Genomic DNA, 72,089 nt, shown 5'->3' with positions numbered 1-72,089 from the left:
CGTAGCTGGTAGAAGCAGAAGGGGTGCTACCCGTGCATTTTTAAAAAACATTATGCTTTGCTGCAGTAAGGGCCATTTAGGCTGCAATTCTAAACACACTTACTAGGGAGTAAGCCCCATTGAACATAATGGGACTTACTTCTGAGTAGACATGTGTAGGATTGTATGCTTAATTATCAGTATTGGACTGTGTATATTTAACTCACTGGCAAGAATTAAAACCTTGAAAGATCCCAAGGTTTGCTGTTTCTTGTTTGAATTTTTACATGCCTGCTGAAATAAAAGAGAAATAATCAAAGCTATAGCAGCTTGATGAGCATCTCACTAGCCTACTTTTAATTTAATGGTATGGAAATAATAGGATTGTTCTGTAAAACTTCCTATTTCTTTTTCAGTTTACATAGTTATTGTAGTTGTTTTTAATTAATCAGCCCCCAAACACATTTGGTTTTAATCTGATAAGCAAAATTCCTTTTGGCAGTAAATCAGACCCAAGGTCTCAGATATCATGGTATTTGAAGACAAGATCTGAGTCATTTATCATATCTTTTAAATTACAGAACACAATTTAAATGAAATTACTCTGCTTATGAGCAGGTGGCTTTGTAATTTCTACTGCCAACATTGCCACACAGGCCAAAACTTGTATGGTGCCTTGAAAGAGAGATTTTGCCACATCAAATCTCTCTATAGCATCTTACGTATGTTTTACGGTATGAATGAAACCACTCTTCGGCACCACAGGCCATATCCGATACTTATTCTCGGCCGAGTGGCCATCTTCATCATCAGTATATTTTACTTAGCATTAGGGATGTGTGAATCAGCAAAACTCAAACTCATTGGGGTTTTCTGATTTCTGCCCAAAACCTTGTTCTGAGTTGAGTCTGTATCAGGTTCTGAGCTTTATTTTTTCGTTGCACAGAAATTTGTGCATATTTCAGTGCATGTTCTGTATTCATTTTTCTCCCATTGACTAAAGCATGTGTGCATGTGAGCACTGACATGTTGAGAGCAGCTCCACCGATGTCCCTGGGGCCCGTCTCCCTCTTCCATGCTTTTGGCCAGTCCCTCCTGCTCAGCCCCACTGCTGCTCCTCTGCTTTGCTGCCCCCCCCCCGCTGCCGCTCTGCCGCTCTGTTTTGAACAGGCAGGCTGAAAATGGTGAGGAGCCAAAATGGCGCAGGCAGGCTGGATGCCCATCAGACCTTCGTCACCACCTTCGACATCATGACCGCACCCCCAACAACCACACTCAGAGCTTCATTCACACTAGGGGAGAAATACACGGGGAGGACATGGAGCTACATTTGGCATATCTGGAAAAATACTCAACTTTTTCCGTTTGAGGAAAACATGGGATAGGTGGGAGAAAATAGTGGAATAATGACTGGACAATGACGACATCATGTAATGGACCCGCACAATTCAGTGAATGACCAACCATGAACTTGAGGTGTAGAGATCCCCTTTGGAGCTCAAACATGCCTGCGTTATGTGGAGACCATAACCCCATTCAATATCTTTGGGTAGTGAATATGTGAAAGGGCCAGTGGAAAAACATGGGACTAGCCCCACCTCCTCAATACCACCCTGTGGGTTGGTCATGCCCCCTGGGTGACTCATGATTGGTGTCAATCTGAAGGGGGCTGCTTCAACATGGACATGCTCAGTTTTCTGAACATGGGCAGGAGCCCTGATTGATTACAGTTTTCATCACCACGTTGGAAACCCTATGCATGTTGAAGTGTCCCCTTCAGACTAAAGTCCATCAAGCATTACCTAGGGGACATGTCTGGAACACAGGCAGCATTGAGGGGGTGGGACTAGTTCCACTTCTTCCCACTGGCCCCTTAATGCATTTGGAGCTGAATACCTGAATAGGACTCATGGGGTTTGGGGATTCAGCCCTATGCGTCATCACTATGCACATAAGTGCAGCCAATTTCCATGATCATGACTCCAGTGTAAGCGGTGGAGCATGCCTGCAGAACTCACATGCCCACAAGTGTGCATATAGTGATCATGCTGTCAGACCCAGGCCAGGGCCAAATACCAACTCTACACCCAAATCCAGACTTGGCATGTGTGTGTCCTTGGATTCAGCTGATGGGGCTAGGGGTGCACGAAAGTCACTTACCTGGTCTCGCAGCTTTTCGCGGTGGGGGGGAGGCGCTTCGCTGCTTTCCCCGCGAAGTTCAGGCCGGGGGGGGAGGCTTCCTGCCTCGCCCGGCCGAAATTCAGGCCGGGGAGGAGGCGCCTCGCCTCGCCCGGCCGCGAAATAAAAAGTTAAAAAAAAAAACACGCCCCCGTGATAGGCTACGTGACGATTAACGTAGCCTATCACGGCTAGAACTGCAAAGTCAGCCGTGACAGGATACGTAAATCGTCACGTAGCCTATCACGGGTGACTTAAAGAAAAAAAAAAGCGCGTACTAAATCTTTACGTAGACTACAGCGACCAAATAAGGAACGTGAATGGCGGCTCCCTATGGGGGCCGCCATTAGCCGTACACGCTTTTTTTTTAAAGTCACCCGTGATAGGCTACGTGACGATTTACGTAGCCTATCATGGCTGACTTTGCAAATCTAGCCATGATAGGCTACGTTAATCGTCACGTAGCCTATCACGGGGGCGTTTCTTTTTTTTTTCTTTTATTGGAATGGCGGCGGCGGCAGCCGGTCGAAAGACCGGCTGCCGCTCCTGCCCCTGACGAAGACCCGACGAACCGCTGGCCGGACCCGCCGCCGGGAGGGACATTTGGGAAAGGTAAGTCACATCCTGGGGGGGTGCGGGGGGCGGGGGGGCGAAGAATTTCTCCCCGAAACTTGTTCGGGGGGCCGAACACGTTGGCGCTCGGCCCCCCGAAGTTTCGGGGAGAAATTCTCCGCCATCCCTAGATGGGGCAGTGAGGACTTTCAGAAGGTTGACCAGGCAGAGACCAAAGGCCTGGGTCCTCATATTTACACCAGGCTTTGCCAAGCCAGAGGCTTCATACCACCTGCCATGCCAGTCAGGGGCCTTCAGGCTTTTGCATGACTGAAGAGTTGCCTGAGGCCTGAACACACACAGTTCTAGGTAGCACACTAGGTTAGGTCTCAGCTTCAGGCACGCATGTGTGAGAGATGCATTTCAATTCACTTTTGATCAAGATTTACCAGTTCACTCCTTCCCAATCAGACACAGACTCGGACCCAATCCGCAGTCAAAGCCCGTACATTTCTGAGCTTTCAGTGTCACCCCAGACCAAAAATAAAATAAAATAAAATTGAAAAATGTGCATGAAAAAATGTGTACATTTCAAAAATGTGCACAGATATGCTCGAATCAATGAGGGAAGTCTGCATGCGTTTCAAAGATGCGCACAACTGAAGTGTGCATTTGGAAAAATATGCAAGAAAATACCTACAGAGTTTTGTGCAAAAAGAAAAAAACAGAGCTCTCGATCTGATATGGACTTGAGTCGGAACAAGCTTCGAGATGGAGTGTAGAGCACTTCAGCAAGTTTCCCTGATTTGCACACCTCTAGCTTCTGGCCACGGGGATTCTTGGTTCAGACCCCATTACATGTATCCCTTGGTTTTCAGAAGACGTGGCCCATGCACAGGACCAGCACAAGACATCCTGCCAGCAGTGGAGCCTGGAGACTCCAATTTTGGTGAGGCTGCGATTCCATTCTGGGTTTTGGTCAGGACCAGCCAGAACTCTAAAGCAGCTATCCAAGGTGCCGGACCTATCTTGGGGATAGGTCCTTGCATAGCTCCTTTAGCTTTCTGGCTGGTTCTGACTGAAACCGAGAATGGAGTCATAGCCCCACCGAAATCGGAGCCACCAGCATCCACTGCTTGCCGCCTGAGACAGGAGGATGTGCTGCCCCCTCCTTCTCTCCCACCACTGCTGCCTCCCTGCTGCCCCCTCCCCTCAGTGCCTCGCTCTGAGGAGGCGTCAGAGTGAGGGGTCAGCCCGGGCCTGGCAGCAGCACTGGAACGGAACGTGGGTGGCTCTCCTGGCTGAGATCCACCACCTGAGACGAGGCATTCACTGCCTCATCATGGGAGGGCCAGCTCTGCCCACGCACCGCACATCTGAATTTGTTTTTCAGAATTTCTTTTGCAGAAGGTACCCCCTCCCCCCCTCACAGACACAGAGAGAGAGAGAGAGAGAGAGAGAGAGATTCTATACTGCACAACAATCTCTCCTTCCAAACTGACAATGGATACAGAGTCCTGGAATACCTGCCACTATTTACAGTGGAGCATTATAGGGATGTGCGGATCCGGTGGGGAATCCACCTGGGGGAGAGGCAATCCATTCCTTCCCCCCGGAATCCTCCAGAGCGGCTCTGCTCCATGAGGATTCCACAGAGCCACACACCGCGTAGAGATGTCAGAGAATTCCATGACGGATCTCGGTCGTGCACTGGCATTCGGCCCCCTGAAATCCATTGCGGAACGGCCTGCCCACCCCCCGCCCCCGGGATGAGACTTACCTGGGGCGGATGTATTGGACAGCAGTGGCTCCAGCCGCTGCTGTGGTGGCGGCGGCGGCGGCTGCCGCCACCACCATTTGCAGTCTGTTTTTTTCTCCCCCCCCCCCATAGATGTGATAGGCTACGTAAAGCCTTACGTCTCCCCTCCATCAAGGATTCCGGGGGGAGGGACAGAATGCCTCCCCCCCACCATGATCAGAATCTGCGAAAAGGTAAGTGATTTTCGTACATCCCTACACACCAGCTCTGTACCACTTGCATTGTGGTAATGGCAGTCGCCATTACCGTATCGCTGGGAGGAATACAGCTGCAAATGGCATATTGCCACTTGTGGCCGTAAAGCCCTCAGTTTAACCTAGTGATGTACGAAAGTCACTTACCTGGTCCCGCAGCTTGCTTTGCGGTGGGGGGGAGGCGCTTCAGTTCTCCCCCCGAAGTTCAGGCCGGGGGGGGGGAGGTGCCCCGTCTCCCTGGCCGTGAAATAAAAAAGTGAATGAAAAAAAACACACACACACGTGATAGACTACATAACGATTAACGTAGCCTATCACAGCTAGATTTTCAAAGTCAGCCGTGATAGGCTACGTTAATCGTTACGTAGCCTATCACGGGTGACTTTGAAAAAAAAAAAAAGCACGTACGCAAATGGCGGCGCCCATGGGCACCGCCATTTGCGTTCCTTATTTGGGCCCGGGTAGTCTACGTAAAGATTTACATAGACTACGGCGAAAATAAGGGCAACGCAGCGTTAAATAAGGGAAACGCAAATAACAAGTCAAAGCGGGCTGTTTCGGAGGTGCCTCCGTGTGACACAAGGCGCTCTGAAGTGAAGCGGCTTGCATACAAGTGCCTTGTCTGACTCGGTGATTCGTTCTGAGCAACCCAGACACCCTGGTGCCAAAAGTAGCAACTTGAGAAAGTTCAGCGAGGGGTTGAGGAGGAGGAGGAGGCGGCGGCGAGAGGGAGCTTTGGAAAATGGAAACTCTAGCTGCCAAATCAGGGCTGAATGTAACACAGCAATATCCAGTCAGTGACAGTGGTGGAGGAGGGGGGGGAGATGGAATAACTGGAGACAAATGGCTGCATTTCAGAGACAGAGATTATTCTGGTGGTGTTACAGTCCCTACCCTGTCTGAGTTCTCCAGATGCCCTCCCTCCAGCCCCTGCTCTGCTTGCCAGTCCCTCCACCTCCACGACGCTCACCATGTTTTTTTAAAAAAACATGTTTTAAAAAAACATGGTGATTGAAAGTCTATGTGCACATAGACTTATATGCAAAAGGGGCTGTGAATCTTGAATATATGGATGATTGACAGCACTTTTTGTGTATATGCAAAAACTGCTGCGAGTCTCCCAGGCAGCAGGAAGAGGAGGCACGGTGCATGCCCCCGTTGCTCGCTAGCTGTCTCCCCCTCGTGAACAGGAGATAGCTAGTGGCAGGGGGCATGTTCCACACCTCCTCTTCCACCAACCTGGTTGGCTGTCAAGGACAGCTGACCAGAGGCACGGTGCATGCCCCTGCTGCTAGCTTGCTGTCTCCTTCTCATGAGCAGGAGACAGCTTGCAGTCCTTGGGGGTGTTTCCACCAGTGATTTACTCCCTCAATTGACAAGGCACAGTGTGATCTCGAGGCTCCGATTCTCCTTTGTTAGGTTTATTGTCTCAGGAAGAAATGTCAACCCTTCGTTATAGAGATCCTGCAGGTTAAAATGGGGGCTGGTGTCTGTCCTTGTGTTTACTGCTCTCTTTCCCACAACAAACCCATTAGTGTCTCTCAGAAGTAACTCCCATTGTGGTCAATGAGGCTTGCCTTCTGAATGCCCACAGAATTTAAATAGATCCCCCTCAATTGACAAGGCACAGTTTAAAGCCCAAATTCCCTAAGTGCAGTAAAGCGTGATCTCAAGGCTCCGATTCTCCATTGTTTGGTTTATTACCTTAGGAAGAAACGAATTCCACCCTTCATTATAGAGATCCTGTGGGTTAAAGTGGGGGCTAGTTTCCATCTTTGTGTTTACTGCTCTCTTTCCTAGCACAAGCATATGTGTCTACTTGAAAGTAACTCCCATTGTGCTCAATGAGGCTTGCTGCTGAAATGCAGGTGCATCTGGACTTTCGGGGGAAAAGAGAAAGGGAGGAGAGAGGAGAGGCCTCTCTTATTGGTTGAGCAGCCCCAGCCAGTCAGATGACATTCACTCCAAACCCCCCCCCCACCAGGAAGTATGTTCTGTGAAGCAATGTTTACTTTTGCAGAGAACCTGCTTGTGGAGCCCTGCATGGACCACGTTGCAGCAAAGCCGATTCCTTTTAAAAAAAATCTGGTACTCCTCCATTAGTTTCTCCTTCCATTGTCTTGGAAACATGGCCCTAGACAGCCGAGCAGACAGGAGGAGGAGGAGGTACAGGCCTAAGGATGGCAGAGAATTTCTCCCCGAATCTTTGGGAGGCCGAGCGCCGACGCATTCGGCCCCCCGAAGTTGGTTGGGAAATTCTCCGCCGGCCCCCCGCCCCCCCCGGGACGGGACTTAACTTTGGCGAATGTCCCTCTCGGCGGCGGGTGCCGGCGGCATTTCGGCAGCGTTTCGGCGCGGGCAGGGGCGGCGGCCGGTCTCCCAACCGGCTGCCATTGCAAAAAAAAAAACTGAAGTAAAAAAAAAAAAACCACCCGTGATAGGCTACGTAACGATTTACGTTAAATGTTAAATTTACGTAGCCTATCACGGCTAGACTTCCAAAGTCAGCTGTGATAGGCTACGTAAATTGTCACATAGCCTATCACGGGTGACTTTGAAAAAAGAAAAAAAAAAGCGCGTACGCAAATGGCGGCGCCCATGGGCGCCGCCATTTGCGTTCCTTATTTGGTCCCGGTAGTCCACATAACCCCTTCATGGATCACTGCCTTGTTGTGGCGAAGGGCCTTGCGTAACTCAGTGAAGCCATAAGCTATGCTGTGCAGGGCCACCCAAGACGGACAGGTCATGGCAGAGAGTTCTGACAAAATGTGGTCCACTGGAGAAGGAAATGGCAACCCACTCCAGTATTCTTGCCAAGAAAACCCCATGGAACGTATCACAAGGCTAAAAGAGATGACGCCGGAAGATGAGCCCCTCAGGTCGGAAGGTGTCCAATATGCTACTGGGGAAGAGCAGAGGGTATTTCCAAGTAGCGCCAGAAAGAGTGAAGCGGCTGGGCCAAAGCCGAAAGGACACTCAGCTGTGGATGTGTCTGGTGGTGAAAAGAAAATCCGATGCTGTAAAGAACAATATTGTTTAGGAACCTGGAATGTCAGATCAATGAATCAAGGTAAGCTGGAGGTGGTCAAACAGGAGATGGCAAGATTGAACATCGACATCTTGGGAATCAGCGAACTAAAATGGACAGGCATGGGCGAATTTAATTCAGGTGACCATCATATCTACTATTGTGGGCAAGAATCCCTTAGAAGAAATGGAGTAGCGCTCATAGTCAACAAAAGGGTGGGAAAAGCAGTACTGGGGTACAATCTTAAAAATGATAGAATGATCTCAGTACGAATCCAAGGCAAACCATTCAACATCACAGTAATTCAAGTCTATGCCCCAACCACTGATGCCGAAGAAGCTGAGGTTGATCGGTTCTATGAAGACCTACAACACCTTCTAGAACTAACACCCAAAAAAGATGTCCTCTTCATCATAGGGGATTGGAATGCTAAAGTAGGAAGTCAAGAAATCACCGGGATAACAGGCAGGCATGGCCTTGGTGTACAAAATGAAGCAGGACAAAAGCTAATAGAGTTTTGCCAAGAGAACATGCTGATCATAGCAAACACTCTTTTCCAACAGCACAAGAGGCGACTCTACACATGGACGTCACCAGATGGTCAATATCGAAATCAGATTGATTATGTCCTTTGCAGCCAAAGATGGAGAAGCTCCATACAGTCAGTAAAAACAAGACCTGGAGCTGACTGTGGCTCAGATCATGAGCTGCTTCTTGCAAAATTTCGGCTTAAATTGAAGAACGTGGGGAAAACCACTAAACCATTCAGGTATGACCTAAATCATATCCCTGATGAATATACAGTGGAGGTGAGGAATAGATTTCAGGGATTAGACCTGATAGACAGAGTGCCTGAGGAACTATGGACGGAGGTCCGTAACATTGTTCAGGAGGCAGCAACGAAATCCGTCCCAAAGAAAAAGAAATGCAAGAAAGCCAAGTGGCTGTCTGATGAGGCTTTACAAGTAGCTGAGGAAAGAAGGGAAGCGAAAAGCAAGGGAGAAAGGGGAAGATATACCCAACTGAATGCAGAGTTCCAGAGAATAGCAAGGAGAGACAAGAAGGCCTTCTTAAATGAACAATGCAAAGAAATCGAGGAAAACAACAGAATGGGAAAGATTAGAGATCTCTTCAAGAAAATTGGAGATCTCAAGGGAACGTTGTGTGCAAAGACGGGCATGATAAAGGACCAAGAAGGCAGGGACCTAACAGAAGCAGATGAGATTAAGAAGAGGTGGCAAGAATACACAGAAGAACTATACAGGAAAGATCTGAATGTCCCTGATAGCCATGATAGTGCGGTCACTGAACTTGAGCCGGACATCCTCGAGAGTGAAGTCAAGTGGGCCTTAGCAAGCATTACTAACAACAAAGCTAGCGGAGATGACAGTATTCCAGCTGAGCTATTTAAAATCCTAAAAGATGATGCTGTTAAAGTGCTGCATTCAATATGCCAACAAATCTGGAACACTCAACAGTGGCCACAAGACTGGAAAAGGTCAGTTTACATTCCAATTCCAAAGAAGGGCAACGCCAAAGAGTGTTCAAACTACCGCACCATTGCGCTCATTTCACATGCCAGCAAGGTGATGCTCAAAATCCTACAAGCTAGGCTTCAGCAGTATGCGAACCGAGAACTACCGGAAGTACAAGCTGGGTTTCGAAGAGGCAGAGGAACTAGAGATCAAATCGCCAACATTCGCTGCATCATGGAGAAAGCAAGAGAATTCCAGAAAAATGTCTATTTCTGCTTCATTGACTACGCTAAAGCCTTTGATTGTGTGGATCACAACAAACTGTGGCAAATTCTTAAAGTGATGGGAGTACCAGACCACCTTACCTGTCTGCTGAGAAACCTGTACGAGGGTCAAGAAGCAACAGTAAGAACCAGACATGGAACAACCGATTGGTTCAAAATTGGGAAAGGAGTACGACAAGGCTGCATATTGTCACCCTGCTTATTTAACTTATATGCAGAGTACATCATGAGAAATGCACTGGGTTGGATGAATCAGAGGTCGGAATTAAGATTGCCGGGAGAATTATCAACAACCTCCGATATGCAGACGATACCACCCTAATGGCAGAAAGCGAAGAGGATCTCAAGAGCCTCTTGTTGAAGGTGAAAGAGGAGAGTGCAAAAGCTGGTTTGAAACTCAACATTAAAAAAACGAAGATCATGGCATCTGGCCCTATCACTTCCTGGCATATAGAAGGGGAAGAAATGGAAGCAGTGACAGATTTTACTTTCTTGGGCTCCAAGATCACCGCAGACGGTGACTGTAGCCATGAAATTAAAAGACGCTTGCTCCTTGGGAGGAAAGCTATGGCAAACCTAGACAGCATAGTAAGAAGCAGAGACATCACCTTGCCGACAAAGGTCCGTCTAATCAAAGCTATGGTTTTCCCAGTAGTAATGTATGGCTGTGAGAGCTGGACTATAAGGAAGGCTGAGCGCCGAAGAATTGATGCTTTCGAACTGTGGTGCTGGAGAAGACTCTTACGAGTCCCCTGGACTGCAAGGAGGTCAAATCAGTCCATCCTAAAGGAAATCAACCCTGAGTGCTCATTGGAAGGACAGATAATGAAGCTGAAGCTCCAATATTTTGGCCACCTAATGCGAAGAGAAAACTCCCTGGAAAAGACCCTGATGCTGGGAAAGACTGAAGGCAAAAGGAGAAGGGGACGGCAGAGAATGAGATGGCTAGATAGCATCACGGATGCAATGAATATGAACTTGAGCACGCTCCGGGAGAGAGCGCAGGACAGGAAGGCCTGGCGTGCTATGGTCCATGGGGTCACGAAGAGTCGGACACGACTGAACGACTGAACAACAACAAAGTCTACATAAAGATTTATGTAGACTACGGCGAAAATAAGGGCATGCTATTTGCGTTGCCCTTATTTTCGCTGTAGTCTACGTAAATCTTTATGTAGACTACCAGGACCAAATAAGGAACGCAAATAGCGGTGCCCCATGGGCGCCGCCATTTGCGTACACGTTTCCCCCCCCCAAAGTCACCCGTGATAGGCTACGTGACGATTTACGTAGCCTATCACAGCTGACTTTGGAAGTCTAGCCGTGATAGGCTACGTAAATTGTCACGTAGCCTATCACGGGGTCTTTTTTTTTTTTTTACTTTTTGTTTCGCGGCTGGGGGGACGGGGCGCTTCTCCCCGGCCTGAATTTTGGCCGGGCGAGGCGGGGCGCCTCCCCCCCCCGGCCTGAATTTCGGCTGGGCAAGGCGGGATGCTTCCCCCCCTCGCCTGAACTTCGGGGGGAGAAGCGAAGCACCTCCCCCCCACCGCGAAGCCAAGCTGCGAAAAGGTAAGTGACTTTCATACATCCCTATGCAGGCCTAGGGATGTCAGAGAATTTCTCCACGAATCTAGGGGAGGCCGAATGCCAGTGCATTTGGCCCACCGAAATTGGTGGAGAAATGGTCTGCCCCCCCCGGGACAGGACTTACCTTGGTCGAATGTCCCTGGTGGCAGCGGCGGCGCGGCGGCGCGGCGGCAGCCGGTCTTCTCACCGGCTGCCACCGCCGCCATTTCCAAGTTAAAACAAACAAACAAACAAGCAAACATGATAGGCTACGTAAAGATTTACGTAGCCTATCATGGCTAGATTTTTAAAAAACACCGTGATAGGCTACGTAAATGTTTATGTAGCCTATCACAGCTGACTTTGAAAAAAAAAAAAGCACATATGCAAATGGCGGCGCCCATGGGCGCCGCCATTTGCATTCCTTATTTGGGCAAGTGTAGTCTACATAAACATTTACATAGACTACGGCGAAAATAAGGGCAACGCAAATAGTGTTGCCCTTATTTTCGCCGTAGTCTACGTAAATGTTTATGTAGACTACACGTGCCCAAATAAGGAACACAAATGGCGGTGCCCATGGGCGCCGCCATTTGCATACACGTTGTTTTTTGTTTTTAAGTCAGCCATGATAGGACACGTAAACATTTACGTAGCCTATCACGGCTGACTGCAGGGATGCAAACGGCGGCGGCTATGGCCGCCGCCATTTGCGTCCCGGCAGGAGACGATGTTTCGTGGCCAGAGGGACGGGGCGCCTCCCCCCCAGCCAGAATCTGGGGGGTAGGGATGGAGCGCCTCCCCCCCACTGCAAAGCAAGCTTCGGGATCAGGTAAGTGACTTTCGTCCATCCCTATGCAGGCCTTAGAAATATAGCTCTTTGCTTTGAGAGTTTTTGTGGAAAAAAACAATTACAGCTGCACCTAGCACAAAAAGTACTTGATCAAACTGCCTGAGATTTGGCAAGTGGGATCCCCTCCAAGTCAGCAGAGAGGTCTCCACGTTTCGTGTATTTCTCATGAAAACTGAAAAAGTTATGGCTATTTGTGTTTCCCAATGCAAATCAATAGGAAAATGCCCAAACCCAGTGATATCTGAATCTTGCTTCGGTTCTGGAACCGAGTTGAAGCGGAAGGCATCTGAATCAGTCCAAGTTGAAGAGGGGAATATTTGAAGGGTCTGAAGTGGCATCCAAACCAAAGCGGGGGTCTGGTCCGTGTGCAGCCCTAATACAAATGTTATAAATTGAAAGATCGATAAACACATAAATAGAGAAATAAATAGAATCTGGAAAGAAAAAGTAAATATATAGCAGCATTGTCTGTTGTGTATAGCAAAGAGGGAAAGGAGGGATCATGAATGCAAAATGTGGAATCATTAGCTATACAGTAACCAGGCTGAAAAGCTTTTAAGGGAGCAATCCTATGGAGATAGATGGCTGCCTCTGAACTCAGAGGCGACTGCCTATTCAGTGCAGGGCAGGAGGAGCATAGAGGGGATCATCTCCTCCGCCCCCCAGCTGCCCTGCATTCATGGCTAGATGGCCAATTTTGGCTCTCCAGCCACAGGGTGTTGGAGCACGGGGTGGGGAGGCCAGGTGACACATAGGAAGTGTCATACAGGCACTTCCGAACTCCCTGCCCCACCCCCGGGGGCGCCCCCTTTCCCCCACTCTGCACTGCTCTTCCAAGCACGGAGTGTGGGGATGGCAGGGGAGGGGGTGGGGAGGCGGTTCTCTGGGAACTGACCTCGGGGTGCGGGCTCCAAGGTCGGTTCCCAGGGAGTGCGGAGCGCGGGCTCCAAGGTCAGTTCCTAGAAACCAACCAATCCTATGGCCATCTAGCTGCTATCCAGCGGCCATAGGATTGCGCCCTAAGTGAATGTAGTCTTGAGAGCTGTATTTCTCCTGTGCGAATGATTGTTGAACGAACCTGTGCCTTTACTCTGATCCCAAAGTAATTCCTTCTGCTGCTAATGGAATGTAGTAAATATCCAATCTCCATGTTAAAGTCAATCTTTGGTTTTCAGAACTGATGAGATTTATTGGGGCAGAAAGAATGGGGAGGCAACAGCAAGCATTGATTGAAAGAGATTTTGTCTGTGCTATTATGGCAGGCTACTGAAGTGGAAAAAATAGCTTTAAAAAAGATCACTATAAAACTAAGACCTTTCATGTTCTCCTTTAATGTTGTCATTACCTGTTTTTTCTCCAAACAAAGAAGCTTTTCTTCTTGGGTGAAGGTGACCATAGGCAGCGTAATCAACACAGCCAATCCACCACCACCCCAGAAGGTATCATTATGCCTAATTCCAAGGGGCTATTCAATGGTACCCTTCTACCTGCGTTTAAAAGCAATTTTCTCTCTTCTTTAAATAATCTACATGTGTTAATTACAAGGCAGCAAAGAAGCTGAAATGGTGTGAAATTAGACGGAATGAATTATTCATGCCATTCGTCAGCTGCTGTGGCTGGGGTCCCCACCCCCACCCATCCATTGGGGTAAAAGAAAGATTTACAAGAGAAAATGAGATATTCTTCTAAACCAAGGAAGAATGCAGCATTGTCTCCTCCACACAGCATCCTGAGCCCCACCTACACAGAGACGCTTTCTGAGGCGATTCCGGTTAAATCTGGATTTTCATGAACTTCCTCCCTGCCCCCCTCCCTGCTCCTGCGCTCAGTGAAGTGCAATGGAAGAGAATGAACTGCTTCCGCGTAGACATGTTTAGGCAACACCTCTCCTTGTGTCCAGCTTTTCTCAGTGGGAATAAGGGTCATTTCGGGGTGGTCACCTTTAAAAACACTTAAAAGTTATGTGGATCTTCACTCTTCCATAAGAGCAGATATTTTAAACAACAGGCTTGCTCCCTGCCCCTCTCCTCACTGCCGTGCTCACTGAAGTGCAATGGAAGACAATGAGTTACTTCGGAGAAGGCATGTTTAGCCAACAGCTCTCCTTGTGTCCACCCTTTCATGACACAACTTTCCCTTCCGCCTATAGTGCTGCTCCCCCCAGACTGCACCGAAGCCAGTTGAAGTCACACAGACTCCCAAGCCACACCAAAGCCACTGCGATGGGAAAATCTGGCGCAAAACGACTTTACAAAAAAGCAGCTTTGGGGGCAGATAAACCCATGGCTGATGCAGAGCGGAAGTAACGTCATCTGCCATGATCATCTGTGAGTCGCAGTAGAACTGGACTGAATTAAATCCCCTGTGTAGATGGGGCCCTAGTCTTCTTTCCTTCACTTTGCTCCCTGCGTTATAGTAAAGGGAATGCAATCTCTTGCTGCCTGCCTAAGGAATCATCCAAAGCTTTCTATTTGCAGGGGTTCAAGAGTATTGTCTTTGAGAGTAATGTGAGAGTATTATTTCAACACTTCTGCCCGCTCCCTGCTCGCACCCCCAGAAAGTGTTATTTTCCAAAGTGTTATTTTCAGCTCATATTGGTTTCTGATGGTCCACATGGCTGGCAGGACCTGTGCAGGTTTCAAAGCTTGCCACAGAACAGAAGTGTTAAGGAAATATCCAAGGCAGGTTAGTTTGAACAGTCAGAAATATATTAAAGTACATCACGGCCGTGAGAGAGACTGACGAAACTGTGTCTCTCCCCCCAAAAGAAAACAGGATGCATTTATACAGACTGAAAGTTGGAGAACAAAGAAAAACACACTATGCATGCTCAGAAACCAATTAGGGTTCAGCACAGTCTTATCAGCGCAGCAGCCTTCTTATCTTTAGGGATGAGTTACTTTGGTGGATAGGAATTCCTTGCTTATGAGCAAGTTAAGATTACCTTCTCATGGTCTCTCTCTCTCTCTCTCTGACACACACACACACACAATCCCATCAGGCACCTCACCTGAACCAAACTACTTACAAGGCCTAGTCAGGCCTACCTTCACAATCCCCCCTTTGAGCCTATCAGGCTCACCATCTATGCTTGTATTGTTATCAGTTGTTCATTCTCTTTATCTCTCTCTTTCTCTTCATACACATTTCTCTTTGCATTCTACTGACCATTTGGTGCAGTTCAGCTTTATATGTAGTTTTAGAAAGGAATTTGATATATTTAATTAAAGCAATGATTACAAGCAACAAAACAAACAACCATTATGCTTATTACATTGCACATCTTGCTAGGTGGCTGTTTGTGGTAGATCTGGGTAATAGGGTTTAATCATTTATTCATTTTAGTCTGATTTAGTGGGATTTGGATCATTGGTGTGCCTCTATGGGCGTGGACTGGCACATGGCTGCAGACCTAGCAGTTGGATACATTCAAATCTACTTGAATCTGGTTCACAACTTTCAGGAAAGTGTTATTTGCTTTTATGCAACAAAAGAAGTCAAGCAGGGGCAGGATGCAGGTGGGCCGCAACATGAGAATGTGCCTCTGGTGGATGCTGTGACAACTCTTTCTTCACTAACAGGTGCTAGGCTCACTGCTAGTCTTATGCTCACCTCACCAGCAAGTGTGTGGCTCACTACTGGTCCTTTAGAGGTGGCTATTTTGTAATCCAGAGGAAGCCAAAGTGCCAAAAGTCTAAGAAGATCTCACACGATAGCAGGAAAAAGGGCAACAAGCCAGTGCCATGATGGCAACCAGAGATGTTCTCTTTCCGAGTCCAAAGTGACTCAAAGGGCTGATGAAGTCTGTGTTAGGGCACATCTAGCATCGTCTGGTTCTGGGGAACATCATCTCCAGGGGCAACACTTTCTTGCAGTGGGATGCGGGGATCCAGGTAGGCTGTCCTTGCAGCTTCACGGCAGCGTGGGTGGTCAACAGAAGCTGATGGGGTCTTTTCCAGTGAGGCTCAAGGGAAGACTTCTTCTGAAGGACTTTGATGCAGACTCAATCTCTAGGCTACAGGTTGTGACACGGTACTGTAGGAACGTCTGGAAGGACTTTTTAACCTGTGAATGGAAAGCCTTCACACACTTCATTAATGCTTGGCAATAGTTCAACATGGTCTCATGATCCCTTAAATGCAAGTTAGTAAGACGTTCTTTAATAGGTGCTGAAGACGGGAGTCTCATGGGCTTCTTTATAAGGATCTCATAGGCACTGAGCAGTTTGTCAGTGTGAAGTGGCACGTATGTTGATCAGGGCCAAAGGTGGAGCATCTGGCCATTTAAGTCCAGTTTCAGCACAGATTTTGGTTAATTTGTTCTTTAAGACTCCATTCTTTTTTTCTTTTCTACCAGCCCTGCTGTCAGGATGTTAGGTACACTGAAAATGCTGTTGATTTTGCAGAGCTTTGTACACACAACTACTAACATATATTTAAAATAACATTTCTTCATCTGAATGAAATCTATTTGTACATTAAAAGAAAGCTTACACATCCCTTAACTCTCGGTTCAGTCACTGTGGTTTTCAGGGGAGTGACGGGGTGCTGTACTCTAGGGCTATCTGAGCAGATGGTGCACCTTCTATCAGACAAGAACAGATAACAGGCTACTTCACTCAGGATTTTATAGAGGAAGTCTCACTAACTTAGCAAACTGTCAGAAAGTACACACACTGCTGGCCCCCCTTGACCAAGGCCTTTCCCCTTTAGGCAGCAAAATAAGTTTTCTCACAGTACAGAAAGAAACATTCCTTATCAGTTAGAAGGCACACAGTGTGAAGAGCAATTACGGTGCATTGTTTTAGCTTCTGTTAGTGGCAAAAAGCACGGCTCTCACTGTATGTGAATGCAGCTCTATGAACAAACTCTAAAAACATGAAAATTGCCAACTTTCTAGCAAATCAGCGTACTTGTACTATTGATCACTGCATTACTGCATATGTTTCTGGGCAAATTCACACCTGACTGCTTGCCATTCTTCTGAAACAAAATCTAATAAACTCCCCCCTTGAATTCTCACAGATTCTATATGCAGTTGTTTATTAAACATTTAAAACAAATCATATATCATTAAGCTTGCTAGGCTAAATACAAAGCAAAAAGACAATGCAAGAAAATAACAATAACTAATATAACAAGAGGACAAGGCACAACATAGGATTTCCAATCTACTGTTACTCCAGTGTACAAATACATCTCACCAGTGGCTTTCAATAAAAGTTTACACTTGCTTAGACCACTTTAAAATCTTATTCTCATATTGACAGCATCATTCTAGCACATGCAGCATCTCTCAACAAACATTCAGTTTAGCTTGCATTTTCTTCTTTGTGAAGTAACACTTACTGGTACGCACAGAAGGCTGAGCTTCCTCAGCCAACACTTACCCTCTATTGCCAGTCACACACAGTCATTGCATCTTGATTTTTACATGGGAGAAGCTGATGCTATTGTAGGTTTTAGGTGGCATATAGGACAATTTGTCTAGCAGACTCAAAGGACAGGCATTTGATGACAAAGAAGAATAAAAAGCTCACACTCTCACACGGCAAGAACAATAGCCACAAATACAGATATAAAGACATTTTCTATAAAAGCAAAAACAAAGTTACTGAGTACATTAAACACACTATTCACATTTATGCAACTTGCTTGATCTAAATCATTGTGGCACCTTCACCCCTTAGGGGACTGACTCAGTCAATTCTACCCTTCTTATCTGCTACTACAAGGTGGGGAAGAAGGATCATGGGTGCTACGGGGAGTGCCACAAATGATCAGTGTACTGAGAACAACCAACCAGGCTCCACTTTTCTCTTTCAACATTTGGGCCTGATTTTGGAGTTATGCAACATCTTCAAAAGTTGCCATGGGAGACTGGCTTATTGCTGAAAGGAATAAGGCAGTAGTGAGGGCAAAAAGTTCTGCTACTTGAGCAGAAGTACAGTTAGGCAAAAGATTTTGTTCTATTACAGTATGGGAAGTACAGATAGCATATCTCTTCAGCATTTCGTTGACAAAACCTATCTACAAAACACACACAATCTACATTAGTCAGTAGCTCATCTGACAGAAGTAAGGGCCTTCTCCTGGGATGTGTCTTCTGCTTCAGCTTGTCGAGCAGCTCTCAAAATACATGTTAACCTTTCATATGCAGCATACAGCTCTGTCAGTGTTGTTGTTTTCTTTCTTACTCGGAAGTAAGTGTGTGGGACCTGATCCAGATTAGGGTCCTAGCATGGGAGGGGGGCGCGCGCAAGGGGCTTTAAGCCTTTGGTTCCATTGTGGTCCCAGTCTGGATTGGGCTCCCTGCACTTGCAAATCTGCCTAGGAAAACAAGCCCTCATTTGCTTCAATGGTAGCTGTTTTCCCAAGGCAAACTGCAAGGGGAGCAGAAGTCATAATGGGGCCATAATGAGGGGCAAAGCGTTAAAAAACCAAACCCCATGCTAGGCTCCTGATCTAGATTTGGGGGATCCCCCTGCTTACTTTTCAGTAAGCATAAGCATAGCTACATGGTAATGTGTAGTTGAGTTGCACTTAGTTTGCAATGAAAATTTTATTTATTTATTTATTTATTTATTTATTTCATTTCTATACCGCCCAATAGCCGAAGCTCTCTGTGGGAAAATTTATCCCACTGATTTCAGTGGGACCTAAGTTCAACTAACTTGGTCTGGATCCAACCCTATATCTATATCTATATCTATATCATATCAATATCTACATCTACATCTTGTTCACCTGTCTCTCGCTCTGTCCTAGGTAACAGTGGTGATGGTAAGGAGGAGCAGTAGATCCCTCTGCCCACTTGCTCTCTCCAGTCCCACGACCCTAAGTGTGAGACCTATTCAGGCCCTAAAGGGGGTCCTTTCCCTGTCCTGGATCCCAAGATCCTAGGCGGCTGGTTCTGCGAATCTCCTTTCCGCTTAAAGATGCTTCCAGGTGTTCACTGATACTTCAGCCCTAAGTGCGCTACCCAGACTGCCTGCCTAGTGGTGACCAAACTGCCCTATTTATCAGCACCTCACACCCACATTAGTGTTGCAGCATGCGCAGGCAGAAAAATGAGCCCCCTGTTGCCAATTTGGGGACTTGAGAAACAATCCAACATGGCCTGTGCCATGGCCAGCAAACCCCAGGAAGCAGCATGGGTGCCAGCCAAATAGCGATGGTGCCTTGCCCTTGGCTTGAGCAGGGCGGGCTTACGTAGCTGCTTAAGCCCCACCCCTTTCACATTGTCATCACAACATAACTTGCATACGTCTGCACATAAGGGATGTTACGGCACGCCTCCTCCCCTCTGCAGCTGACCACAAATGCTGATTCCTCCTTGGATTCCTCCTTTATTTTCGCCGTCATAGTCTACGTAAATATTTACGTAGACTAAGACAGCCAAAAATAAGGAACGCAAATGGCGGTGGCCGTAGCCGCCACCATTTGCGTACGCGGGGTTTTTTTGTTTTTGGTTTACCCAGAGCCCTCCGCGGCCGGAAATCCAGCTGTGGACGGCTCTGGCCTGGGCCTGGCTGGCTGCTCCGCAGAGCTGCCGCGGACCACAGCCGGCCGTCGAGGATTGCGGTGGGAGGGATGGAACGCCTCCCCCCCGTCAAGGATTCCGGGGGGAGGGACAGAATGCCTCCCCCCCCATGAACATAATCTGCGGAAAGGTGACTTTCATACATCCCTAGATATACTCTCTCAGTGAGACATTCTCTAAGGCAGGGGTCCCGACCTTTTTGGACTGGTGGCTGTGTTTGAAATTTTGAGAGCATGTGGTAGGTGCTGTCACAAAATGGTTGCCATGAAGGAGCCTTGCCCATTCACAAAATGGTTGCCATGGTAGGTGTGGCCAGTCACGAAACACCCATTTCCCATAAGGCAAACTGATGAGGCTAAAAGAAAAGTAACTTGCCTGAGAACCTAAGAGCAAGACAGAGGTGGGATCTGAGAGCTAAACCACAAAACCACTCTTTTAAACCCACAGTTTTCTGCTCCAACACTCATTTCACAGAAGGCAAAATGATGAGGCTTAGAGACAAGTACTCAGATTTTTGGCCAAGTTACAAGGCAAAGGTGGGGTCTGAGCCCCAAATCACAACAAAACACCCATTTCACAGAAGCCAAACATGCTGCTCAGAGAAACACCCACACCCAGGCAACCCCCCGCCCCCAAAACACCCCACCCCAGGCAAAACATACAGAAACCACATATTAAAAAAGCCCAGGCAAAACACATACCACATTAAAAAGCAACAGGCAATACACATACACACCATAGTCACTCCCTGCTACCCCATCTAGACCCCTAGGATGATCTCTACCTCCCCTGCTCTTTTTTCTGGGTGGCTGGACATGTCTCAGAACAAAGTACTGGGGAGCAATACCAGCCATTTTCTTTTCTGTGAATGTACCTGGGGCCCATGTCGGGCCCAGAAGCATACTTAAAAATAAAGGTGGTGCTGGAGGCTGGTGCTCTGCTTTGCAGCATGCCAGCCTCCCAGTTAAACAATAAATAACTTAAACCCCCCAAAAAAAACCTTGAGAAGGGGCAGGGAGCCTGGCAGGTGTCTGGGGTTACATTGGGGCAGATTCCAGACATTTAAGCATTCTAAATATTAATTTTAGTGCAAAGCCTCTAAGTTGTGAAAGGCTAATGGATATGCTGTGTTCATTGCTCCTAATCTATGTGGCATTTTGTATTCCTCCTCCATACTCCACTGTTGGGAACCATTGGAAAAAATAAAACAGATGCAGCGTTTGAAGAGTGCATTTCCTCCTCCTCCCATAACAGCTACTGAATAACTGCCTTCTATCATCTCCAACTCCTGGCTGAATAAAGAATGAATGACAAAGGTGAAAGTTAGGATTTAAGAAAATTAATCTAGCGATCTGGGACTTCATGTAGGTTCACTAAAGTCAAATAAATATGATTCTAAGACAATTAGCAACACGTAAACTATCCCAATAGGAATCAGCCTCAGCATCCCACCTGGAATGCTCAAATGCCTGCAGAAAATGCAACAAGATTATTGTGGAATAATTTCAATGTCATTTCAGCCATTTGGCAGAACAATTCCTTTCCGTCTTGTGCTTGTTTACATTGGGCTGGATCCAGGATCTGCTTTCCTTGCGAGAAGAGGACCTGCCGTGAGAGGAAGGACTCTCCTTGTTAAAGGTCCCTCCCCCTGATTTGGGGGGATTCACCCCACCCCAACACACCACAGCTCACCCTGTTCAGCAGGGTCTCCTGGCTCTCTGTGTAGCATTTTCAGGGGGGTGGAGGGGCTGTGGGAAGGAGGATGGGGGAGTCAGCTTCTGCTAGCACGGTTGATCCAGCCTAAACCCGATGAGTATACTGGTATAGGGCATGTACAGGCATGCAGAGGAGGTTTCATGTTTCAAAAACCGTCAGATTTTGCTGTTGAAGTTTGACTTCTAGGCCTTCATCTTGGGACCTGCTGCTGAACTGTAAGTACTGAAGGTTCAACACCAATTTGCGAAATTCTTTTGCACCCTGAAAAGTAGGGTTGTGCACCACTTCGGCCCGAAACCAGCTCCAAGTCAAATGGGGCACTTCAGGCCACTATGGGCCACCTCCAAGACAAGGCAAGGGCTTCTCTGTGAGCCCCTGCCAAAGGAAGTGAGGCGGGTGGCTACTAGGAGGGCTTTCTGCTGTGGCACCCCAGCTGTGGAATGAGCTCCCTAGTGAGGTTTGCCTGGCACCTACATTGTATTCCTTCTGGCGCCAGGTGAAGACCTTTTTATTTTCCCAGGCATTTTAGTATTTTAGCTTTCTAGACTTTTAGCTTTGCTGTTTTAAATCTGTATTTTAAATTCCTGTACTGCCGCTAGGTTTTATTGTGGCTGTATTGTTATATTGTGGTTTTAATGTTCTATATATTTTATATTGTTTTATTGTGTGCCATTTGGTTTTAATTTTTGTGAACCACCCAGAGAGCTTCGGCCATTGGGTGGTATAGAAATTAAATAAATAAATAAATCAGGTCGCTCTGAAGTGCCTCAGTGTGCTTCGGTGTGATCCGGAAGCCCAGCCGCCATGGTGCTGCCATGACTGCTCCTGCCCAGCCCCCAGCTCCTTACCTGGGTCCTATGGACACACTGGCAGCCATCTTGTTGTTCTGGATGGGGGCAGCCATTTTAAAAATGGCAACTCCCTGTATTTCCAGAAATACAGGAAGTTGCCATTTTTAAAATGGCTGCCCCCATCCAGAACAACAAGACGGCTGCTGGCACACATTCAGAGGGCATAGGAGTTGGCTGTGGCAGCAGCTCCCCCAGCAGGGGCTCCCCTGGCAGCACCAGCTGTGGTGCCTCTCCCAGCAGCGCTGGTGGTGGCTCGTTCGGTGGTGGCGGACCCCCCCAGAACAGCCTTAAGGGCCCAGTTAAGGTGTTGGGGCTGGACGGTGTGTTGGGGGGGGAGCAGGATTCGTATGCTCGAATCCCACTTCGGCTTCATAGGCTGAGGCAATTTGGAAGGCTTCCGAATCAGCCCAAGCCGAATCAGGCCCTCTTCAGAAGCCCTGAAGCAGCCTCTGATTCAGATCATGGGGTCCATGCACAGCACTACTGAAAAGCTTCCTAAATAATGGAACATCACTAATTCAAAATATGGGGGGAAGGGCTAGCATTAGTAGACAATAAATTTAAAAATCAATCTGGATTTACCAATGGAGATGCTATTGCTCTAACAGCCACATTCAGTTGTAGGTTTTGTATTACATTGATTTATATTCCCCGCAAAAAAGTTCCCAAAAAGTCCGTTTCTAGTTGTGAGGCAAACTTTCCATGTCACTTTTCTTCCTCTAGTCCAACCATGGATTTTATTCCCAGACCTATGAACTGAAATCAGATTTGCCAGTCTCAAGAAAACTATTTTTTGATGCGACTGCCTCTACTACCATTACCGCCCCCTTGGCCTCCTCCTATGCAGAGATCACTGTGACTGTGTGAGGACTGTAAACATAAGATCATAACGGAGCAGCAGAGCCCATATTTTGCATGGAAAAGGTCCCAGGTTTAAATCAGGAGCATAAGAAGACCCTGCTGGATCAGACAAAATGGCTATCCAGTCCAGCATCCTGTTTCTCACAGTGGCCAGTCAAATGCCTCTGGGAAGCCCACAAGCAGGACATGATGAGGGCAATAGTTCCCCACTACCTGTCATTTATTAAGAGCTATGCTGCTGCCTTTGATACTGGACGGAGTATGTAGCCACCATTACTAGTAGTCATTGATGGCCTTATCCTCCATGAACTGATATACTACCTTTTTCAAGCCATTTCAATTGGTGGCCATCACGACATCTTGTAGTAGCAAATCCTAAAATTTAACTATGTGCAGTGTGAAGAGGGACTTATTTTGTTTGTTCTGGGTCTCCCGCCATTCAGAATCATAGGATGACCCCAGTTTCTGTTATTCTATGCCATACATAATTTAATAAATCCCTATGATGTTCCCCCTTCCTTTCCCCTTTTCTAAAGGTTACCAAATGTTGTAACCTTTCCTCATCAGGGAGATGCTCCAGCCCCTCAATAATTTTGGTTGCCCTTTTCTGCACCTTTTCCAGCACTACAACATTCAAGTGTGGCCGCACCATTTTGTATGGCATTATGATATTGGCAGTTTTATTTTTGGTCATTTTCCTAATTTCCTAATGAATTCATCTCTTTCACAGCTGCACTGCCACACACTGGGTAGACATTTTCACGGGGCCATCCACCATGACCCCAAGAGCATTGAAAGCTGAGTGAGGAGTTACTGCAATGGTGGCAGCTGTTGTTGTTAACAGGACTTTTGGGGCACAATCCTATTCAGATCCAGTGCAAGGCAGGAGGAACATGGAGGGGATCGTTCCCTCCGTGCTTCTCCTGCCCTGCATTTTTGGTTAGACAACCGTCTAGCCCCAGGAGGGCTGAGTGGGGGAGGAGGCTGCTGTATGACACATTGGATGTGTCATACTGGCATTTCTGCCCTCCCTGCCCTGGAACGCCCCCCAGAACGCCCCTTTTCGGCCACTCTGCACTCCTCTTGTGAGCATGGAGGATGGGGATGTTCCGCACTGCCTTGGAGGCAGTGCGGAAGTTGGGGGAGGTCAGTTCCCAAAAAACCAGATATCCTATGGCTGTCTAGTGGCTATCTAGTGGCCATAGGATTGCTCCCTTAAGGACTTTTAACAAGCACAAAGCCAAACCAAAGATGCCTCACTCGGCTTTCAGGCAGTCAGCAGGCAGCAGCACTGCAAAGCCCCAAGGGAGGAGGTCCTGGCTAAGTCCTCTAGGGGGCATTTCAGAAAGCTCAAGCCGCCAGAGAGGCTGCAAGGAGAGAACAGGATAAAAATGGTAAAAAGGAAGAGCACACATACCACCACCAGCAGCCACCTCCTTACAGTAAGGTAAGCACTGAAGCCCTGCATACTGGGGAATGTGTCCAAAATTCTCAAAATCCTTGCAAAAGAGGCAGAAAAATGACCACCGCTTTTGGCAGTAAAAGAGGTTGCAAAAGGTCAGGTGGGGCTTCGCACAGCACTAGGTCTGAGTAACCTCCAAGGGTTTTGGAGAGATTTCACCATCTTGACTTTCGGCTGCCTTTTACCATTCTGCTTATTTCTGCGTTTTCTCTTTTAAAGTCAAATGTGACTGTTCTTCCTTGCCAATTTTCCATGTACATTTATGTTGAGTTGTTAGTGCTGTGGTCACTTTTCCAGTCAGTTCAATAATACAGGCACATTTCTCACCAGTTGTGGGTGCCATTTGGATTAAGTCCAAGGTTGTCTCCCCTCTGGTCAGTTCTAGGGCACAGTTGTTTAGCATATCTAGAAATGTCACCTCTTTGCCATGACTGGAACATGTATAGTGTAGTGCTGCATGATTCATAAAATAGCAGTATTAAGAATCCATCTAACAGCCATGTTCGGAAAAATACATCCTGCCTTTCAAAGTCATTAACATATCTTCATTTGTAGCATACTCATTAAAAGCTTATTTGAATGCAAAGCTAATCACATTTTGTCTTAATTTTGTAGTTCAGGCCTTTATTTTGTGACTCATTTTATACACTGTAATTCTAATGAATAAAATGAAGTAAAAATGTAGAGTTACTTCCTTCCCTAAGTCTCCTGCATGTACTGTTCCACATGTGATATTCCTCTACCCCAGACACACACACACACACACATTTTGGCTCCCCCTTAGTTGTGCTTGTGTGAGTGCACAAACAATGAAGGCACATGGATTGGGAAAACAAATTTAATGAAAATAGGCAATTATTTTAACAAAAAAAACCAAACAATCTAGAACCATAGAATTAGAACCATGGCTACAATCGAACATGGAGTCATGTTGCAATCATATACACATGTACTTGGAAGTCAGTCCCATTGAACGCACTTGGATTTACTTCTTCTGAGTAAAGATGCATGGGATTGAAGCATACTTCGGTCCATCATCCTCAATGGGTTTAAATATGCTTAACTCTACATTGAATTGTGGCTGATATCTGGGTTAACTCAGGCTTCTGGAATCCACATGTGTCCAGTCATCACAGTCCTAGTTTAAATTAGGCTGCAGTCCTGTGCGTATTTACTTGGGAGTAAGATCCATGGAACCAAGATATAGATACAGATGTAGTTCTCAGGCTGCGTGCCTTCAAATTACTATGAAGGATGGAGTGGATCAAATGTGCATAACCTTGCCTAAAATCTGATTCAGTCTTTGTGCCTACAGAGGCAATACTTACATTGATTTTAAAGAGGATCCCAGAGAGCTGCAGAGTTTTATAAGTAGCTGTTTAAGATTCTGCACCATTTTTCAGAATTATGTTTGTTGTCATGGACCCACAGGATACATACTTGGCTGAAAGCAAAATATTTGAAAAAGATTTTCCCTCTTGCTTTGTCAAGGTCTGAAAAGAGACTTGTTGGCTTTCCTGTGATATTTAGTGTTGGTCAGCACGTGCACATCCTTTATAAGCATCCCCTTTTCATATACATTGAGGTGGTCATTGGGAACATAGAGCAAAACCTTGCACAATGGACTATGGTGATTCATGGGGGCTAGGAACAAAGAGCAAGAAGATTAAAGCTCAACTTCTTATGCTTCGGATTTATCCCAGGTCTTGAAAGTGCCAGGAGCTGAAACAATATGAAACATAACCTCACGTCTAATGTGTTTTCTATGTACACTTTCTCTAGCTGTGTTTACACAGGGGATTGAAAGGGGGAATGCATTCACCTATACAAGAAGGTGTTACCAAAGCAGTCCATGTAGGGGTGTACGAAACACTTACCTGGTTCCGCTGGGGCCATCCGTGGGAGGGGGGAAAGCACTCCGTTCCCCACCCCCGGAATCCTCCCTGGGCGGCTCTGCTCCGCGGTGACTCCACAGAGCCGCCAGCAGGGGCCAGCCACAGCCGTACTTCTGGCCGCTGCCGGGCTGCTGCGCCTGCAAAACTAAGTATTTACGTAGCCTATCATGGCAAACGGCAGGAACGCAAATGGCGGCCACTACACAGGGACACAAATGGTGTAGCAGCTGCCATTTGCGCCCCTGCTCTTTGCCGTATAGGCTACGTAAGTATTTACATAGCCTATCATGGCCTAATGCAGGCATGCAAACGGTGGCCACTACGATGGCCGCCATTTGCAGCCGCAGCAGCCCGGCAGCAGCCAGAAGACAAGTCACATCCGCTGCCGCATCTGCTGCCAGGTAGGTCCGTCCTGGGGGGGGGGGAGACCATTCCGCCACAGACTCTGGGGGGCCGGATTCCAAACAATCCGGCCTCACTGGAGTCCGTGGCAGATTTTTCCAACATCCCTAAGTCCATGTCTTTAATATAGGGCTGTGCACCGCTTCAGTCTGCATCCTGAATAGGGTTGTACGGAACTCACCTCTGAGTCCGCTGGGGGGTCCGCGATCCGTTCCTCCCCCTGGAATCCTCCCCAGCCAGCTCTGCTCCATGGCAAGTCTGCAGAACCACCGGCCAGCTCCGTCCGCTGCTGGACTGCTGGTCTTCAGACACAAATGGCATCCAGCATAGCTGGAAATCTTTATGTAGCCTATCACGGCAAAGAGCAGGGATGCAAATGGTGTAGTGGATGCCATTTGTGTCCCTGCCTTTTGCCGTGATAGGCTATGTAAATTTTTATGTAGCCTATCATGGCAAACGGCAGGGACGCAAATGTAGGGATGTACGAAAGTCACTTACCTTTTTGCGGATTGATTTGCAGTGGGGGGGAGGCGCTCCGTCCCTCCCCCTGGAATCCTCGACGGGGGGGAGGTGATCTGGTCCTCCCCCCCGGAATCCTGCCCGGCTGGCTCCGCTCCGCGGCAGCTCCATGGAGCAGCTGGCCAGGGCTGTCCGCAGCCGGAGTTCCAGCTGAGGACTTACTGGTACGGACACAAATGGCAGCCGCCGTAGTGGCCGCCATTTGTGTCCAGCCAGGCTGCTGTGATAGGCTACGTAAGTATTTACGTAGCCTATCACAGCAGGCAAAAGAAAAAAAAAACAGCGTACGCAAATGGCGGCGGCTACGGCGGCTGCCATTTGTGTTCCCTATTTTTCGCCATTTTAGCCTACGTAAATATTTACATAGGCTATCAGGGCGAAAAAAAGGGGAATGCAAATAGCGTAGTGTGCGCTATTTGCGTTCCTTTTTTCCCGCCGTAATAGCTTACGTAAATATTTACATAGGCTAAAATGGCAGGGGGAAAAGGAATGCAAATAGCGCCCACTACGCTATTTGCATCCCCTTTTTTTTCGCCGTAATAGCCTACGTAAATATTTACGTAAATATTTACGTAGGCTAAAATGGCGAAAAATAGGGAACGCAAATGGCGGCCGCCGTAGCCACTGCCATTTGCGTACTACGTTGTTTTGTGTGGGGTTTTTTTGCTTGGCTTGCTGTGATAGGCTATGTAAATACTTACGAAAGACCAGCCGCCGCCGGAGCCACTGCCACCTGGAACATCCACCCCAGGTAAGTTTCTTCCTGGGGGGAATCCACGGGGGGCCAGGCCGTTCCACCACAGATTTCAGGGGGCCGAATACCAGTGCATTCGGCCTCACTGAAATCCGTGGCGGAATTCTCCACCATCCCTATGCAAATGGCGTAGTAGACGCCATTTGTATCCCTGCTCTTTTCCGTGATAGGCTACAAAAACATTTACATAGCCTATCACGGCAAAAGGCAGGGATGCAAATGGCATCCGCTACGCCGGATGCCATTTGCGTCCGAAGACAGGCAGCAGTGGACGGGACAGGCGGCAACGGATGGCAGTGGCTGGCCGGCAGCAGGTAGGATCCGGCCCGCGCGGATTCCCCTGGGTGGCGGAGGTGAGTCTTTGGAGTCCGTGGCGGAATTCTCCGCCATCCCTAATCATGAATAACGAAGCAAAGTGTGCTGCTTTGGAGGTGCCTTGGTGTGAGCCGAAGTGGATCATAACAGCACCAAGGTGACCCGAAGCAAGGCAGCTTATCGCCAAGTCACCCTAGTCTGCCTCAGAGCTTCGGAGCTACTGAAGCCATTCCCACCCAGACAGCCTGTCTCTCAGTGTATCAACTTGGGAAAGATCAGGGAGGGGATGAAGAGGAGAACAGAGGGGGGAAGTGGGGAGGAAGGGGAGGAAGGAGGGGGACAAAGGAGGAGGGGGGAAATGGTAAGCCTTGGCAAATGGCAACTCTAGTCACCAAATTAGGGCTGAACATAACCCAGCAGTTTCCAATCAGTGACAGTGGTGGATGGGGGAGGAATACTGGATATATAGGAGAGATCAGCCTGCTTTTGTTTCATTGTGTATGAGAGAGTGCTGGTTAGAGTTGGACATGGTAGTTTACTTGTTGTTAGAGAGACTTGGCTAGATCTGTGGTGTGTGTGTGTGTTTGTACTGTAGCTTTGTCTTTCTTATTCCTTCCCAGTTCAACTATTCCCTTTCTTTCTTTTGTAGATTCTTTATTTAAAAAACCAAACATTTAAAACATACTTAGTTTAGGGATGGCGGAGAATTTCTCCACGAAACTCTGGGAGGCCGAATGCCAATGCATTCGGCCCCCTGAAATTGGTGGGGAAATTCTCGGCCTCCCACCTTCCCCCCCGGGATGGGACTTACCTCTGTCAAATGTCCCTCTCGGCGGCGGGTCCCGGCAGCGTTTCGGCGGCATTGCGGCGGCGGCGGTGGCGGTGGCCAGTCTTCCGACCAGCTGCCACCGCCGCCATTTCCCAGTAAAATAAAATAAAATAAAAAACGTGATAGGCTACATAATGATTTACATAGCCTATCACGGCTAGATTTTCAAAGTCAGCCGTGATAGGCTACGTAAATCGTTACGTAGCCTATCACAGCTGACTTTGAAAAAAAAAAAGCACGTACGCAAATGGCGGCACCCATGGGCGCTGCCATTTGCGTTCCTTAGTTGGGCACGGGTAGTCTACGTAAAGATTTACATAGACTATGACGAAAATAAGGGCAACGCAAATAGCGTTGCCCTTATTTTCGCCGTAGTCTACGTAAATCTTTACGTAGACTACCCGTGCCCAAATAAGGGATGCAAATGGTGGTGCCCATGGGCGCCGCCATTTGCATACGTGCTTTTTTTTTCCCCCAAAGTCAGCCGTGATAGGCTACGTAATGATTTACGTAGCCTATCACGGCTGACTTTGAAAATCTAGCCGTGATAGGCTACATAAATCGTTACATAGCCTATCACATTTTTTTTTTTTTTTACCATTTACTTTTTTATTTCGCGGCCGGGGAGACGGGGCGCTCCCCCCCGGCCAGAATTTCGACCGGGAGGGTCGGGGCGCCTCCCCCCCACCAAGAATTTCAGGGGGAGAACTGGAGCACCTCCCCCCCACCGAAAACAGTTGCGGGACCAGGTAAGGGACTTTCGTCCATCCTTAACTTAGTTTGAGTTTCCTCCTTTCCTTGCCTGGATCTTTGTCTCCCCATCCCCCTTCTCTAATAGGTTTTACCTTTCATTCTTTTCTTGTTTATTTTAAAAACCATTTTTAAAAAATACCTTAGTTTTCCTTTCCTTGTTCTTTAGCTTCTCCCCTTCTCAAATCTCAACCATTCATTTTCCCTTACTTTCTGTCTACATATTAGGGCTGTGCAGGGGCTCCCCAATCCGACTCTTCCAAGGCGGGCCCGATTTGGCTCAGGCAGATTTGGGGGGGCCCCAACCCAACTCAGCCCTTAACCCGAAGCAGGGTTCGGATGGTGAACCCTGCTTTGGGTCCCCCCCGACACCGCTGCGCAACCCCCCAGCTCCTTACCTGGGCCGTCTCCTCCTCCTCCTCCACCACAGCTGTCACCTTCTCCTTCTCCGCTGTCGCCGCTGTGTCCTCCTTGCTGCCGCTGCCCCCTTCTCTGTCTCTGCCACTGCTGCTGCTGCCTTCTCCATTGCCGCCGCTGCCAGCTCCTGAGGCCTGGATGTGTGTCGCCATTTTTAACATGGCTGCCTCCTGGAAGTTTTTAAAAATGGCAACTCCCTGCAAGAAGAGTTGCAGCATGTCCAGGCCTCAGGAGCTGGCAGCGGTGGCGATGGAGAAAGAAGCAGTGGCAGCGATGGCAGCAGCGGTGGGCGGTGGGCAGTGGCGGTGGCGAGGAGAAGGCAGCAGCGGCGGCAGTGGAGAAAGTAGCTTAGGTAAGGACCTAGAGGCACCGGGGGGGCTGAGCCAGGAGGGCCAAAGCTCCAACGCGTACGAAGTGCTTCAGAGAGCCTCCAACCTGCTTCCGGTCGCTTCATGCCCCCTCTGCTTCACCTCGGAAGGGGCACAAAGTGACCCGAAGCAGCTGCTTCGACTCAGTGTTCGGGCGTCAGGTCAGAGCAGCACACAGCCCATATATATATATATATATATATATATATATATATATATGTATGTGTGTGTATTTCCTTTCCTTGTTCTTGGCTTCCCTCCACCACCACCCCGCCCTTCTCAATTCCTGCATTCCTTCCCTCTCCATTTTTTATCTCTTTTCCCAAATAAATAAATAAACAAACAAACCCTTTTCCCTTCTGTTAGTATTATAGATATCCCCCTCTTGCTTTTAGTTAGTTCAGTGTTCTCTTTACTTTTGCTCTCATGTGTCTGTGTGTCTGTGTGCTCGTGCTGTGGACAAGCAAACAGTGTGTGGCAAAGCGTTCCACTGTCCACATTTCAAAAAACAGTGGGCAAAGCACTACATAACATATGTTATTTAAAGGTTATACTACACTCTGTGGCAAAGCAAGCCCAATATGAGGCATCTTCAGCGCCTTGGCAGGGGCAGGGGTGGACAAGGTGCTGGTGGGCCCAGCAGCATTGGCAGTCAAGCTGGGTCACCCCCAGTCCGGATAGTGCACCCTGTAGGGCAGCAGAGTGTGGAGGCCAGTTGCAATGCCCGGAGATCACTGTTTGAGGAGGTGGTGCAGGCAGGAGCAGCTGCACTCCAACCAAAGGAGCAACATTTCCTTCTGTAATGGAAGAGGAGAGCCCGTTGTTGCTCTCAGTTCAAGTCAATGTGTCTGCCTGGCAGGGTTGCTGTGTCTTCCTGCCTCTGTCAGACAAGACAACTGTCATTGCTCTCAGCTCAAGTCAATGTGTCCACCTGGCAGGTTTGCTGTGTCTCCCTGCCTCTGTCAGACAAGGCAACTGAGAGCCTGAGGTCATCGACTGTGATTCTGAATAGGAAAGTACTAGGGGAAGGGGTTATTTGCACTTCAGAGGAACCTACAGCAGAGATTTGGGATCGTGACCTCCTCCTAATCACTGCTTAAACACCAAATGTATCTGATTATCCCTTTTTGGCTGTTGGTTTGAGTTTCTGAGAACAGCATATTTTATCTGTGCCTAGAACAAAAACTACTGGGCCAAACTGTCTGAAGTTTGGCAAATGGGATCCCCTCTATGGGGGCTGAGAGGTCCCCAAATTTCATGCACTTCTGTGGAAGCAGTGAAAAGTTATAGCTCTTTGCTTTGAGAAATTTGTTGAAATAATCTAATTTTAACTCCGCCTAGCACAAAACTTATTGGGCCAAACTGTATGAAATTTGGCAGGTGAGCCCCTCCATGGGGACTGACAGGTCCCCAAATTTGATGTGTTTATCACAAAAAACTGAAAAACTTATGGCCGTTTCTGTTTTCCAATATTATTTCAATGGGATAATATCAAATCCGAATGATTTGGATAGCCGAATCTCGCTTCGGATCCAAACCTGAAGTGAAGCGGATGGGGTCTGAATCAGTCCAAAGTAGGGGTGTACGAAAGTCACTTACCTGTCCTTGAAGCTTTTCGCGGTGGGAGGGAGGCGCTTCGCTGCTCCCCCCGCGAAGTTCAGGCCGGGGGGGAGGCTTCCCGCCTCGCCCGGCCGAAATTCAGGCCGGGGGGGAGGCTTCCCGCCTTGCCCGGCCGAAATTCAGGCCGGGGAGGAGGCGCCTCGCCTCGCCCGGCCACGAACTCAAAAGTTAAAAAAACAACAACACGCCCCCGTGATAGGCTACGTGACGATTAACGTAGCCTATCACGGCTAGATCGGCAAAGTCAGCCGTGATAGGCTACGTAAATCATCACGTAGCCTATCACGGGTGACTTAAAAAAAAAAGCGTGTACGCAAATGGCGGCCCCCATAGGGAGCCGCCATTCGTGTTCCTTATTTGGTCGCTGTAGTCTACGTAAATCTTTACGTAGACTACGGCGAAAATAAGGGAACGCTATTTGCATTGCCCTTATTTTCGCCGTAGTCTACATAAATCTTTACGTAGACTAGATGTGCCAAAATAAGGAATGCAAATGGCGATCCCCATGGGAGCCGCCATTTGCGTACGCGCTTTTTTTTCCCCCAAAGTCACCCGTGGTAGGCTACGTGACGATTTACATAGCCTATCACGGCTGACTTTGGAAATCTAGCCGTGATAGGCTACATAAATCGTTACGTAGCCTATCATGGGTGTGTGTGTGTGTGTGTTTTACTTTTTTTTTCGCGGCCGGGTAGACGGGGCGCTCCTACCTGGCCTGAATTTCGCCGGCGAGGGATGGGGTGCCTCCGCCTTGGCCTGAATTTCAGCCGGGCGAGGCGGGGCGCCTCCCCCCCTCGCCTGAACTTCGGGGGGAGAACCGAAGCGCCTCCCCTCCACCGCGAAGCAAGCTTCGAGAACAGGTAAGGGACTTTCGTCCATCCCTACTATAGTGATGTATTGCCTTTCCCTTTACATTATCGCAATCACTTCTGTTTATTGGTGTATAGTAATTACATGTATCTATACATATAAATTAGCATATGCAAATTTTATGCAAATCACCCCCTTTGGTCCTCTTTTTCAGTGATGCCATCTTAGGCAGAGCTCTCAGTTCCATAATGAGCTCATTGTGTGGCCTAAGTAAGCCACTTCCAGTATTAACATCACAATATTTCATGTGACACTGTCTAACCAAAGGAACAAGGTCCAACTGCATATAAACACTACACTTTATTAAGACAATTTCATACAGGGCAGTTGCAGGGCCTACTGTTCTCCTTGCCTCTCTAACACTGTCCCTTTGTCTCCTCCTTCTCATTTCCTGTTCCTCCCTTAAACCGGCTGCTATTGATGCTATTGATGGTTTTACCTCTCTGACCTCCACACATATTGTTACATGCTCCATATTACTCTGGAAAAAATAATATTGCCCCCATCTCACACAATTCTTGTAACTGTTAATTGAGATCATGTTCATTAAGTGGATTCAGCAGTCCAGAAATGCACAGTATAAACACTAAATATTATTATGTAGATATGTTTTTATTCTTCTGCGTGCTCTATCTACCAGTATATCACCCATCTTTCCTTATCTTCTAGTACTGAAAACCAAAACAATTGCCCCCACCACTGAATATTAAACCCCATCCATGGAATATTTTACAATTATAGCTAGGGTTGGCGGAGAATTTCTCCCCGAAACTTCGGGGGGCCGAGCGCCAACGTGTTCGGCCCCCCGAACAAGTTTCGGGGAGAAATCCTCCGAACCCCCCCGCCCCCCGCACCCCCCCCGGGACGGGACTTACCTTCGCCGAATGTCCCTCCCGGCGGCGGGTCCGGCTGGCGGTTCGGTGGGTGTTCGAGCGGGGCGGGAGCGGCAGCCAGTCTTTCGACCGGCTGCCGCCGCCGCTGCCATTGCAATAAAAGAAAAAAAAAACGCCCCCTGACAGGCTACGTAACGATTAACGTAGCCTATCACGGCAAGATTTGCAAAGTCAGCCGTGATAGGCTACGTCAATCGTCACGTAGCCTATCACGGGTGACTTAAAAAAAAAAAAATGTGTACAGATAATGGCGGCCCCCATAGGGAGCCGCCATTCCCGTTCCTTATTTGGTCGCTGTAGTCTATGTAAAGATTTACGTAGACTACGGCGAAAATAAGGGCAACACTATTTGCGTTGCCCTTATTTTCGCCGTAGTCTACGTAAACATTTACGTAGACTACAGCGACTAAATAAGGAACGCGAATGGCGGCTCCCTATGGGGGCCGCCATTAGCGTACGCTTTTTTTTTTTTAAAGTTACCCGTGATAGGCTACGTGACGATTAACGTAGCCTATCACGGCTGACTTTGCAGATCTAGCCATGATAGGCTACGTGAATCGTCACGTAGCCTATCAGGGGGCGTTTTTTTTAAAAAAAAACACCTTTCGCGTTCGCGGCCAGGCGAGGCGGGAAGCCTCCCCCCTGGCCTGAATTTTGGCCGGGGCGAGGCGGGAAGCCTCCCCCCCGGCCTGAACTTCGCGGGGGGAGCAGCGAAGCGCCTCCCCCCCACCGCGAACGTCCTTCGAGGACAGGTAAGGGACTTTCGTCCACCCCTAATTATAGCAGTAGCTGAAATGTTACTTTCTGTTAAAAAATCACATGGCCAGATCAGAACAATGGGCAAATAGTTGAAGAGTCAGATGCATGGAACAAAGAATTGAAGCAGTATTATTTCCTGGAATGAATTCTAAACACTGGATAGAATTAACTCAACTCAACCTCGTTGTGCTGTGGGGAAAACGGCAAACTAGATTTCATCTTGTAGCCACCTATTATTTGTCCTTTCTCTGTCCTCATTACATAGTGACAGAATGAGAGCTGACGTTTGACTGCAATGCTGCTGAAATCAGGCAAATCAAACTCTGCACTGAATTCAAAACAAGGAAATACATTTGGGGAGAAAAAAGGAAGTCAGGTCATCTGGATGACGATGAGGATGAGGATGATTTATACGACAAAAGCCTTCCAGTGCATCATATACAGGGAAACAGTAGAATTTTCCTAAGCTATAAGCTAGGGAAAAGTACATAAAGCAAAGATTTGGAGATCTAAGAGAGCAAGATGCTGACCCCTGATCTGATGAGCAGTGAAAAGGCTTCTGAGAAACTAAAAGGCTTCTGGATAAAACTGCTACGAGATCCAAAAATGTTCATATGCATTACAGCTTTTGTACTGGCCTGCTGTCAATGCCTCTCTCTCTCTCTCTCTCTCTCTCTCTCTCTCTCTCTCTCTCTCTCGCTTTTCATGGTGCAAAGCAAATGGCTACCTTCCTTTCCTCAGATGACACAGCCCTAGTTCATACAGTACCCAGGGCAGTAGTCTTCTTTGCATGGTTGAGGAGTGGGTGCACTCTCTCCCTCCTGCAATGCAGATCATTTAACGGATAAGTCAGTCTTTCCATGCCACTGCTTGTCAGTCATTCAAAGCATGGGGAGAAACTGGGCGCAAAGTTCCCTCTTCACAATCAGGTTTCTGTGTGGTGAAAAGGGGGTGGACCTATCCTTCCACCATGTAAAAAGTAACACACTGCCCATGTAATGTGTGTGGTTCAGGGCAAAAAACATGCCCACGTTCTCTAAGTAGCGATATATATTTTCATAGGCTGAGTGAAGGGAGGGAGAGAGTAGGGGGTTGCTCCAAACTCCCTGCAGTGTAGGCAGTGGGCAAACAATTACCCAGTAGACTGCTACCACCCCTTAACATCCACCTCAGCCTGAGCCAGGGGACTCTCAGACCTTACAGGACACTCTGGGGGCTTCAGAAATTAAGGGCCAAGCCCGCATCCTCTCTTTCAAGCTCTAGGCCTAAAACTGTAAACAGTACCAGACCAAGCAGAAAGGTTCTGAATGTAGTACTGAGGCTGACCTGGAAGAAGGCACGCAGAACTCTAAAGGTAGATAATAAGTTTATTTACATAGGGAAGGGAGAAAAGATTTTTTTAAAAGCCTACAGAAATCAAAGAAACCAGAAAAGAAAAGAAAAAAGAGAAACCCTTTGGAACAATGCTGCCGGCAAAAATAACAAAGCAATACTTAACCCTATCCTATGTGTTAAAGTAAGGGTCTTCCCAAGTCAGTATTCAAAAAGCTCACAGGCCCGAAAGCCAGTTAGCAATAGACAGATGAAGGCAAAGACCAAAATGAAAACTAAGGGCAACAATAGCCCCCTGACTTTATAGCCTCAGGCTCTTAACAGATGTAAGGTGAGATGCATTAGCTCAGGTCTGTCTGTCTGGTAGGGATGGCGGAGAATTTCTCCCCGAAACTTCGGGGGCCGAGCGCCAACGTGTTCGGCCCCCCGAACAAGTTTCGGTAAGAAATCCTCCGAACCCCCCCCCGCACCCCCCCCCGGGACGGGACTTACCTTCGCCGAATGTCCCTCCCGGCAGCGGGTCCAGCCGGCGGTTCGGCGGGTGTTCGAGCAGGGCGGGAGCGGCAGCCGGTCTTTCGACCGGCTGCCGCCGCCGCCATTGCAATAAAAGAAGAAAAAAAAAAGCCCCCTGATAGGCTACGTGACGATTAACGTAGCCTATCACGGCTAGATTTGCAAAGTCACCCGTGATAGGCTACGTGACGATTGACGTAGCCTATCATGGCTGACTTCGCAAATCTAGCCGTGATAGGCTACGTTAATTGTCACGTAGCCTATCAGGGGGCGTTTTTGTTTTTTTTAAAACTTTCGAGTTCGCGGCCGGGCGAGGCGGGAAGCCTCCTCCCCGGCCTGAATTTCAGCCGGGGCGAGGCGGGAAGCCTCCCCCCCGGCCTGAATTTCGGCCGGGGCGAGGCGGGAAGCCTCCCCCCCGGCCTGAACTTCGCGGGGGGAGCAGCGAAGCGCCTCCCCCCCACCGCAAACAAGCTTCGGAGAAAGGTAAGGGACTTTCGTCCACCCCTACTGTCTGGATAATTTCCACAGAAGCAAACCTCCTTAGCCAATCACTGGAGGGCTGAATAACTTCCTCAGCTTAAATGTTTTTGACCAAGCAATCGTGACTTTGCTACATGGTAATCGGTGCTTTCCATGCATGGTTGATAGGGCTTTGTCAGGAGGGACATTTTTGTGATTGATGAAGGACCTTCACAGTTACTATGAACACTATGGAGGCAGCGCTTGTTGAACATCCTACATGTATTATTCTTATATTGTTCTTAGTATGGTTGTTTTTGGCTTGCTGAGGCTGAGTGTGCCTCATATGCTGCCTAACATGTGCTGGTGAGCATTTCTACATGCGTGATTTATTGCACGGCTGTGACTGGCCACTCACAGAAGTTTGTGGGTCCTTTACATGACGTTCTCCTGCTCTTTCCCCCCTTTATCCTGCTTTCAGAAAGTTTGGAGATAAAGTGACAAGGGGCATTAATCCTTTCTATTGGCTGTGTGTAATGATGGCAACACGCTATTATCACAGTGCCATCTAGTGGCTGTAAAATGAAATGTATAGAAACATGTAGAACTTGCCGAGGAAGGACTTCCCTCGATTCAAAACCACGTGTCTGCCCCTGTAAAGGAGCTGGTCGCAATCCCGCAAAGAATCCAGAAGCAGAGAGTCCCAGCAAGGATACAGGATTTCAGCCTCATGAACCTCGATAGCAGCTGCAGCCACCTTAGCAGAACACAGGAACAGGGGGAGGATGTGATTTTACACATTTAAACTACGAATTAGGGATGTGAAAACCCGCCCCGGCCCAGGTTCTCCTGGCACCTGCCCAGCCCCTGCTCCCGCTCACCAGTCCCCAGACTGCGCTCAAACCCCTCCCATGCTCAGTGAGCAACCCACACTCACCCCAGTGGCCTCGCTGAGCTCTGCAAACACCATTTTTTTAAAAACGAAATAGTGATCACAAAAATGCGCATATATGCATATGCGCGGAATTGCACATTCTTGCAAAAATGCGCATTTTCTGGCTCATGCAAATATGCACATTCTCAAAAATGTGCATTTTCACATACACAAAAATGTGTATCCGCAAAATGCGCATTTTCACACGTACGCAAATATGCATGTTTTTGCAATTGCCACTTTATTGTCCAAAAATGGCCACTGCGGAGCTTGACAAGGTCACTGGGGTGAGTGCGGGCCACTCACCAAGCATGGGCAGGGGGCAAACGGGGGCAAGGGCTTGGTGAGCAGGGCTCAGGGGTATAGGCAAGGGGAGTTCTGCCGGATTCCCGGACAGAATCGGGTGCCCACACCATCCCTACTCCATCTTGATCAATCCATATGCCAAAATTGCCCTTTTATAACATATTTCATATGTAGTTACAACTGCCTGTCAAATTTATTGCTTTTTCCACATTCTTTAATACAGTTGCTTTGAATGGACAACCATATAGTCGTATGGGTTGTTATTTTTTGCATATTCCGAAAGAGCCTTCAAGTTACAATATCTGTACTGAACTGGCTGTTAGCCTTTTGATGTGCGTATTTACCATCTGGATTTGAAAAACAGACTTCAAAGATCCTATCCACATTTGCTGATTGCTACCCCTCTCCTAAAATACAATTTGCATCTAAGAAGATGATAAAATTTCAGGTTGTAAACAGGGATCATTGAAATGGTACATAAGGTGAAGATTCGTAAACGTCCCAATCATTCTGGGCTAAAACCATCTAATTTTCCTGAAAGGAGCTCCCAGAAGGCAAGCTGGAACGAAGGTTGAAATCTATTTTGCTGCCTGTGCTTGCAATTCATCAGAGAGGGAGAGCGCTGCAAATGATTGAACAATGAAAACCCAAGGGCTGTTCTCTGCACAAGAAGGCTTCTGTGTAATTAGGATGCACCCACACTGTCACTACGATGGTGCTGATTAGTGAGGGTGAGCGATGCATGGGAGAAGAGTCAATATTTGCTTAGAGGAAAATGCTTCAGTTTACTCATAGATCTAAATCTGCTTTTAGACCCACTGTTTTAAATAATATCCCACATTAACAGGAGTGGGAGAAACAGGACCCTTCTCACTGCAGTTAGGTCCCACTGCCCCAGTTATCTCTAGATCTAAGAGCACAGCAAGCCGTCATGTGTGGGTGCTGCTGCTGAAAGAAATCCGCCCTATGTCTCTCTTGCAGGAACGTCAAGTAAAACAAAGCATGCATCAGATTCAGAATGTCATTATCACCCTCCAGGCTTCCCCACCCCTGGTCCACTTCATTGGCTGCTATGCTTGTGGGGGTGAGATTGGAATACTCGGAACATGAAGATGTCCTGTCACCATTTGTTTTGTTGCAGTTTACTGGCAAGGAGAGAATGTAAAACAGGATGAAGGTTTTTGGTTTGAGCAGAAGCCTAACCACGCATCTCCAATAGTATCTAGCGCTAGTCTAAAGTAGAGCTGGAATCATTCCCCCCCAGCCCGCCTCAACAGCCACCCACATTGAACATTTGGCAAATCTCAAAACTGAGGCTGCAATCCTACACCCACTTACCTAAGAGTAAGCCCCCTTGATCTCAATGGGTCTTACGTCTGAGTAGACATATAAATGGGGAATATACCTACAGGACATGTTAAGGTTTTCTTCTTTAAAATCAATCTTTGTTGCCTTTTTATATGCAAGCTATATAATCATTAAAAAGCAATGTTTGTGAACTATAATAACTCAAAACAGGAACTTCTGCAAGAAAAGAAAACAAGAAAAAAGAAAACTTGGATATAATACTTTCATGAGCCCTATTGATCAAAGCCTCTTCATGGATCACTGCCTTGTTGTGGCGAAGGGGCTTGCGTAACTCAGTGAAGCCATAAGCTATGACGTGCAGGGCCACCCAAGATGGACAGGTCATGGTGGAGAGTTCTGACAAAATGTGGTCCACTGGAGAAGGAAATGGCAACCCACTCCAGTATTCTTGCCAAGAAAACCCCATGGAACGTAACACAAGGCTAAAAGATATGATATGACGCCGGAAGATGAGCCCCTCAGGTCGGAAGGTGTCCAATATACTACTGAGGAAGAACAGAGGATATTTCCAAGTAGCGCCAGAAAGAGTGAAGCGGCTGGGCCAAAGCCGAAAGGACACTCCACTGTGGATGTGTCTGGTGGTGAAAAGAAAATCCGATGCTGTAAAGAACAACATTGTTTAGAAACCTGGAATGTAAGATCAATGAATCAAGGAAAGCTGGAGGTAGGGATGGCGGAGAATTTCTCCCCGAAACTTCGGGGGGCCGAGCGCCAACGTGTTCGGCCCCCCGAACAAGTTTCGGGGAGAAATCCTCCGCCCCCCGCACACCCCCCCTGGGATGGGACTTACCTTCACTGAATGTCCCTCCCGGTGGCTGGTCCGGCTGGCGGTTCGGCGGGTGTTCGAGCGAGGCGGGAGCGGCAGCCAGTCTTTCGACCGGCTGCCGCCGCCGCCGCCATTGCAATGAAAGGAAAAAAAAAAAACGCCCCCTGATAGGCTACATGACGATTGACGTAGCCTATCACAGCTAGATTTGCAAAGTCAGCCGTGATAGGCTACGTGAATCGTCACATAGCCTATCACGGGTGACTTAAAAAAAAAAAAAAAGAGTGTACGGATAATGGCGGCCCCCATAGGGAGCCGCCATTCCCGTTCCTTATTTGGTCGCTGTAGTCTACGTAAATGTTTACGTAGACTACAGCGAAAATAAGGGCAATGCTATTTGCGTTGCCCTTATTTTCGCCGTAGTCTACGTAAACATTTACGTAGACTACAGCGACTAAATAAGGAACGTGAATGGCGGCTCCCTCTGGGGGCCGCCATTCGCGTACGCGCTTTTTTTTTTTTTTTAAGTCACCCGTGATAGGCTACGTGACGATTGACGTAGCCTATCACGGCTAGATCTGCAAAGTCACGTAGCCTATCAGGGCGCGTTTATTTTTTTTTTTTTTTTACTTTCGCATTCGCGGCCGGGTGAGGCGAGGCGCCTCCTCCCCGGCCTGAATTTTGGCCGGGCGAGGCGGGAAGCCTCCCCCCCGGCCTGAATTTCGGCCGGGCGAGGCGGGAACCCTCCACCCCGGCCTGAACTTCGCGGGGGGACCAGCGAAGCGCCTCCCCCCCACCGCGAACGGCCTTCGACGACAGGTAAGAGACTTTCGTCCACCCCTAGCTGGAGGTGGTCAAACATGAGATGGCAAGATTGAACATCGACATCTTGGGAATCGGCGAACTAAAATGGACAAGCATGGGCGAATTTAATTCAGGTGACCATCATATCTACTACTGTGGGCAAGAATCCCTTAGAAGAAATGGAGTAGCACTCATAGTCAACAAAAGGGTGGGAAAAGCAGTCCTGGGGTACAATCTCAAAAACGATAGAATGATTTCAGTACGAATCCAAGGCAAACCATTCAACATCACAGTAATTCAAGTCTACGCCCCAACCACTGAGGCTGAAGAAGCTGAGGTTGATGGGTTCTATGAAGACCTACAACACCTAGGGATGGCGGACAATTTCTCCCCGAAACTTCGGGGGGCCGAGCGCCAACGTGTTTGGCCCCCCGAACAAGTTTCGGGGAGAAATCCTCCGCCCCCCCCGCCCCCCCCCCCCGGGACAGGACTTACCTTCCCTGAATGTCCCTCCCGGCGGCGGGTCCGGCTGGCGGTTCGTCCGGTGTTCGAGCGGGGCGGGAGCGGCAGCCGGTCTTTCTACCGGCTGCCGCCCCCGCCATTGCAATGAAAGAAAAAAAAAACAACACGTCCCCTGATAGGCTACGTGACGATTCACGTAGCCTATCACGGCTAGATTTGCAAAGTCAGCCGTGATAGGCTACGTGAATCGTCACGTAGCCTGTCACGGGTGACTTTAAAAAAAAAAAAAAAGTGTGTACGGATAATGGCGGCCCCCATAGGGAGCCGCCATTCCCCTTCCTTATTTGGTCGCTGTAGTCTACGTCAATGTTTACATAGACTACGGCGAAAATAAGGGCAACGCTATTTGCATTGCCCTTATTTTCGCCGTAGTCTACGTAAACATTGACGTAGACTACAGCAACTAAATAAGGAACGCGAATGGCGGCTCCCTATGGGGGCCGCCATTCGCGTACGCGCTTTTTTTTTTTAAAGTCACCCGTGATAGGCTACGTGACGATTCACGTAGCCTATCATGGCTGACTTTCCAGATCTAGCCGTGATAGGCTACGTGAATCGTCACGTAGCCTATCAGGGGACGTGTTGTTGTTTTTTTTGTTACTTTCGTGTTCGCGGCCGGGCGAGGCCGGATGCCTCCTCCCCGTCCTGAATTTCGGCCGGGCGAGGCGGGAAGCCTCCCCCCCCGGCCTGAACTTCGCGGGGGGAGCAGCGATGCGCTCCCCCCCACCGCGAAAAAGCTGCGAGAAAAGGTAAGTGACTTTCGTTCACCCCTAACAACACCTAGAACTAACACCAAAAAAAGATGTCCTCTTCATCATAGGTAGGGATGTACGAAAGTCACTTACCTTTTCGCAGGGGTGCTTCGCGGTGGGGGGGAGGCGCTTCGCTTCTCGCCCCGAAGTTCAGGCGAGGGGGGGAGGCATCCCGCCTCGCCAGGCCAAAATTCAGGCCGGGGGGGGAGGCGCCCCGCCTCGCCCGGCCGAAATTCAGGCCGGGGAGAAGCTCCCCGTCTCCCCGGCCGCGAAACAAAAGGGTAAAAAAAACACAAAAAACCCTGTGATAGGCTACGTAATGATTAACGTAGCCTAATACGGCTAGATTTCCAAAGTCAGCCGTGATAGGCTATGTAAATCGTTACGTAGCCTATCACGGGTGACTTTGAAAAAAAAAAGCGCGTATGCAAATGGCGGCGCCCTATGGGCGCCACCATTTGCCTTCCTTATTTGTTCCCGGTAGTCTACGTAAAGATTTACGTAGGCTACGGTAGTCTACGTAAAGATTTACGGCGTAGTCTACGTAAATCTTTACGTAGACTACTGGGACCAAATAAGGAACACAAATGGCGGCGCCCATAGGGCGCCCCCATTTGCGTACACACTTTTTTTTTTTTCAAAGTCACCCGTGATAGGCTACGTAGCCGTGATAGGCTACATTAATCGTTACGTAGTCTATCATGGGGTTGTTGTTGTTTTTTACACTTTACTTTGTAATGGCGGTGGCGGCAGCCCATCGGAAGGCCGGCTGCCGCCCCCGCCCCTGACAAAAGGCCAATGAACCGCCGCCGGGACCCGCCGCCGGGAGGGACATTCACCAAAGGTAAGTCCCATCCCGGGGGGGCAGGGAGGCAGAGAATTTCACCGCCGATTTTGGGGGGCCGAATGTGTTGGCGCTCGGCCCCCCGAAGATTCGGGGAGAAATTCTCTGCCATCCCTAATCATAGGGGATTGGAATGCTAAAGTAGGAAGAAATAACTGGGATAACAGGCAAGCAAAATGAAGCAGGACAAAGGCTAATAGAGTTTTGCCAAGAGAACACGCTGCTCATAGCAAACACTCTTTTCCAACAGCACAAGAGGCGACTCTACACATGGACATCACCAGATGGTCAATATCTAAATCAGATTGATTGTGTACTTTGCAGCCAAAGATAGAGAAGCTCTATACAGTCAGTAAAAACAAGACCTGGAGCTGACTGTGCCTCAGATCATGAGCTGCTTCTTGCAAAATTTCGGCTTAAATTAGGGATGGGGGAGAATTTCTCTCCGAAACTTCGGAGGGCTGAGCGCCAACGCATTCGGTCCTCCGAAGGTTGTTTGGGGAGAACTTCTCCGCCCCCTGCCCCCCCCCCGGGATGGGACTTACCTTTCACGAATGTCCCTCCCGGCGGCGGGTCCCGGCGGTGGTTCGGCAGGTCTTCGTCAGGGGCGGGGGCAGCAGCCATTACAAGCAAAGTAAAAAAAAAAAAAAAAAGCGCGTACGGCTAATGTACGCGTAAAGATTTACGTAGACTACGTAGATTTACGTAGATTTACGTAAATCTTTACGTAAAGCGTAAAGATTTACGTAGACTACGGTGAAAATAAGGACAACGCAAATAGCGTTGCCCTTATTTTCGCCGTAGTCTACATTAATCTTTACGTAGACTACAGGGACAAAATAAGGAACGCGAATGGTGGCTCCCTATGGGGGCCGCCATTTGCGTACGCGCTTTTTTTTTTAAAGTCACCCGTGATAGGCCACGTGACGATTAACGTAGCCTATCATGGCTGACTTTGCAGATCTAGCCCTGATAGGCTACGTAAATCATCACGTAGCCTATCACGGTGGCGTTTTGTTTTTGTTTTACTTTTAATTTCGCAGCCGGGCGAGGCGAGGCGCCTCCTCCCCGGCCTGAATTTCGGCCGGGCGAGGCGGGGCGCCTCCCCCCCAGCCTGAATTTCGGCAGGGCGAGGAGGGAAGCCTCCCCCCCCGGCCTGAACTTTGGGGGGAGCAGCGAAGCGCCTCCCCCCCACCGCGAAGCAAGCTGCGAGACCAGGTAAGTGGCTTTCGTGCACCCCTAGCTTAAATTGAAGAACGTAGGGAAAACCACTAAACCATTCAGGTATGACCTAAATCATATCCCTTATGAATATACAGTGTAGGTGAGCAATAGATTTAAGGGATTAGACCTGATAGACAGAGTGCCTGAGGAACTATGAACGGAGGTCCGTAACATTGTTCAGGAGGCAGCATGAACAACCGATTGGTTCAAAATTGGGAAAGGAGTACGTCAAGGCTGCATATTGTTGCCCTGCTTATTTAACTTATATGCAGAGTACATCATGAGAAACGCCTGGTTGGATGAATCAGAGGTCGGAATTAAGATTGCCGGGAGAATTTTCAACAACCTCAGATACGCAGATGATGCCACCCTAGTGGCAGAAAGCGAAGAGGAACTAAAGAGCCTCTTGTTGAGGGTGAAAGAGGAGAGTGCAAAAGCTGGCTTGAAACTCAACATTAAAAAAACGAAGATCATGGCATCTGGCCCCATCACTTCCTGGCATATAGAAGGGGAAGAAATGGAAGCAGTGACAGATTTTGTTTTCTTGGGCTCCAAGATCACGGCAGACGGTGACTGTAGCCATGAAATTAAAAGACGCTTGCTCCTTGGGAGGAAAGCTATGGCAAACCTAGACAGCATAGTTAGAAGCAGAGACATCACCTTGCCGACAAAGGTCCGTCTAATCAAACCTATGGTTTTCCCAGTAGTAATGTATGGCTGTGAGAGCTGGACTATAAGGAAGGCTGAGCGCCGAAGAATTGATGCTTTCGAACTGTGGTGCTGGAGAAGACTCTTACGAGTCCCCTGGACTGCAAGGAGGTCAAATCAGTCCATCCTAAAGGAAATCAACCCTGAGTGCTCATTGGAAGGACAGATACTGAAGCTGAAGCTCCAATATTTTGGCCACCTAATGTGAAGAGAAAACTCCCTGGAAAAGACCCTGATGCTGGGAAAGACTGAAGGCAAACTCCCTGGAAAACTCCCTGGAAAACTCCCTGGAAAAGACCCTGATGCTGGGAAAGACTGAGGGCAAAAGGAGAAGGGGACGGCAGAGGATGAGATGGCTAGATAGCATCTCTGATGCAATGAATATGGACTTGAGCACACTCCGGGAGAGAGCGCAGGGACAGGAAGGCCTGGCGTGCTATGGTCCATGGGGTCACGAAGAGTCGGACACGACTGAATGACTGAACAACAACAAGGATTATTTATGGAAGTTAAAATGGGTGGGCTGCTGCATATAGGTAATATGCTTGCATATATGGCCACATCCTGCACCAGCTTCAGCTTCCTGATCAAGTGAATGAAGGGTTGCCCCACATGAAAGGCATTGCACTAAGTTAAATGCAAGGTTACCAATGCATGGACTACAGTAAACAGACGGTATTAAAGGGGGTCCTTATCTATCTATCTATCTATCTATCTATCTATCTATCTATCTATCTATCTATCTATCTATTTCTGTCCTCTTCCAAAGCCCAAAAGGCACCCAAAGTGGCTTACATAAAACTAGGGATGTACGGATTTTCTTAAATCCATTCCATTTGTCGTGTTGTCCTTTCATTGACGGAATCGGATTTTTTTTTTTTTACCAGAATGTCATTTTACTTGTGCTAATTTGCTAATGCAAATTAACTAATAGCTGCATCACTGCATCCTTGATCCCAGCACAACCCTAACCCTTATGATCTTCACTCCAACTACCTTCCACTGCCCAAAAGTATTTTGTTAGCTCAAAACCCTCTTCGCTTTCTCCCTTGCTGCTTCCTGCACTTGGAACTGCCTCCCAGAATGCTTGTCTGACAGTTCTTGCTTGACACCTCTTACTTCCTTCAAATACAAAGCAGGTGCATATGAAACAACAGAATATTGCTTCCCTGTTTCACCCTGTCTCCCCATCCCTCCCCTTCCTCTGTTGTTTCACTTGTGTCGAATTTTAGATTGCAAGCTCCTTGGGACAGGGATCTATCTTTTGTACTCAACAAGGCACCCTGCCTGCCCTGATGGTGCTAGGCTAGCTAAAAAAGAAATAATTCTGACCAGGTGTAAAGATGGAAAGAATGAACAATGGAAAGAATGAACAATTATCTTCCAAGAGATTTGTCTCATATTGCTGATATGAGTTCCATTGTATACCCTATGCAGTATGCACTGCAGAAAAATGGCCCAGTTTGGCTCAGATTGATTTGGAGGCTGGCTGTTTTGACTCGCTAGTAATCCTGAGTCGCATTTCAGAAACCGGAGGCTTCACGCCTCCTATTGACTATCATGGGAAATTTAAAAAAAAAACAAAACAGTGGTAACTTTTTTCTTCTTCTCTTGGTCAGAGGATGAAAGTCACAAACATAGTAGCCCCTCAGGAGATTATCATGCCTGCCATATATCAGAAAAGTAGCTGCAGGGTTTTTGTGTTACCCACTATTTATATTTTGATTTATTTTTTTTAAGGGAACTAGCTCTTCCATAAGGGGCCGCGGTGGCTTAGTGGTTAAGACGCTGAACTGCAGACTGGAAGGTCGGCAGGTCAGCAGTTCGAGACTCGAGTGCTGTGTGACGAAGTGAGCTCCCGTCTTCAGTCCCAGCTTCTGCCAACCTAGCAGTTCGAAAGCAAGAAATTGCAAGTAGATAAATAGGTACCGCCTCGGCGGGAAAGGTAACACCGTTCCGTGCACCTCGGTGTTCCGTCATGCCGGCCACATGACCACGGAAGCGTCTTCGGACAGCGCTGGCTCTTCGGCTTAGAAACGGGGATGAGCACCGCACCCTAGAGTCGGACACGACTGGTTGGGGACACCTTTACCTTTTTTAGCTCCTCCACATGGAGACCTGTTCTGGGGCTTCACTCTTCCAGGCCCACCCAGGTGCTAGAATTTTTAATTTCAAGGTTCCATAAGCAAGCTCACACCTTTCACATTGATGTTAACTTCCAGTGTGAACTGGGCACTGCGTGCAAACATCCAATTGCACAGGAGGCCTGGTATGTGGGGGAAGATTACACTAACTGGGTATGCCTCTAGGTTATTATGAGATGTTTACATGGAATGCTAGGGTTATGCTGGAGCCCGTGTGGTACAATGATTAAGACTGAGAAACCAGAGTCCAAATCACCCTTCTGTTGTTCTTTTCTCAGTTAATGGCAATTGATAGACCTATCGTCCATGATTTAAGGTGCAATCCAATACACACTTACCTAGGCATTAGTCCCAATGAACTTAATGAGACTTACTTCTGGGTAGACATGCATTACTATTATACTGCAGACCTGGTAAATTTCTGTCCATAAAATTCCCTTTTGTAAAGATAACTATTTTATTGTATCCTTTACATTAAAATCTAAGGTTCATCAATTGTTGCTATATCATCATCATCTTTTAAAGTGCCCAAAATATACAGGTCTCTGATCCAAAAGTTAAGCTTGGTGAAAATTGCGGTCAAAACCTAGCCATCGTTTTACTTGAGAAACATACCAGATGTACAGAGCTAGGCTAATGACAAAGGAACTTAGAAGTGTCTTTGTTCTTCTGAACCCAAAGAAACTGAAAAGCCGTCTGTTTCCCCCTCTTTTTCTATTCTTGAATAATTTCCTTTCTCAGATCATAAAATGTACTTCAAAAAAGAAACATTTTTGTTATAAATTACTTGAATAGCTAAAAGAGTTCTGAGAATTCAGTGTAGTATTTTAAAAATGTTCTTCATTGATTCTCATTTTAATGTGAACTTACATAATTTCACACTTTCGGACCAATATGTTAATCAAAACACAGTTACAAAACAGAATTTGCACTTCTCCAAATTATTCTGTGAAGTTCTCCAATCAGAAAATGTCTACAAAAGTGCATATATTATGGGAAAGTGCTCACAAAAATACATTTATTCATGAAAACAACATTAAAATGCATTATATTAGGAAAATGGCTTGCAAATGTGTATACTAGGCAAAGCTGCATACAAAAATGAATGTATTAGAAAAAATGCACACAAAAATGCACCTGAAATTTCATGCAAACTTTAAAAAAAGAATCTCAAAGTTTGGGACAAACCAAACTTAAGATTGGAAAAATTCTCAAAGTTCAGAATGAACTGAACTTAGGGCTGGAAAAATGAGGAACTAAGAGAAACCAAAATATACAGATTTGTTCATTCCTAATTGTGAGTCTGAACTGTCTTTAGTTTCAACAATATGCATGTCGTGGTGGGGAGGGTTAAGAGTTTCTGTAGGCAGGAAAGAGCAACATCAGCAAGTTTGCTTTGTTTGCTTTGTAAACCTACTAAGTTTCAGGTGTTTTGTAGAAATACTGCCTTTCTTGAACAGTTGAGAGAACAAAGAACCTCACTGTGTTTTTTTTTAAGGCAGTTGGATAAATTTCTGAAGGATATATTGGAATTTCTGGCACTACACTAGCGGCTGACGAAAAAAGTTCCCACCTAAAAATCTGACTTTTCCAATACGTTGAGCACCAAGGACTGATGATATCTATTTATCTGGATTTTTTTAGCCCACCCTTCCTCCAAAGAGCTCAGGGAAATCCAGTGCATGTTGTGACTGAGCAGGGATTTGAAACCAGGCTATCCCCAGGCTAATTCCAACACTCTAAACTTGTGGTACTCCACCTCAGCATGGGCAGTGGTCGGGGATGATGGCACTTATAGACCAACGACGTCTGGGGAACCAAGGTTGGGAACCACTGCTCTAATCACTACACTTCACTTGTTTTGCACTTCTATAAAACAGCCTTAAGGAAACCTTAGTCCAGAGGTTTTTAGTCCTGTTCAGGATTGGACTGATCAGATCTAATTATACTGGAAGGCAATAGGAATATTTGCCAAGTCAACTATGGATGAAGACACTTGGGCGAGGTGATTGCCTCTCCACCTTTTCCCCACTGCTACCTTCCAAATGCCATTTGTGAAGCATTCATTTGCAGCTTGTAACTCTAATAGCCTTCATATCTTAAGGAAAACTGCACATGCTGTGTGGGTCTGAGATGCTCTTAATATTTTGAGATGGTTCAAAAGCCAATGAGATGAGTCCAGACTCAGCGTATTCACCTGTTTCAAATAGTGAAACACAAGGCAGTAATCCTCTTTACAAACAAACAAACAAATAACATATTGTAGCTGTTGCAATGTTGAAGTTATTGTTGAAGATACACACACACACACACACACACATTCTCAAATGATGACCAGGTATTTTAAGAACAAAGAGTAAAATATCAAAAACAAAGCATGTCAGATGGGGATGGGGTGATGAAAGAGGAGTATGGTACTTCTGCTTTTGTTTTAGTGTTTTCAAAGGATTTCTACTTCAATCCCCATTCACCTATCTACTTTCACTAATTTTTTATTGAAAAACAAATCAGATCCAAAGCCCAAAGTAAGAAAAACTTTTATCCCATAAATAAAAGGTAGCAGCAATTCTAATTCTTCTTTATAAAAGATTATTCAGCATTCTTCGGGTTGTACCACTAAACAAAGTCTCTATTGATTTGAAGAGCCACTTCCATCTTTGGAAAGGGGAAGGAAGGAAGAAAGGAAGGAAGGAAGGAAGGAAGGAAGGAAGGAAGGAAGGAAGGAAAAGCCACCATGTGCAGGGAAGATGAGGATACATCCAAACTGAAACATGCCCTCACACAACTGCCACCCCGTGCCTAGGATCGCACAACTCTATCCACTTGAAGGGAGGATTTGTGGTCTTTTCAGGAGCTGCTGGAGCTCAAACTGGGAGCCTTTGTGTTTGCACATGGCAACCCCATATGGTAAGCTACTGAACTGCAAATTTCAGCATTGACCTAGGCAGTTCAAAATCCTCAGACCTGTCCCCACCTACCCAGGCTAGCCATTGGGCCCTCCTGGGCAGAAAGGATAGTAAGAAGGGTCCCTGTTCCAGCTGAGCTTGCTTGAGCAACAAGGTCCTCTTGAGCTCTGCCCTATAGCCTTTGGTCTTGATTTGTTCTTTGGGCCTGTCTCCTGGTTTGGTCCTCTATCCTGACTTTGTGGTTCTGACATCTAACTTGCTACTTGGTCTTGCTTCCTGGTTTGTGCCATAGTCCTGATGTACTCTTTGGTCCTTAAAAGGACCATAGCTCAGTGATAAAGCACCAGCTTTGCAAGCAGTTGGAAAAACACCTGCCTGAAAACCTGGAGAGCTTCTGCTGCCAGTCAATGACAACAAGTTAGACAGACCAATAGTCTGATTTGGTATATGGCACCTTCCTATGTTTTTTTCTCTTGGTTGGTCCTGACTACTGACTTGGTCCTATGGCTCCTGGCTCACCTCAGACCACTGCCCATGGCCCATATCTGACAGGGTTGTGGGCATCTGAAAGAGAAATGTATCTCTCTGGTGCATCCCCAGGGTACAAAAAGGATAGGGTATACAGACTTCCAGGTACCTGGAGTACATCTTTAATATTATTTCTTTAGTTAGTTAGTTAGTTCTCTTGAGTGCCATAATAAGCAAATTGTTTATTGATTTTAATTGGAGTTTTACTTGCGCAAGGGAGAAATGGAGACTGTACTGTGTGATGTACCTACAGAAATGTCTTCCTACAAGCATTGTAAAGGATGGGCTACTGATGCAGAAAACATTGAACTTTGTACCCCATTTGGCTTTTTTTAATGTTGGCATATAACTAGGTCCTAAAGAACACCACAAATGAATGAATCTGCAGTCCAATGAATTCTGTAGGTTTAAATGAAAAAAAGAAAGATGCCAGCTCATCTGTGAAGAAAAATAATATGATGAATTATATAGCTTGGGGAAACATGTTCAGTTGATAAAACTGTTGCATAATAGGAACAACTCCGCATGCTTCTGGACACTAGGGGGCAATAGAGCATGTGTTGCATCAACAGCCACTTGTCTTGTTCATCCCCTTTGTTGTCTGATCAGTTTCCTTTTCCTGCTCCCTCCCCTTCCTCTTGCCTCTCCAAGAAGGAGCGCTATGTGGTGTCTCTGGAAAGGAAACAATCCCATGCCTTTGCCTACTGAAATGCACACACCCAGCTTTAGGGGGTGCTTGTAGTTAAACTGTTAGATAGCCTTCTCTGATGATGTGTCTAAAAGCATTAATAAAGTAAGTTGATTTGAACTTCTTTTAAACTGGCTCTAGCCTGCATTTATTGCCTCCAATACAAAAAACTGTGTTGCCATGCTTTCTCTGTATAAAGCAAATCTGCTGTAAGTCACACCAGACTTTCCAACAAAAATCAGGTAGGAAATCAGGAGTGCAGAAAGAAGTGTGGATGGGGTGAAGGGAAGGAAGAGCAAACAGAAGAGAGAAGTTATCAAATATTTAAACCTGTGAGCTTATCTGGTTTGTTTTATACCCAGAGTGGACAGCTAGAGTTGACATAAGCCAAGCTTCAGCTCTGCGTTATTTGCAGAGGGGAAGCCATGCAGAAAGACTCCCCTATCCCACTGTATGCAGTGCACTTGCTAACTATAAAGGCTGTAGCTGACCTCCATTCTGGATATGGCAGAAAGTAACAGAGAATCATGTTGCCCTCAGGCTCAGACAATGAACAATAGATTGGGGTCAGCTATAGACATTACAGTGAGTAAACTGATGCCCTGGAGAATAGTCACTCTGAGGGCCAATCTACATTGCGCCCACCATCGCAATGAATTTGGTGTCCCGTCAGGTTAAACGCTCTCGCATTAATACGTGATTATCCACACTCACCCATTTTCCCCGTTGCAGTGCTTCATCGAATATGCGAGCTCGGTTCACACTCGAGCGCTGTGCTGTTTTCCTGCGTGCGCCTGTCTGATCTCGGATGCTAAGCAGGGTCAGCCCCGGTCAGTAGTTGGATGGGCAACACCTGGGAATCAGGCTTCCTGCATTGAGCAGGGGGTTGTTCTATCCCTTCAAATGAGACTAAGTTTTACCCCCTCCAATCCCCCACTCCGGATGGTTTTTTTTTAATTAAGGCATTATCCTCACAGAACCAGGGCTTCTCCGCGATGTTTTTTTTTCTAATTCAGGCATGATCTTTGAAGATTCGAAGTTGTGAAGCTCACCAGGGAGCGGAGCCTGCCAGGGAGGATTCCGGGGGGAGGACCAGATTGCCTCCCCCCCTGTGGACCACCCAGCGGACCCAGGTAAATGGGGATCATACACCCTTAAATATATCTAATAGCATCACCCACAGATCACAAAACCTGGCAAGGCCTGCTCTTGTGTCTTTAACAGCTTGATGTCCAGAAATCAGCAGGTAAAACTTCTTACTGCTTGGAGAGATAAATTATGATCACTAAATGTCTACACAGAGAGTTGCTGTTAAAGTCAAGCAATGGTGAACATTGAACAACCACCCCCGCTGTTTCTGCAGGAGCAGCATCTATTTGTTTATTATTATTATTTTATTACATTTATATCCCGCCTTTTTTCCTCCTTAAGGAGCCCAGGGCGGCGTACATAACCTTCTCCTCCTCCTTTTTATCCTCACAACAACAACCCTGTGAGGTGGGTTGAGCTGAGAGTCTGTGACTGGCCCAAAGTCACCCTGTGAGCTTCCATGGCTGAGTGGGGACTAGAACCCGGATCTCCCGACTCCCAGTCCAACACTCTGGCCACTACGCCATGCTGGCTCAGCATCTACTGAGACTGTTGCTAGTTCTTCTTCTGAAGACCATGATGTCTGCTGTTTCAGCTAATCATATTCACCATGTTGTGGCGACATCCTTTGTTATGTTAATGGTGGCATAGGGAGTTAATGCTATCACAATCTTCATTCTGCTGTTTGAAGACAATGGAGCACTCACTCCCGACATCTTGGAATATGGAGTGAAAAATGGATAGCGGAAAAAAATCAACCACCAATATTGATCATATAATGAAGTCAATCACAGCCTAGGGAATAACACATTTTAATACTGGGTTTGGTGGGTGCTGACAATAAGTCTTGTGTATCCCAGTGTGGCTCAAGACTGATAATCAAGTATACGTAGAAAATGGATGATCGTGTCAGCTCAGTTTGGGAGTTTGGTTATTATGTTTGAACCAGGTTATACATGCTTCTGAATACATGACCCCAAATGATGTGGCGACAATTTCTTTGGCCACCTATGGTGACAGCATTTTTTGCATTATAGCAATTTTGATAACTGGGGAAAAAGAAACCCTAATCAAATGACTGAGCGCATGTTTGATAGTTCTCTTCAAATTCATAATAATCATGTCTAATGAGAAGCACTCTTCTCTGATTGCCTGGACAGGTTTTTCCCTTAATTCATAATGAAGCTACATCAAATGATGCTTTAAGTGAAAGCTGGGTCTACTAACAATGCATGTCTAACTATCATTTTATCTGAATGAAAATCGTAAAAGGAAAATTAACATATTTTCAATAATGACTGTTGGAGAGTACAGAACAATAAATGGTTGGCCATGAGTATCCCAGTATGTATGTATATGACAATCAAGTGTATGGAGAAAATGGTTGATGGCTCTGTTGGGAAGGACCGTATGAGGAAATAAGTCCCTCCCTTCTTGTGCTACAGTTCCTGATATGAGTGTGCTCTTGCAAGCAACTTACTCATCTTAAATTGCCACATAAAAAGCAGGTTAAATCAATAGAGGTTTAATAGAGGTTAATCAGTAATACGGGTTACAGCTTTTGAGAATCTGAAAGAACTGAGAACTCAAGAGGAGCTCAGCAGAAGTACCTACATCTCTAAGGAAGCAATGTGCATTCATTCTAACCTTTGCCAGCTTTAGATTTAGAGTGTCCCTGTTTTGTAAAATCTGTAATATAGGAAGTTAGGCAGACAAGAGTCACCCAAGTCTCACCCAGAAAATATTAACCACCCAGTTCTATATGCAGTTGAGAACCTTGTGGGATCTGATCAAAGAGCTATTGCAGGGGAGCAGAACCTCAGGCCTGGGGGCCAAATTTGGCCTGCCTGGGCTCGCCAGAAGGCCACACCCCCTGCCATGTCCCCTTTCCCCAGACCACAAACTATTTGGTAGCTTCCTGGCTTTCATGCGGTTTCTCCCCATTTTTAAAGGTTGAGATATCTCTCCTATGGCTTAGTTACTGGCTGGTATTGTGGGTCCCACCCACTACTGGAATGTGGCCCCAAGAGTGTCACCAGAATGAGATTCATCCCTCAGGCTGAAAGAGGTTCATCACCCCTGGTCTGTGGGGCCCACCATTCTGTTTCTAGCAGCAGCTAACCAAATGCCTGAGGGAAGCCCACAAGCAGGTAACAAGCAAGACAGGATTCTCATTGGCTGTCAAAAATAAGTGTTCTCAGTGGGGCACAATACATTATTTGCCAGAACAACCTTTGTGATAGGTTGTGCTCCTATTACAAGCTGACCCAGGAAGGGTATGTCAGCAACAGTCCCTCCCTTGACAATTAGCAGCATTGCACAAAACTGTTGCATGGCTAGAGAAGGAAATGGTAGGAACAGAGTTTATGAATGCCCATTTTGTTGTGGCAGGGCTCTTGCAGCAGAATTCAATATATAGCTTTTTCTAACATTGATGGATACACCTGTTCGATTTCTGCATGGCATACAGGTTTTTAAAGGGACATGAGTCCTGCTGGGAGAAAGATAGAAACCCCAAACAAAACTGTGGAACTACAGAAGCCAGAACTCAGAAAACAAAAGCTCCATTAAAACACCATCAGTTTACTGTACAAGTATCTTCCCAAAACATTAAATTGTGCGGGAGTTGAACAGAGCAGTTGTTTAACATCAGCAGTGTTGTTACATCTCATTTCGAAGGGATAAGTAGTACACAACTGTCACATAGCCTCCAGAGAACTTAAACACTTGAAAGTAGATCGTTTCCAGCGAAATGTGCTGAAAGCACTGGAATAAATAACAGAGGAAGCCAATTACTGAGGCAAGAACGATCCACGTATTTTATATCTTCCCCATGACCTCTCTGTCTATTCCAGAATGTTAACCTTATACTGGATTTTTATTTAATAAACAGAATGAATGCTGGTGCTCAAAGTAATTGCCTGTGATTCTTGCTTATGAAACATGTTCTGTCAGTGGGTAGGAGCTGTTAAGACTGAATAGATCATAAGCAAGTACTATACAAAGTGTGCCAGAAATTAAAGTACATTGCCCACCCTCCTCCTCCTCCTCCTCTGACTACAATTCTATGCATGGTTACCCAGTAATAAGTCCCACTGCTACCAGTAGGACTACTGAATAAACTTGGATAGATTTGCACAGCTCAGATGTCTGTTTGAGGAAAGGTGAGGCATTAGCCAAGAAATGCATCTTGTATGTTCTGTTTCTGCATTAACTAGGGATCAATAAGTTTCACAGGGGGTTGTTTTTCAGCCTCTGACAAGTTAATATTGGAAGAAACTATCTTTCTTGAATGAAAAATCCAGTGTGTGTGTGTGTGTGTGTGTGTGTGTGTGATTAAGACAGGAAATTAAGTATTAGGGTGCAATCCTATGCGTGTTTATACCCCAAAAAGTCCTACAGCTCTCAGCATTCCCAAGCCAATCGTGCTGGCTGAGGAATGCTGGGAGTTGTAGGACTTTCTTCTACCTAAACATGCATAGGATTGTGCCTTGAATGGCTAATCTCCCATCTTTGTTCATCAGGACGCAATAAAACTGGCAGTGAGAGCTTTAAGCTAAAATATGCTGGATTTGGGGTTCTGCCCTTTTTGTCTTCGGTCCCACCCAATGAAATGCAGCCCCCCAAAGCTTCTCCAAAATGGAATTCAGCCCTTTGGCTGAAAGAGGCTCTGCATCCCTGCCCTACACACATCCCTTTGTATGTCTCCAATGCGCAAACATGCACAGGCATATTTTAGATGGGTGACATAATGCATGTAGGATTCACACACGCACACGCACGCACGCACACCCAGTGCCTGACAGGAGCTATTTTCCCCCCGGAATGGACTCCATTCAGATTCAATTGCATTGTCCAGAAAGCCCAGTAAAAGAATGATTATTTCTAACGCCATTCATTTTCAGCAAGTAGTCAGGACCAAACACCCTTTTTCCCCTCCCCTCCCGCCCCTGCCCCACCATTGCCAGCAGGCATCTTGATTTCCAAAGCAGCTCCGTGCATTCCAGGTGGCTGGCCTTCAAAACTGGATGAAAAGGATTTCTATTCAGAGAGCACTTCCCATAAAAAATTATAACCTGAGGCCTTGCTGGGGATTTGAAAGTGATGCGCTAACAAATGCTCTCTGACAGTCTTTGCCTTGCTCTTACAACAGGTAATGTGTGCATATGTGCCCACAGGCTCTTGGATTTGGAAGTGTACACATCCTGTATGCACCCTTTGGGTGTAAGGCAGAAGCGTGTGCTAAGATGGTATGCAGCACAGTCACACCTGTTTCTGCCCCTCTCAATTTCTCAGCAAAAGCCGAGTGGAATTTTACAGCTGTATCTGGAGGTGACAGAACTGTACCAGAGCAATGTTCACATCTCTATGATGTGCAAGAGGCTAGAAAGAGCTAACCCATTTTCTCTTCTTCCCACCCGACACCAACGAATAACAGAAAAAGCACTTGAATGTCACTAATGAGAAGAGATTTTATTCTGGGCTACTCTGATATAGAGTATTAATAAATGCTGGCTATAGCAGTGCTTCAGTAATTTGCAAGGCCACAAAGAACTCGTGAGTGTAAGCCTGCAGTTTGAGGCTGAGCCTCAGCCTTGAATGAGGCTGCTGTGACTTTGGTTGGGCTGTCCAGGAGGAAATGTACCCATCCCCATGCTTGCCTTCTGACCCTAAATATCCTACCTCAGGCTGGGGGATTAGCTTTGGTTGTCAGGGAAGCATACCCCTTGTTTCCCTCCCAGAAACTGGATCCTATTCTGTATGTACTTCACACAGAGCAGTGGTGTTGGATCCCTTTCAGCCTCAGGGCTGAATTTAGTTTTGGAGACACACCCAGGAGGCCACATTCCAGTGGTGGGAGGGGCTAAAGGAAAAATGGGGCAGGGCCTAAGGCAAAGAGGGCAGGGCCAAACTACCAAAAATACCAGCACACTTTAGCTTAAAGCTCTTACTGCCTGTAATTCAGCCTTAGGGGAGGCGTTCCAGCCTTTTAGAATGGAGGTGGAGGGAAACATGGAAGAAACGGTAAACCACCAAACAATCGGTGGCCAGGGGAAAGAGGATGAGGCCAGGGGAAGTGGGTGTGGCCATCTGGAGAAGCCCAGCAGGCCAGACTGAGGCCCCAGGAGGGCCAGATTTGGCTGGAGGTCCTGCACCCCTGGTGCATAGAGTGGGGATGGAATTAGACTACTGGGAAGAGTTCTCAGGTCAAAATAATATACCCAAATGTATATTTAAGTTAAAATGTATGCAAAAACATGTTATTTGTGAGGGGAAAATATGTTAAAATGTTAATATACATTTTTGTGCATTTTTCAAATCATTATTTGCAGATTGTTGCAGAAATGGGATGGAATGGACTTATGAGCAAACACTCATAGATCTGAGTCTGTGAAACTGACACAGACCAGGAATAAATGGATTCTTCCATCCTTAGGTGGTTTCCCCTCCATTTTGGCAGTTGCTGCTAGAAGGAGATTACTTCCAGGAGTCTCCTTCTTCCGTTGTTAGAAAACTGTTCTTGAATAGGAGGAAAGAGCATTTGATGCAACACGTCCTCCAAAGGAGCATACAACAATAGAAAAGGCAACCCTCCTTCTCCTCAAGGCTGATCTCTAGTCTCACCCTTTTCTCTTCCATCTAGCCGTCATATCCACTTCCCCAAATCACAACCCTAAATCCCATGCTGCACCCTTCCTTCTAATCCTCCATGATTTTTTCCAAGTCTATTTGTTTGCATGTGTATGTGCATGTGTGTTTTCATGTGTCTGTGTGTGTGTGATAAATGAATTTAATCTGAGAGTGACTATGTATTTTGCATTGGATCTAGATTTAAGCTGGATCAACTGTGCTGGCAGAAGTGGACTTCCCCACCCCCTCCTTCCCAGGGCAGCCCCTCCAGCAGCCTGAAAATGCTACTTAGCGAGCCAGGAGACCCTGCTGGATGGAGTAAGCTGAGCTATGGGGAAATGTGCTGGAGGGACTTTGTGCTGTGAGTGGGGCCCTTCCTCTCTTGGAAGGCAGAACCTGGATCCAACCTATTGTCAGTAAGAAAGTCCTTAAATATGCAAGCACCCCCATAAGAAGTTCCTGGATTGTTTGGTTTGCTTCGCTTTTGTTCACACAAACAGGATGATTAAAGAATGGTTAACGGATATAATTATTCCAGCTTTTTAAAGAGGGTTTCCCAGCTGAGTGATGATTCTAAACCATATTAGTGCTGATGAAAAAGCTGTAGGTTAATTAAGTCAGAATAAAATACACTGATTAACATAGGATTATGCTAATGCTCCAGTAAACATTCACTGAGCAACTGGGTAACATCTTCGCCTTTACAAGGTTTCAGTCAGCCCTGTTATATGAACAAAAGGGAGATTTGAAGCACCTGTTCAAAAAGTGACCTAGTGAACAGGTGAGGTAGTGCCTCAAATGCATGGGTAATGCCTACACATTTAAGTTAATCCATTTTTAGTTAGAGCCAAAAATGCTATTTATATCTGTGCAATTAACACAGAATAATCATGTCTTCTTGTACACTCTCTACAAAATTCTATCTAAAAGTTGAACATGTAGAGTATGCAGGTCTCCTTTACCTACAGAGCAGGAACATACCATATGTGCAGGAGACAGCATCCTTGAAATAGATAGCAGCAGCCATGTCTGCACTGTTCTTCACCAGCTGTTTACCACAAGGTAAAGAAAATGTAAATAAGCTGGCATGAACATTCACTGATCTGCCCCCTCCCCGTTTGTCCAGTCAATCTTCTGAATGGGAAATTTTAAGAGAAAATTTGAATTCACAGTTTCAGTGTGAAATCTTTACATCAAAATCTGAAATTCTAATCCTCTAGATTCATTCACAGTTCATGGTTCTGATTTTGGCAGGCTTCAAATATGTAACTTGTCATAATGGGTCAACTATGAAATACTAATCGTAAGTTATCTTTCAAATGCTATTAGGTACTCAAATCATCATTTGTGTTCTAAACTAGGATTACTTCAAATCATGGTTTGTTGAGACACCAGAACTGAGCTTTGGTGTTCTAAAAGGAGATGGGCACTGTGAAAGCCATGCCTGAAAAATGTGACTCATGATCAAATGCTAAATACATTTTTAAGGAATTTAAAATGTACTATTTATGTAAATAAGCATGATAGAATATGATATTTTCCTTCCTCTGGTTTAATGACATTCACTCTGATGAAATGCTCACATTTTGGCAGCACTGAGCAAACACACACCCAACATAGCAATAAGAGATGTTATCTGAGGCTAAGCATAACTTCAGTAAACAAAATGAGATGTACAATCCAAAGGAGCTTAGTGTAGAAGCAGAGAGCTATTCGGCTGAATCTACGCATAGCAGTTATACTGTTATCATACTGTTAGCATAACTGTTGGTCCACATCACACCAAGGGGCACCAATAGTTATGATAATGGTATGATAACGGTATAACTGCTATGTGTAGAGTCAGCCTTGGTCTGTAGGGGTCTTCAAATTAGGCAAGCCAAGAAGCCTTTTCTTTCAGGATCATTGCACATATCCCAGAGCCTTGGCTGGTCCGAATAGCACACACATCTCCTTGAGACATGACAACAGCTGTTTATAGTGAGGCCACTGAAGTTTAGAATGACATGATCTGGAATATGAAGCTCAGATGTATAATGAGTTGCATTCAGAAGACCGTAAAGTGATATATCCTGCCTGTGTTCATTTGGCCAGTACCGAAGCTGACCAGGCGAAAGCAGCCTGGCTAAAGTCAGCACACACACACATATTATTTCAGGTCAGCTTCTTACTCTCATTGAAATCCTGGTTGAAACTCGTTGATTAGTGAAACCAGTGCCAGCTCCAGGTTTTGGAGGGCCCTTGGGTAAGACACCCTCAGTGGCCCCCCTCCCTCAGTGGCTCTACTTTCTCACCCCCATTGCCACCAGCTGCTGTCGCTCCTCCTCCTCTTTTTCATCATGGCCACCACTTGCTTGGCAGGCAGAGAGGAAGCAGGCCATGGCATCTACTGCGTCTCCTTCTCACCACCACCATTGCCTGGGCCAGAGCGAGAGGCAGGTAAACAAGCAGGTTGTCATGGCACAACTCCAGGGGCCCCTTGCCAGTGGGCTCCTGCTAGGGTGTGGCTCCTTGGCAGGTGTCCAGCCATGCCTACCCTTGACACCAGCCATCACCCTCTTCACATGTGCCTTCATATGTACACCAAAGATGTGGAATTGGACCATGCCCATTTCTCCTCCCCACTGGCTGCTGGCAAAGTAAGAGGCACTCAGCAATTTCTCAGCGTTCAGGAATGCAGGTAAAATGGGCTTACCAGTGGCAGCAATAGCAAGTGACACTCTTCCCAGTGGCAGGGCCCCACCATCCTCCCCCAGTCTATCTGATGATGTCGCATCACTCCCAGGGGGGCTTTGGGAGGGGGGCAAAGGTTGCTAGCAGCCAGCAAGCACTAGGAAGAGCTCTGCTTGCTGCTACTGCTATGAAACTGGCAATGGGGCAGTGACACTGACAAGGAAAGGCGAGCAATTTCACTCCCCCCGTTTCAACATGAGCCAAAAGTTGTCAGCTAAGAACAAAAGTTGTCAGCTAAGTTAGCTTTCCACTCACCCAGTGTATTCTTTCACAAACCAGAGTCCAGAAAGGGGCATTTTCTTTCAAGAGCAAATTTAAGCAATCATTACATTTTAAGGAAGCAAGGAAACATAGCTCTGCTTTTAAAAAGTGCTCAGCACGAGTGTGATGGGAAGCCTTCCCAACCTGGCATCCTCTGGATGTGTTGAACAAATCCCACCATCCCCAGCCTGCAGGGCAATTGGCTGTGCTGTTTGGCAATGATGGGAGCTGAAGTCCAACACATCCAGAAAGACCTGGTTTGGGGAAGGCCAGAGGCATTGCTAGGGTCTTAAAAGATCTGGGGCACAGGCCCATAACACAAATTTGTATACACACACATATATACAAGTCTAACTGCACATCTAATATATGGGTGTGTGGTGTGTGGTGTATGCATGCAGTGTGCCAGCGTGTGTGTATAGATTACATACATACATACATACATACATAAGAAGTGTGCATTGACCCCCCCCCCCCACTTCAACTCAGACCCCGATTCAACATTTTGGAAAACATCCCACTTCTGCTGTGGCCAATTTGTAGTCGGACCACTTCAGCTCAGCACCAAACCTGAGTCAAGGTTTGGAAAAATGAGTCTTTATGCTTCCTGCTGACTACCATGGGGAAATTAGAAAAAAAAACTGTAGCTTTTTTCTCTTGGTCAGAAATGGATAATTTTAGGCATAGTAGCCCCCTAGAAGAGGATTACACCTGCTCAATGTCAGAAAAATAGGTGCAGGGTTTATATTTTGATTTTCTTTTAAAGGGAACTGCCAATAACGTTTTAATTCCTTGGAAGAATTGGATAAAAAAAATCAAGATTCATTGCATCAGAGGAGATCATGTCTGCCAAATTTCAGAATGCTAGCCACAAGGGTTTTTGTGCAAGGGTTGCCTTGACATTTTGAGGTCTCCAAAAGAGGACATAGTTATCTCTCTAAGTTCCTTGTGGACCATTATTCTGAAAATTACAGATAGCCTAGAGTTGTCCCTAAGTAAGAAACCAGCAAAGTTTCAGAAGGAGAAGTGCAACAGTTCATGTGGAAGGGGAGTTCTCCAGTTTGGGGGAGGGCGTGATTTGCTTTCCCTTCCATTCACCCCTTCCACAATAGTTTTTGGGTAAATTTGTATGTACAGGTGTCCTCCAGACAAGAAACCTGAAAAGTTTCTGAAAGATATACATGCATTCTAATTTGGAATTACTATTATTTATTTACATTTCACCAATGTTAGCAACAGGGGAACATGGGTGGGAAGGTGCTATTGCACTCATGTCTCTCGTGTGGCGCAGAGTGGTACGCGGCAGTATTACAACCGAAACTCTCCACACGACCTGAGTTCAATCCCAGCGGAAGCTGGGTCCCAGCTAGCTGGCTCAGGTCGACTCAGCCTTCCATCCTTCTGTGGTCAGTAAAATGAGTACCCAGCTTGCTGGGGGAAAGGTAGTCACGACTAGGAATGTACGAATCCCTTACCTGGTTCCGGTCAGGGCATCTGCGGGTGGGGGGAGGCGCTCCGTCCCTCCCCCCGGAATCCTCGATGGGAGGGGAGGCGATCCGTTCCCCCCCCCCCGGAATCCTGCCTGGCCGACTCTGCTGCGCGGCGGCTCCGCAGAGCAGCCGGCCAGGGCCGTCTGCAGCCAGACTTCGGCCGCGGACGGGCTACTGGGGACGCAAATGAGGGCCGCCATAGCGGCCGCCATTTGCGTCCTTCCAGGCTGCCGTGATAGGCTACGTAAGTATTTATGTAGCCTATCATGGCATGCCCCAAAACCCCCCAACAAAAATGGCGTACGCAAATGGCGGGGGCTACGGTGGCCGCCATTTGCATTCCCTATTTTTCACCGTTCTAGCCTACGTAAATATTTACGTTGGCAATTACGGTGGGAAAAAAAGGGAACTGCAAATAGCGTAGTGGGCGCTATTTGCGTTTCTTTTTTTTTCTGCCGTAAAAGCCTATGTAAATATTTGCATAGGCTAGAACGGCGAAAAATAGGGAACACAAATGGCGGCTGCCGTAGCCGCCGCCATTTGCGTACGCCATTTTTTTGTTTGTTTGTTTGGGCATGCCGTGATAGGCTACGTAAATACTTACGTAGCCTGTCACGGCAGCCTGGAAGGACGCAAATGGCGTATTTGCGTACACTGTTTTTGTTTTGTTTTGGTGGGGGCATGCCGTGATAGGCTACGTAAATACTTAGGTAGCCTGTCACGGCAGCCTGGAAGGATACAAATTTGGTCCTGGTTTTTTTAAAAATTATGCTGGGTTTTTTTGGGGGTGGGGTTAGCTGTGATAGGCTACGTAAATTCTTACGTAGCCTATCATAGTTGCAAGGACGGCAATGGCGGCCGCAGCAGCCTGGCCACGTCCAACCAGAAGACCAGCCGCCACTGCCGCCAGAACTGCCGCCGCCGCATCTGCCGCATCCGCCCCAGGTAAGTTCCATCCCGGGGGATTCCGTGGAGGGGGCGGGGGGGCGTTCCGCCACTGATTCCGGGGGACCGGATCCGTGGCGGAATTCTCTGCCATCCCTAGTCACGACTGGGGAAGGCAATGGCAAACCATCCCACTACAGTCTGCCATGAAAACGCCAGCGCAAGCAGCGTCCCTTGAGGAGTCAGCAATGACTTGGTGCTTGTGCAGGAGGAACCTTTCCTTTTCCCTTCCTGCTTGTGAGTTTCCAATGGACATCTGGTTGGCCACTGTGTGAACAGAATGCTGGACTAGATGGACCTTGGTCTGATGCAGCGCGGCTTTTCTTATGTTCTTAAATAGAAAGTGCCCCTGAGCATGTGCAGAATGTTTTTCTTTCACCACTGAGCACTTACATTCTCCCCCTATCAATTCTATTCCCCTCCAACCATCATGCAACCATCCCTCCTCATCCTACCATTCTCCAGCAACTCTTCATAAAAAAAGATGTCTTGTGCAACTCCTCTCTACCTCCTCCTTGTTATGCACAAGCTCTTATTGTATCTTCCTCCCTATAACTTCATTTGTGCCAAGACTTCACCAGGATTCAACCAATGAATCTGTTTTCAAAACTAGGGCTAAGTTATGGAGAAACTCTGAGCATGCACTAAGTGCCTTTCCCTCACCACTGAAGCTAGAGTTCATGCAAAAAACCCCAAACCCACAAATGACAAAACATGCATAGGACTGAGCTGAAAGAGCAGTCAATTCATTAGAGAGAATTGGGTAGGCACTGTATTAAGCCTGCAATACCATGCTCACAGCTGAGCTCAGGACTTATTTCTGAGTAAACATGCAGAACATCAAGGTGCAAACCTCCCTGCAAAAGTAACCTGTGCTGGAATCCTATGCACAGTGAGGGGAAGCCTCATTAAACATAATGGGGCTTCTGAGTAGGCATACATAGGCTTGTAAAAATGAGCAGAATTTATCTCCCCTCCACTTAAAAAACAAAGCAAAAACTCATATTTTTTATTAAAGCTTTCTATTCATAGGAACATAGGAAGCTGCCTTATGCTAAGTCAGACCCTGGGTCCATCTAGCCCAGTAGTATTGACACTGACTGGCAGCAGCAGCTCTCCAGCATTTCAGGCAGGATTCTTTCCTATCCTAGGGCTACCTGGAGATGCTGGGGATTGAACCTGGGACCTTCTGCCTGCCAAGCATGTGCTCTACCACTGAGCTGCAGCCCTTCCTATTGCTGGATAATGGCAACTGACAAACAAAACAGCCCCGGACTTGCTTCTCTGTGACCACGTGAACCCACTCTTCTCAAAGACTTGAGTGAGGAGAAGGAGAAAAACCAACCCTCTTGTCTGTTTATATAAAGTCAAATACAGTTCAGAACTTCTCTTGCCCACCAAAGGGAAATGACGGAATTCTCTTTAAGAATTCCCCAAGATATGCTCTGGGTGGAATAAAGAAGAGAAAGAAAGAACAGGATAGGGGAGGGAAGAAGAAAAGAAGAATGATGACTGGAAATGTGCACGGGGGTGGGGGGTAGAGAGAATTCCCTAAGCCAAGTGGCTCCTTTCAGAGAGATAGTACTTCAGAGGAATTTAGGAGGCTGTGGAGGGTTTGTAGGGATTGCACGTACTTAAATGAACTTTATGAGGTGAGGAGGCTGAGGGCTTTTTCTAGCTTCTTTAAAACTGTAGAATCTATTTAAAAGCCCCAGCAGTTTCTCAATCATGATGCCACACACTCCTAACCCCCCCCCCTTTGGGATTATTTGAGTCCTACAGCTATAAAGGAGAAATTAAAGTGGAGGGGGAGAAAGACGTTTGTGGAGAATTATTGGATCCTTTGCTGTACAGAAGCTACTAAACTTCTGCAGAACCCAAAGGTTTCAGACTGGGGCAGTAAAATCAGATGCTACGTGAAATACCAGTATTTCACATGGAGCTCTTTCTTCCCTTCCTTCTCCCTCTTTGGAATTTCATTGCAGGCAAGCACCCAACAGTGGGCATGTAACAGCAGAAAAGAAAAGTAGGGGGAGAGAGGTTTTTTGCACCTCAAAAAACCCCTACACCCGAGATTAGGGACAGTGACCTCCTAATGGTCACCTTAAACACCTTCTTATTAGGATCTCTAATCCCCTGGGTGACTTGAGTTTTTACTTTTTGTTTTAGACTTCGAGAAAAGGAAACTTTACGCATGGCTAGCGCAAAAGCCACTAGACCTAACTGTCTGAAATTTGGCAGGTTGAGTCAGCTCCATAGGGCCTGTCAGGTCTCCAAATTCCATGCACTTATGCAGAGTACATCATGAGAAATGCCGGGTTGGATGAATCAGAGGTCGGAATTAAGATTGCTGGGAGAATTATCAACAACCTCCGATATGCAGACGATACCACCCTAATGGCAGAAAGTGAAGAGGATCTAAAGAGCCTCTTGTTGAGGGTGAAAGAGGAGAGTGCAAAAACTAGTTTGAAACTCAACATTAAAAAAACTAAGATCATGGCATCTGGCCCTATCACATCCTGGCATATAGAAGGGGAAGAAATGGAAGCAGTGACAGATTTTACTTTCTTGGGCTCCAAGATCATGGCAGATGGTGACTGTAGCCATGAAATTAAAAGACGCTTGCTCCTTGGGAGGAAAGCTATGGCAAACCTAGACAGCATAGTTAGAAGCAGAGACATCACCTTGCCGACAAAGGTTGGTATAATCAAAGCTATGGTTTTCCCAGTAGTAATGTATGGCTGTGAGAGCTGGACTATAAGGAAGGCTGAGCGCCGAAGAATTGATGCTTTCGAACTGTGTTGCTGGAGAAGACTCTTACGAGTCCCCTGGACTGCAAGGAGGTCAAATCAGTCCATCCTAAAGGAAATCAACCCTGAGTGCTCATTGGAAGGACAGATACTGAAGCTGAAGCTCAACTATTCTGGCCACCTAATGCGAAGAGAAAACTCTCTGGAAAAGACCCTGATGCTTGGAAAGACTGAAGGCAAAAGGAGAAGGGGATGGCAGAGGATGAGATGGCTAGATAGCATCACTGATGCAATGAATATGAACCTGAGCACACTCCGGGAGAGTGCGCAGGACAGGAAGGCCTGGCGTGCTATGGTCCATGGGGTCACGAAGAGTCGGACACGACTGAACGACTGAAAAACAACAACAAAAGCACTAATTTTACCTATGGCTAGCACAAAAGCCACTAGTCCCAACTGTATGAAATTTGGCAGATTCAGTCAGCTATATAGGGGCTGCCAGGTCCCCAAACTCTATGCACTTACATGGAAGCACAAAAAAATGTAGATCTTTGTTTTGACACATTTTCTTGAAAATAGCAAACTTTACCTGTGACTAGCACAAAAGTCACTGGACATAACTGCCCGAAATTTGGCAGATTCCATCAGCTCCACAGGAGCTGTCAGGTTTCCAAATTCCATACACTTGTGTGGAAGAACAAAGAAATTATAGCTCTTTGCTTTGACACATTTTCTTGGAAAAAGCAAAATTTACCTGTAGCTAGCAGAAAAGCCACTAGGCTTAACTGTCTGAAATTTGGCAGGCTCAGTCACTTCTATGGGGGCTGGCAGGTCCCCAAATTCCATGCATGTATGTGGAAGGACAAAAAAAAAAATATAGCTCCTTGCTTTGACAGATTGTCTTGAAAATAGCAAACTTTACCTGTGACTAGCACAAGACATAACTGCTCAGAATTTGGCAGATTCAATCAGTTCTATGGGGGCTACCAAGCCTCCAAATGTCATGTATTTGTCATGCAAACTAAAAAAGTTATGGCTGCTTTTGTTTTCCAGTGCAAGTCAATGGGAAAATGTAAAAAAAAAAAAAAAAAAGGCAATTAGGACAGCTCAAAGAAGATCCGGGGCCCATGCCCAGGTGGGCCCTCAAATAACGATGTTCTGGGGGAAGGCTGCACCATTGGTTTCTTCCTGCATTTTTGTTTTATCCTGAGCCTTAGTTATATTGTACTACTGTGTATCCCTGACGTTTCAAAGCTAGCAATGGGATCTGAAGCTTCAGAGAAAATATGTGTTCTGGGATGGGTGGTTTTTTTGTTTTGTTTTTGTCTAAAAGGCATGATCGGTGTCAACTGGATTGACACAGCTTGCATTATGTGAGATTTATGTATGCACACAGATACATTGTGCCTGAGAATGAGCTTTCTTTTCTCTCTGACAAAATGTCACTGCTGTTCATAAAAGGTACTCTTGTAGATTGCCGTGTTTCAATGTGCTGTCTCACTTGCTGCATTTCCAATGGACCATTTCTGCTCAATTAACTGTATACAAGACATCTCCTACATATTATTCTGATAGAAAAGTAGAGGTAGAAAAATTGTTTTCCCTGGTGTCATTCCCGTGTATCCAAGGAGGGGAGAGACAGCTTCCAAGTAGAAGCAGATGCATCCACTAATGCACCTGGCATATAAACATCTTCTTTAATACCGAGAAGGAATCATCTAGTTCCAACAGAATTAAGCAGTGTAAGGAAGAAAGACTCCAACTTTTTCATGAAGAATCTCATTCCAGAGAATCACAAGGTGTTACAGGACCAGCAAAGCCCTGATCTGTGTGTGGAAGGGTGAGGAGGCCAAATAAAGTGCCCCACTCCTGTTTGCCCTTCCCTTCCAATGACCTTTCTGTTGCCATCAGATGGAATTCTTTATTTTCCCCAGCTGCTTCCATTAAACCATCTTAAAACCCTCTGTGTTTCTTGTAAATTAAGTAGCATGGGGTTTGACTTTTAAGCATGGGATGAGTAACCCAAAAAGAAAAGAGACCACAAAGTTTAAGCAACGCAATTGTTAAAGTTTACTGAAAAATATTATTAGGAAAAAGTTGTTAACCTCTGAACGGTTACAACACACTCTTTACCTGCTCTACTTTTGTAGACCTATTGGCACTGAGGCACTGAACTGTTGACCTTTTATTTCAGCAGCACACTCAGAAAGCAAATTAACCCCACAACATCCAAAAAGCTGTAGTGTATACAAGAAAAGTAGAAGACAGTTCTGTTTCTTCACATAAGGTTTATCTCCTAAAAAAATATCTTGTGTATTTGCTAAGTTTGCTTGAGGAATTAGATATTTCCAAGTTCCAATATGGACTGACCTGATCTGTACCTTGCAGGCTAATGCATAGATCGGACTTAATTTTATTTTTATTATTTATTATTGCATTTATATCCCGCCTTTTTTCCTCTTGCAAGGAACCCAAGGCGGCTTACATTATCCTCCTCTCCATTTTATCTTCACAACAACAACCCTGTGAGGTAGGTTGGGCTGAGAATGTGTGACTGGCCCAAAGTCACCCAGTGAGCTTCCATGGCCGAGTGGGGACTAGAACCCAGATCTCCCAGCTCCCAGTCTAACACTCTTGCCACTGCACCACACTGGCTCTCAGCAGTCAATTATGCACTGACTGCTGCACCTCCCAAATGTTCTGGCTTACTTCTTGGCTCACAGAAAAGTATCCAACTGTGTTTTAAAATTTGTATTTGGGGAGAGAATACATTTTAAAATGCATCATTGGAGAGAGAGAACGAGCACAGGAGAGAGGAACATGTAAGAATATGTATTTAAATACAAACTTTCCTGTAGATTTTTTTTTAAAAAATTGCAGGTTAATACAGAACTCAGTACAGAACTCAGTTAATACGGAACTCAGACTGCTACATGAACACATGTGAAAGTGACATAGACGGGAAAAAAACTGAATTACCCATCCCTAGTATTTACTTCGGGCTGCGTTGGCTTAAGACGCTGAATTGCAGACCAGAAGGTCAGCAGGACAGCAGTTCGAGACCCGAGTGCTGCGTGACGGAGTGAGCTCCCATCTTCAGTCCCAGCTTCTGCCAACCTAGCAGCTCGAAAGCAAGAAATTGCAAGTAGATAAATAGGTACCGCCTCGGCGGGAAAGGTAACAGCATTCCATGCACCTCGGTGTTCAGTCACTCATGCCGGCCACATGACCACGGAAGCGTCTTTGGACAGCGCTGGCTCTTCGGCTTAGAAATGGAGATGAGCACCACACCCTAGAGTCGGACACGACTGGTTGGGGATACCTTTACCTTTTTTTTAGTATTTACTTCACTGAGGTTAACATCATATTTTGCTGTACTCCTGCTTGCCTTGAGATGTTGGATGGAATATAAGCAGGCTGCTTGCAATTGCTGCTGGCCTGGCACAGAGTTGCAAGGTTTGACCTTCTGGGACAAGATGCCAGCATGAGCCCTTCATACTGTCTGTGTCCCTGAATTGCTCAGGTACCTGGCACTCTTATTCCATTGCACAGTCTTCTTTGTCTCTTCTTCTGGAACATATATGATCCCATAATTATTATTTTTTTGTATTAAGACAAAGGGGACATGTTGCAATACTCCAGTAAAGCTTAACATCACTCTATAGAGACAACAGTTGCTAAACTCTATTAATAACTGGGGCTGAGGAAAAAAATATTTCAGGCTTCCCAGCATAGCACAGGAGCATAGGAAGCTACTTTATATTGAGTCAGACCATGGCTCCACCTACCCCAGTATTGTTGATGCTGAGTGGCAGCGGCTCTCCAGGGTTTCAGGCTGGACCCTTTCCTAGCTGTACCTGGAGATGCTGGGGATTGAACCAGGGACCTTCTGCATGCGAAGCAGGTGCTCTACCCACTGAGCCATTGTCCCACCCTACTGGGTACCTGCATTGTTAGGCAATTGGCTCTATCTGTCCTTTAGAACATAACATAAAGATAGCCATGCTGGATCAGACCAAGGGTCCCTCTAGTCCAGCATTCTGCTCACACAGTGGCTGACTAGCTAACCACAGGAAACCCACAAGCAGGACATGAGTGCAACAGCATCCTCCCATTCCCCAGCAACTAGTGAACATAGGCATACTGCCTCTAATGTTGGAGGTAGCATATAGCCATCAGGACTGATAGCCACTGATAGCCACATATCCTCCATGAATGTGTCTAACCCCCTTTTAAAGCCACCCAAATTGGTGGACATCACTACAGCTTGTGGTAGCGAATTCCATAGTGTTGTGTGAAGAAGTACTTCCTTTTATCGGTCCTGAATCTCCAAAAGTTGGCTTTATGGGATGAACCCGGGTTCTAGTACTTTGAGAGAGGGAGAAAAATGTCTCCCTGTCCACTTTCTCCACACTGTGCATATTTTTTTGCATAAAACTGGAAAAAAATGTCCTAGTCTTGATTTCAAAGTTTTGATTTCAAAGTCTTGATTTTCAGGTGACCTAAATAGCAGGGTGAACAAAGCCCTATAATTTACCAGACTGAGATTGACCCTGAGTTCTTATTCTGATATGAGTAACATGGAAGAAATGCTCACATTCTGATTGTCTGGGACTTCACCCAGCTCTTTCTAGCCAAGGATCAAAAAAGTTAGAGATATAAAACAACTCATGAAGCTGAGAAGATCTAGTTCAACTCATATACTACTACCAAATATCACAACAACTTAATCCTGCATCTTCGAAAAGGCTGTGCTGTTGTGTAAGTTTCCATGGCTACTAAATTTCATTCAAGACTTAGACGTCCCCTCTGTGCTGACTACCAAGTACTAGGAGAGCTTATTCAGTCTTTGATCTTTAAAAAAAAAGAAAATTCTGTGTGTACCTGTCCAACTTGCATATTGAGTTTAATTAAAGGTTTTGTATCCCTTAAATTCAAAGAGCACCATCGGTAAGTCTAGTAGGCTGTTCTTGCAACATAAGAGCTGTCAGGGCAAGGGGCATATTTTAGGGATGGCGGAGAATTTCTCCCTGAAACTTCGGGGGGCCGAGTGCCAACGTGTTCGGCCCCCCAAACAAGTTTCGGGGAGAAATCCTCCCCCCCCGCCCCCCGCCCCCCCCCCCGGGACGGGACTTACCTTTGCCGAATGTTCCTCCTGGCGGCGGGTCCAGCCGGCGGTTTGGCGGGTGTTCATGTGGGGCGGGAGTGGCAGCCAGTCTTTCGACCGGCTGCCGCCGCCGCCATTCCAATAAAAGAAAAAAAAAACGCCCCCGTGATAGGCTATGTGACGATTAACGTAGCCTATCATGGCTAGATTTGCAAAGTCAGCCGTGATAGGCTACGTAAATCGTCACGTAGCCTATCACGGGTGACTTAAAAAAAAAAAAAAAGCGCGTACGGATAATGGCGGCCCCCATAGGGATCCGCCATTCCCGTTCCTTATTTGGTCACTGTAGTCTACGTAAAGATTTACGTAGACTACAGCGACCAAATAAGGGCAACGCTATTTGCGTTGCCCTTATTTTCGCCGTAGTCTACGTAAATCTTTACGTAGACTACAGCGACCAAATAAGGAACGCGAATGGCAGCTCCCTATGGGGGCCGCCATTTGCGTACGCGCTTTTTTTTTAAAGTCACCCGT

At 46.7% G+C, this 72,089-nt stretch overlaps 1 long non-coding RNA gene across 1 annotated transcript; it reads left to right on the top strand.

The window, feature by feature from the left end:
- The first annotated feature begins 21,120 nt into the window (after nt 1–21,120).
- LOC146354371 (uncharacterized) lies at nt 21,121–58,792 on the top strand. Its single transcript, XR_014787423.1, has 4 exons — nt 21,121–21,401; nt 50,071–50,334; nt 52,566–52,682; nt 58,469–58,792. It is a non-coding gene; the product is annotated as an uncharacterized LOC146354371 (long non-coding RNA).
- The last annotated feature ends 13,297 nt before the right edge of the window (nt 58,793–72,089 follow it).

Source organism: Heloderma suspectum, chromosome 2 (assembly GCF_057233095.1).
Source record: "Heloderma suspectum isolate Gila_16-S chromosome 2, 16-S_ref, whole genome shotgun sequence".
In the NCBI taxonomy this organism is placed as follows: Eukaryota; Metazoa; Chordata; class Lepidosauria; order Squamata; family Helodermatidae; genus Heloderma; species Heloderma suspectum.
The sequence above is the reverse complement of the archived record's forward strand: the minus strand, read 5'-3'. Positions and strand labels throughout refer to the sequence as shown.